General features: G+C 41.9%; 1 protein-coding gene across 1 annotated transcript; it reads right to left on the bottom strand.

Annotated features, from left to right (window-relative positions):
- Nucleotides 1–52632: 52632 nt before the first annotated feature.
- LOC110271846 (uncharacterized) lies at nucleotides 52633–56628 on the bottom strand. Its single transcript, XM_021123393.2, has 4 exons — nucleotides 56474–56628; nucleotides 55343–55488; nucleotides 53680–53765; nucleotides 52633–52704 (listed from the first exon to the last, which is right to left on the bottom strand). Exons 1-4 carry the CDS (start codon nucleotides 56626–56628, stop codon nucleotides 52633–52635), a joined length of 459 nt encoding a protein of 152 aa, XP_020979052.2.
- Nucleotides 56629–72089: the final 15461 nt, after the last annotated feature.

The following is a 72089-nucleotide window of genomic DNA, read 5'->3' as shown; positions in this document are numbered from 1 at the left end:
CTATCCCTATTCTATTATTTATTATTCGAAAACACCATTATCAATTTATATCCGCCTAACTGAGATTTGCAAGGTGACCATAGCTTGCTTCATACCGACAATCTCCGTGGGATTCGACCCTTACTCACGTAAGGTATTACTTGGACGACCCAGTGCACTTGCTGGTTAGTTGTATCGAAGTTGTGAACCATGGTATTGGCACCATGTTCTTGGCGCCATTGCCAGGGAAAGAAAGAGCCATGAATTTTACATAATTAAAGTATAATCACGATTACGCGTACCAAGTTGCTCACGTTGTCAGGGATTGTTCGAGCCTGGACATCACAATTTTGTGCACCAATACTCTCCTTTTATTTGGGAGGTCACCACTTGAGAGTCACTGAAGACGACTACTTTGGTTGCACCGACTTCTTCTGCCAGCTTTAATCCTGCAATCAAGGCTTCATATTCTGCCTGATTGTTAGAAGCTGGAAATTCAAATTTGAGGGAGACTTCTACTTGCGTTCCCTCTTGGCTGACTAGTATTATGCCTGCACCACTTTCAACTTCGTTGGAGGATCCATCCACATATAGCTCCTATGTAGTGGAAGCTTCCTCTTGATCCCCTGCATATTCTGCCACGAAGTCGGTGAGGCATTGGGCTTTGATTGCCGTCTGAATTTCGTACTTGAGGTCGAATTTGGATAACTCTATGGCCCATTGAACCATTCTGCCCGCAATGTCCGTTTTCTAAAGGATTTGCTTCATGGGCTGGTTCGTTCGAACTTTTATCGTGTGTGCTTGAAAGTAAGGCCGTAACCTTCGAGAGGCTACTATTAAGGCATATGCAAACTTTTCTAGTTTTTGATACCTTAATTCAGGGCCTTGTAGAACTTTGCTGGTGAAGTATACAGGATGCTGCCCGACCTTGTCTTCCTGTATTAGAGCTGATGCCACAGCTTTGTCGGATACGGACAAATACAGGACGAGTTCTTCCCCAACTTTGGGTCGGGTTAGAATGGGAGGTTGGCTTAAAAACCTTTTGAACTCCTGGAATGCTTCTTCGGATTCAGGAGTCCATTCGAACTGGCATCCTTTTCTTAGTAGAGAAAAAAGGGGTAGGGATCTTAATGCTGATCCTGCCAAGAACCTGGAGAGAGCTGCAAGTCGGCCATTTAACTGTTGGACCTCCCTTAAGCAAGTCGGGTTTTCATTTCTAGGACTGCTCTGCACTTGTCGGGGTTGGCTTCAATCCCCTTTGTGTAAGCATATATCCTAGAAATTTTCTTGCTTCTACCGTGAAGGTGCATGTCGTGGGATTCAATCTCATCCCATGCATCCTAATGGTGTTGAAGACTTGCGAGAGGTCGGCCTCATTCTTGGTTTTTACTAGCATGTTGTCTACGTTGACTTCCATTTGATTCCCAAGGTGAGGTGCGAACACCTTATTTATCAGCCTTTAATATATGGCTCCTGCATTTTTCAACCCAAAAGGCATGACCACATAGCAATAGTTTGCTCTTGGCATGATGAAAGATGTCTTTTCTTGATCCGGCTTGTACATCAGAATTTGATAATATCCCGAGCACGCATCCATGAACGACAAGTATTGATACCCCGAGCTGGATTCTACTAAGGTATTGTTCATACCCTGGGTCGAGCTGTACGACCCGGGATGTTTAGCGACAAAGCGACCGACCTCTTCAGGTCATACTATCCGATCTCTTCTCAAAGAGCTCGGCCAAGTTGCCAGAAAAGCTCAATAAAGGGCCCAAATAGAGGAACACGACCCGAATCCACAGGCAACCCAAGCCTATAGAGATAAGGACAGTTCCCTTGAAGATAAGCTGACCTCACCCAAAGATGAGATAAGATAAGATAAGATAACTAACTTATCTTATCTAAAAAGGTCACTCCACACCATTATAAATACATTGGAGCACCCAGGTATAACTCATACTCTGATTCTACTAAAAACCTGCTTAATACCCTTGCTAACTTAAGCATCGGAGTCCCTTGCAGGTACCACCACCCTCCGGTGACAAAGGATCAGCAGCATTGCCAGCCCAATAAGTCGGATACGACCGCTCCGGCCATCCACACGCCGGACACGTCATCGCCGATCAGTACAGAAGATCTCGTCCGAGATCGACCTATAGTTTCAGGTAACCCTCGGAACATTGGCGCCGTTGCCGGGGAATCTGGAAGTCATCCCACCACCATGGTGGACGACCATGACAACGACCACGATTCGAATCTAGAAGATAGAACGCCACACAAAAATACAGACACTACACCAAAAGATATCCCGCAACCTGACGGAGACAAAAACTCACCAAACCCGGGAGCTCTTGAGATACTTCAAGATCGTTTAAAGCAACTTGAGAAAGAAGCCCAACATCAGCGAGAAGCTGGGAAAGACCTACAAAGGGAGATACGGCGACGCCGCGAATTGGAGGACAAACTTCTAAGACTCGAAGCCGATCTCAAAGCCAAAGCTACTCGATCCACTCATGAGGACAGCTCTCGCAAGGATCAGGATCCATTTACTAGGGAGATCATGAAAACCAAAATCCCTAAGGACTTTAAACTCCCGGATATGACTTTGTACAATGGCACGGCAGATCTCAGCCATCATCTCAGTAACTTCAGGAGTCGAATGTACCTCACCGATGCCTCGGACGCAGTCCGCTGCAAAGCCTTTCCGACTACCTTAACCAAAACGGCGATTAAGTGGTTCGACAATCTACCCCCCAGGTCCATCTCAAGCTTCGATGACTTGGCAAAAAAGTTTCTAGCTAGATTCTCTATCCAGAAAGAAAAAACCAAGCATGCCCCAAGTCTATTAGGAATCAAACAAGGAGATCGGGAAAGTCTCCGCAGCTACATGGAAAGATTCAACAAGGCATGTCTAGATATACAAAGTCTACCCACAGAAGCGGCCATCATGGGCCTCATCAATGGCTTGCAAGAAGGGCCTTTTAGCCACTCCATATCGAAAAAGCATCCCACATCTCTGAATGAGGTACAAGAACGAGCAGAGAAGTATATCAACATGGAGGAAAACTCTCGACTAGGAGAGACCTCAAAATCCGGATTCTCCTACTCTTCCCAAGATAAGGACAAAGAATCCAAGAAAAATCAGGTCAGGGAAAAGATAAAAAAATACCACAATTATACCCCTCTTCGGGTATCCCTTGTGGATGTCTACAGAGAAGTATGCCATACTGAAAAGATACCTCCAGCTCGACCACTCAAAATCAAAAAAGGAGGAGGAAACCGGGCTGAATATTGTGAATATCATCGAATCTATGGACATTCTTCCAATGAATGTTTTGACCTAAAAAATATCATAGAAAAACTCGTAAGAGAGGGAAAATTAGATCGGTATTTGGCGAGCCGAGCAGACGATCCCAGAAAAAGAAGAAGAGACAAAGATGTCGGATGGGCTGAACGACCACCTCGTACGCCCAAAAGACACGTCCACATGATACACGGAGGATTTGCGGGAGGAGGGATCTCCAAATCATCTCGCAAAAGATATCTTAAAGAAGTATATCATGTCGAAGGAAGGGAGGAAACGCCCAACATCCCCACAATTACTTTTACCAAAGAGGACGCATCCGGCATCATCTCAGGACACGACGATCCTATGGTCATCACTATCATATTGGCAAATACAAATCTCCACCGCACACTGATAGACCAAGGAAGCTCCGCCGACATCTTGTTCAAAACTGCCTTCGATAAGCTCGGCCTGGAAGAAAAAGAACTCAGAGCATATTCGCACAGCCTGTTCGGACTGGGAGACACCCCAGTGCAACCACTTGGATACATCTCACTACACACGACCTTCAGAAAAGGAAACCAGTCAAGAACACTCAAAATAGACTACATCGTGGTCGACGTGAGTTCAGCCTACAACGTCTTAATAGGTCGGACAACATTGAATCAGCTCGGCGCAATAGTCTCGATTCCACATCTATGCATGAAGTTCCCAACAACAGAAGGGATAGCTACAATAAAAGCAGATCAGAAGACGGCACGCCATTGCTACAATGAAAGTCTAAACCTTTGAGGCAGAGGTGAAGAATTCCACACAATCGAACTTGGTGGAGTTTAGAGGCAGGAAGAACTCCGCCCACAACCCGAAGGTGAAGTAGAAAAAATCCAGATCGGAGACATCCCAGACAAAACAACTAATAAGGAGACATAAAAGATTCACTCGTACAGTTCTTACGAGATAACGTCGACCTCTTCGCATGGAAGGTTGCAGACATGCCAGGCATAGACCCCAAATTAATGTGCCACAAGCTAGCAGTCTACCCAGGATCTCGGCCTGTACAACAGAGACGTAGAAAGCTCGGGCCAGAACGATCCCAAGCTGTGAAAGAGTAGGTACAAACTCTACTGGAGGCAGGATTCATAAGAGAAGTCAAGTACCCACTATGGCTAGCCAACGTCGTCTTGGTGAAAAAAGCAAATGGGAAGTGGCGGATGTGCACCGACTACACTGATCTCAACAAAGCTTGCCCAAAAGATCCTTATCCACTTCCAAGTATCGAAGCTCTGGTAAATGCCTCCTCTGGATATAAATACCTCTCGTTTATGGATGCATATTCGGGATACAATAAAATCCCAATGCATCCACTCGACTAAGAAAAAACTTCATTCTTAACCCCAAAAGCAAACTATTGCTACATCATCATGCCCTTTGGTCTTAAAAATGCGGGCGCTACTTATCAGAGATTAATGAATAAGGTCTTTACGGATCAAATCGGAAAAATCATGGAAGTCTATGTTGACGACATGTTAATAAAGACAGAAAGTGAAGAGACGCTATTGTCCGACCTGACCCAAGTATTCGACACTATAAGAAGGCATGGCATGCGACTCAATCCTGCAAAATGCACCTTCGCAGTAGAACATGGCAAATTCTTGGGTTTTATGTTCACACAAAGAAGAATCGAGGCAAATCCGGATAAATGCCGGGCCATAGTAGACATGAAGAGCCCGACTTGTGTCAAAGAGGTACAACAACTCAATGGAAGGTTGGCAGCCTTGTCCAGATTTCTAGCCGGATTGGCAATAAGATCTCTCCCCTTCTACGCCACTCTAAAGAAGGGAAAGAAGTTTGAATGGACCACCGAGTGCGAGCAAGCCTTCCAAGATTTCAAAAGATTCCTGGGACAACCGCCTATCCTAACTCGGCCATGGGAGGGAGAACCACTCATATTGTACCTCGCGGTAGGAAGTCGGGCAGTAACCTGATGAGCGGATATTTTATACGCTTTTTGGGGTTAATTTCAGGTAGTTTTTAGTATATTTTAGTTATTTTTTAGTATAGTTTCGTTAGTTTCTAGGAAAAATTTATATTTCTGGACTTTACTATGAGTTTGTGTGTTTTTTTGTAATTTCAGGTATTTTCTGGCTGAAATTGAGGGAACTGAGCAAAAATCTAATTCAGGTTGAAAAAGGACTGCTGATGCTGTTGGATTCTGACTTCTCTGCACTCGGAATGGATTTTTTAGAGCTACAGAAGTCCAATTGGCGCGCTCTCAATTGCGTTGGAAAGTAGACATCTAGGGCTTTCCAGAAATATATAATAGTCCACACTTTGCTCAAGGATAGATGATGTAAAATGGTGTTCAACGCCAGTTCTATGTTGCAGTTTGGCGTTAAACGCCAGAAACAGGTTACAAGTTAGAGTTAAACGCCCAAAACAGGTTACAACCTGACGTTTAGCTCCAGAAACAGCCTAAGCACGTGTAAAGCTTAAGTCTCAGCCCCAGCACACACCAAGTGGGCCCCAAAAGTAGATTTCTACACTATCTATCATAATTTACTCATTCTCTGCAAACTTAGATTACTAGCTTACTATTTAAACAACTTTTAGATGATTATTTTGGATCTCATGACATTTTAGATCTGAACTTTGTACTCTTTGACGGCATGAGTCTCTAAACTCCATTGTTGGGGGTGAGGAGCTCTGCTGTGTCTCGATGAATTAATGCAATTATTTCTGTTTTCTATTCAAACACGCTTGTTTCTATCTAAGATGTTCATTTGAACTTCAATATGATGGATGTGATGATCCGTGACACTTATCACCATTCTCAACCTATGAACGCGTGCCTGACAACCACCTCCATTCTACCTTCGATTGAATGAGTATCTCTTGGATTCCTTAATCAAAATCTTCGTGGTATAAGCTAGAATCCATTGGCAGCATTCTTGAGAATCCGGAAAGTCTAAACTTTGTCTGTGGTATTCTGAGTAGGATTCAGGGATTGAATGACTGTGACAAGCTTCAAACTCACAAGGGTTGGGCGTAGTGACAGACGCAAAAGGATCAATGAATCCTATTCCAGCATGAGTGAGAACCGACAGATGATTAGCCGTGCGGATGGTAGCCATTAACAACAGTGATCCACCAACACACAGCTTGCCATAGGAAGAACCTTGCATGCGTGAAGAAGAAGACAGGGAGAAAGCAGAGATTCAGAAGACAAAGCATCTCCAAAACTCCAACATATTCTCCACTACTGCATAACAAGTATTTAATTCATGCTCTTTTATTTTTCGCAATCCAAACTGATAATTATAATTGATATCCTGACTAAGAATTACAAAATAACCATAGATTGCTTCAAACCAACAATCTCCATGGGATTCGACCCTTACTCATGTAAGGTATTACTTGGACGACCCAGTGCACTTGCTGGTCAGTGGTACGAGTTGTGAAAAGTGTGATTTACAATTCGTGCGCCAAGTTTTTGGCGCCGTTGCCGGGGATTGTTCGATTTTGGACAACTGACAGTTTATTTTGTTGCTTAGATTAGGAAAAATTTTTTCTTTTTGGTTTAGAGTCTTCTATTATTGTTCTTGGTTGAAATTTTTTTTAAATCCTTATTTTCTCTTTTTAAATTTTTTGAAAATTTTATAAACTGATAATTGAGTTTTTCTGTTTGAGTTTAGTTTCATATTTTAAGTTTGGTGTCAATTGCATGTTTTTATTTTCTTTTAAATTTTCGAATTTGTGTTCATTGTTCTTTCTTAATCTTCAAGTTGTTCTTGTTTATTTTCCTTGTTTGATCTTTAGTTTTTCTTGTTTTGTGATTTTTCTTGTTTTTCTTATGCATTTTCGAATGATTAGTATCCAAAAAAAAATTTTAATTAAAAAATAAAAATTTATACATTAAATACCTTTATTAAAACACTTTAAATTTATAGCTCAATTGGCTAGAGTAGTGTGCTTATGTTCTTGGTAGTTGGGAATTTTCTTTCTAAAAACTTTTTCAAAAATAATTTTTCTTTGAATAAATCTTGTGCCAAACTTTAAGTTTGGTGTTTTCTTGCTGATTTTTCTTTAGTTTTCGAAAATTTTATTTTAGTTTTCTAAAAATTTTAAGTTTGGTGTTCTATCTTCATGTTCTTGTTGTTCTTGTGAGTCTTCAAAGTGTTCTTGAGTCTTCCTTGTGTTTTGATCTTAAAATTTTTAAGTTTGGTGTTCCTTGGTGTTTCCCTCCAAAATTTTCGAAAATAAGGAACATTAGATCTAGAAATTTTAAGTTGTGTCTTTTGTGTGTTTTTCTCTTTCATCATAAAATTTAAAAATAAAAAATATCTTTTCTCTCTATTTTAAAGTGAATTTTCGAAAATTGCTTTTAAAATTCAGATTTCTATTTCAAAATTTAAAATCTTTTTCAAAAATCATATCCAAAGTTTTTCAAATCTACTCAATTAAGTAATTATTTTAGTTTTAATTTTTTTTCTTAATTTTCGAAATCTATATTTAATTTCTAGTTATTTTATTTCATTTTTTATTCGTTCTCTTTTTATAAAATAAAAATAAAAATATATTTTAATTACAATTCACATCAATTCCCTTTTCTCCATCATGGACCTAAGTGGAAATGAGCAGTCCAGAAGGACTTTGGGGTCATATGCTAACCCCACTACTGCTTTATATGGGAGCAGTATCTGTATACCCTCCATTGGAGTCAGTAGCTTTGAGTTGAATCCTCAGCTCATTATCATGGTGCAACAAAGTTGCCAGTATTTTGGTCTTCCACAGAAAGAACCTACAGAATTTTTGGCACAGTTTTTATAAATTGCTGACACATTACATGATAAGAAAGTAGATCAGGATGTCTACAGATTATTACTGTTTCCATTTGCTGTAAAAGACCAAGCTAAGAGGTGGTTAAATAACCAACCTAAGGCTAGCATAAGGACATGGAAACAACTGTCAAAAAAATTTCTGAATCAATACTTCCCTCCAAAACGGATGACACAGCTAAGGCTGGACATCCAAGGCTTTTAACAAGGAGATAATGAATCTCTTTATGATGCCTGGGAGAGATACAGAGAGATGTTAAGAAAATGCCCCTCTGAAATATTTTCAGAATGGGTGCAGTTGGACATCTTCTATTATGGGCTTACAGAGAAAGCTCAAATTTCTCTAGATCACTCAGCTGATGGATCTATACACATGAGAAAGACAATTGAAGAGGCTCAAGAGCTTATTGATACAGTTGCCAGAAATCAGCATCTGTACCTAAATAGTGAATCTTCTATGAAAGAAGAGGCTAAAACAGTAACTGCTGAACTTAGTCCTGCAGAACAAATTACTGAATTCAATCAGCAATTAGACTTTCTAACAAAACAGCTGGCCGAATTCAAGGAGATACTACAAGACACAAGAATGGCTAATATAAATATGGAGGTACAGTTAAAGCAAACAGAACAACAGTTATCAAAACAAATAATAGAAGAGTGCCAAGCAGTTCAATTAAGAAGTGGGAAAACATTAAATACCTCACTTCAAGGTAGCAGGAAGCCAAGAAATGAACAAACTGCTATTCAAAATCCCTCTGAGGACAGTAAGAGCCCAGAGAGGAATAACTCTGGCGTTCAAACGCCAGAAACAAGCAAGGAGTTGGCGTCAAACGCCCAATGGAAGCTCAGTTCTGGCGTTCAAACGCCAGGAACAAGTAAGGAGTTGGCGTCCAACACCAATCCAGCTTCTAACCCTGGCATTTAAATGCCAGTGAGGGATCAGACATACACAAGTGCTGATAACAACCCCTCTAAAAAGGCTTCTCCAACCACCTCTGTAGGAAATAAACCTGCAGCAACTAAGGTTGAGGAATATAAAGCCAAGATACCTTATCCTCAAAAACTCCGCCAAGAGGAGCAGGATAAGCAATTTGCTCGCTTTGCAGATTATCTCAGGACTCTTGAAATAAAGATTCCGTTTGCAGAGGCACTTGAGCAAATACCTTCTTATGCCAAGTTCATGAAAGAGATCTTGAGTCATAAAAAGGATTGGAGAGAAACTGAAAGAGTTCTCCTCACTGAAGAATGCAGTGCAGTCATTCTGAAAAGCTTTCCAGAAAAGCTTAAAGATCCCAGGAGCTTTCTGATACCATGCATATTAGAGGGTAATTGCACCAAGACAGCTTTATGTGATCTTGGGGCAAGCATCAACCTAATACCTGCATCCACTATCAGAAAGCTTGGTTTAACTGAAGAAGTTAAACCAACCCGGATATGTCTCCAACTTGCTGATGGCTCCATTAAATACCCATAAGGCGTGATTGAGGACATGATTGTCAGGGTTGGGCCATTCGCCTTTCCCACTGACTTTGTAGTGCTGGAAATGGAGGAGCACAAGAGTGCTACTCTCATTCTAGGAAGACCTTTCCTAGCAACTAGACGAACTCTCATTGATGTCCAAAAGGGGGAAGTAACCCTGAGAGTCAATGAGGATGAGTTTAAGTTGAATGCTGTCAAAGCCATGCAGCATCCAGACACACCAAAAGGCTGCATGAAAGTTGATCTCATTGACTCTTTGGTAGATGAGGTCAACATGGCTGAGAGTCTCGAATCAGAGCTGGAAGACATCTTTAAAGATGTTCAGCCAGATTTGGAGGGTTCAGAGGAATTGAAAGAGCCTCTGAGACTTCCTCAGGAAGAGGAGAAACCTCCTAAACCCGAGCTCAAGCCATTACTACCATCCCTGAAATATGCATTTCTGGGAGAAGGTAACACTTTTCCAGTGATCATAAGCTTTGCTTTAAGTCCACTGGAAGAGGAAGCACTAATTCAAGTGCTAAGGACACACAAGACAGCTCTTGGGTGGTCCATAAGTGACCTTAAGGGCATAAGCCCAGCTAGATGCATGCACAAAATCCTATTGGAGGATGATGCTAAGCCAGTGGTTCAACCACAGAGGTGGCTAAATCCAGCCATGAAGGAAGTGGTGCAGAAAGAGGTCACCAAATTACTGGAGGCTAGGATTATTTATCCTATTTCTGATAGCCCCTGGGTGAGCCCTGTTCAAGTTGTTCCCAAGAAGGGAGGCATGACAGTGGTTGATAAACCCATATTTCATGAGTTATTTTGTGCTTAGTTTGAGTGATTTATTCAACCCTTCACCTACTTATTCATATTAATTGCATGGTTTTACTTTCCCTTCCTTATTATGTGATGTATGTGAAAAACATGTTTCCTAAGCTTTAAAAATTAATTATTTTAATTACCTTTACTTCCATTCGATGCCGTGATTAGTGTGTTGAGTAGTTTCAGATTTTCTAAAGGCAGAATGACTTAAAGGATGAAAAAGAAAACGTACAAAAATGGAAGGAAAGTACGAAACGGAGTTTTGAAGAAACTGGCATCCACGCGATCGCATGGACGACGCGATCGCGTGCCAGGAGCGAAAAAGCAGCGACGCGGCCGCATGACTGACGCGGCCGCGCGACTTGAGCATAGCGCATTCGATGCGGACGCGTGACCGACGCGACCGCGCCACAAGGAAAACTCCAGATGACGCGACCGCGTGACCCACGCGGACGCGTGACAGAGGCCACGTATCAGAATTTACAGAATACGCCCCCAGCAATTTCTGAAGCCCTTTTGGCCCAGATCCAGGTGCAGAACACACAGACTAGAGGCTATAAAGTGGGGAAATGCATCCATTCAAAGGAGAGCTCGCATTTTTACTACTTTCCATGATTTAGATTTAGTTTGAGAGAGGTTCTCTCCTCTCTCTCTTAGGATTTAGGACTTCTCTTAGTTTGTAAGAGTGACTCTCGATCCAGGTTTTATGTTTCTTTGTTTTAAGCTTCCCTTTTCACTTTTATTCCAGCACTTGAGTTGATTGTTTACTTTTATAATTTAATTTATGAATTATTCCATGTTACAGATTGTTATTTGAATTAATGATATTCGAGGTATTTCAGTTATTGATTGCTTTCTCTTTAATTTGTGTTACTATTGTTTCCAATCTGAAGATATTCTATTCCAGCAATTTACTTTTTCCCTTTTTGGTCTTGGTTAAGAAATCAGTAACTCAACAGTTATCAAACTCAACATAATTGATAATCGTTATCTTGCTAATTGAACTGAACTTCAATAATCCCAACTTTTTCTTTGGAAATAAATAGGATTCGAAGGTCAAACTAATTAGTCCCTTGACTTTCCTTTACTTTAGTAAAGGTTAACTAAGTGGAATTTAGATTCAACTTTCATTATTGTTGAGAGAGATAACCAAGTTGGACTTTCAATTTCTCTTACCTTGCCAAAAGTTGCTTTACAGTATTTATTTATTTTAATTGCCATTTACTTTACTGGTCATTCAAATCACTTGCTTCTCATCTTCTAAACCCCGATTATAACCTTTATAGCCAATAATAAGAATATACTTCCTTGCAGTTCCTTGAAAAGACGACCCGAGGTTTGAATACTCGGTTAACAATTTTTAAGGGGTTTGTTACTTGTGACACCCAAAACGTTTGTACGAAGGGATTTCTGTCGGTTTAGAGACTATATTTACAACGCGACTGTTTTTATGAACTTCTTTACTGGCAAAAATCTTAACGTCAAAAATGGCGCCATTGCCGGGGAACTGCTAACGTGTGCCTTATTATTGGTTATTGTAAATATTTTTCTTTTGCTTGTTTATTTATTTTTGTTTCTCCTTTTTATCTTTATTTGCTACCATGAATTCTCACCCCTCTCGCTTTGAGTTTGGTTCTAACTTTATGAAAGGAAATAGAAGTTATAGCAGGAATATGCATCAAGGTCAGACCAATCAAGGATGGATGGAGCCAAGAGGATCTAATCAACCCTTTAGGCAGCAACACCCTCCGAGATATCTTGGACAAAGACCATTCTACCGTGCATACCCAGCTGGAAGATGTGGTGGACAGCCTTGTAACTACCAACAAGCCCCACCCCGTGCATATAAACCATCCTTTCAACATAACCTCGAACTACCACACTCACAAGCTTCTCTTCACCATTCGCCACCATATGATCCTTCCTTACCCCAGTACCAATCCAATCACTCCCAATCACCACCACTTTCCTATGTATCATGCCCAAGTCCAGCAACCCAAGAAGCAGAGGTTCGCCTAAAGGAAACAGTAAATAAACTTCAAACAACCATTTGACAACTGGAGCAAACAATAATTTAATGGGTTTCTAGGCGCTCAAATACACAAGGATCAGCCACAGCCCCATGTGAACAGTCTAACGAAGAGCGTAGCATGAAGGAGATACCAGAAACTCCAGTGGACAAGACAGAGAATAAATTCGTACTAGAACAGGTAGAAGAAGCTGTCATTGTTCAAGAAGAAGAGTTGGTTGAAGATCTAGGAGATGCTGAACCTCCATGGAAACCCAGAACTGAGGAGAACTCCGTCAAAGACGCTACAGTTGATGCTAAGGAGGATATTGTACAATCTCCAACGCAAGTTGTTTATGAAGAATCAGACGGAATAACCCAAGACACAAATTCCCTTGATGATGATAGTCACAAGTCTAGCTCTCTTAGTAATGAACTTGCATCCGTAAGTGAATTCTCTGAGATCGAAGAATCTTCCCTAGATGAATACGAAGATGATGCAGAGGTAGATTTCTCTCAACCTCCAATCTATGACTCAAGTGATGAGGAAGACATAGAAGACTTTGACCAGGACACAGATACAATTGTAGAGCCTTGCAAGGAAGTGGAGGAATTCACAGAAGAGCACAAGGGAGTAGAACATACAGAACCACCAGAAACACCTACCCCAAGGCCATTACCACCTACTACAAGCTTCAAGTGGGTACAATCCTTAACCTATAACTTTACTTATTCACTTGAATATGGTTTGCTTGAAATAGATGGCCAGCTTAGAGCTCTTTGCGGCTTTAAGAGTAAGAGGGAAATGGCTCGTACTCAGAGCTGGTGCACAAGGTTCAATAAGGTTCCACGCTTCACCTCGAAGTACATGGATTGGTATCATGCTCAATTGCATGGATCACAGAGAACGTTTGGTCACCATGGTGAGATTCTACTCTTTAAACCGCCCGGATGGAAACATGTAGATCAAGACGGAGGCGGATTTAAAAACAAGGCTTGGGATCCTGGAATCTATTCTGACATTCGTCACCCCGGGAGCCTGAAATCTGTTTGAAGCTGCTCAGAAGCTTTACATGCCTAGTTTGGGACCCCGGAGGCTATTGGCATTCCAAGCACTGGTGGAGATTTCTGGATGAATTTAAACACAAGCCACCATAACAGGAAGCCCTCCCAATGTCCAACTTAAGGACTTTAACTAAAAGTGCTAGGTGGGAGACAACCCACCATGGTATGATCGTTCCTTTTGCAATTTTAATTTTATTTCATTTTTTTTGTTTTTGAATTCTATTTTTATTTTATTGAACCTGGAATCATGCATAGCATTCACATTAAGCATTGCATCTTGCATTCATTTAAAAAAAAAATGCCACGCGACGCGACCGCATCAGCGACGCGTCCGCGTCGCAAGGAGAGGGGAGAAAATAAAAACGAACAGAGGGTCACGCTGGAGCGTGGCTGGAGGTGTGCCCGTGGCACAAATCGTCCCACGCGACCGCGTCGCTGACGCGTCCGCGTCGAGTGGGAATACTGGCCTCCCACGCGACCGCGTGCCCCACGCGGCCGCGTGACCAGGATTTCGACGTAATAATGGTGCACAGCCGAAAGTTGTGCTAGAGTGGTGCTGGACTGGCGCTGGACGCGCAGTCCATCTCACGCGACCGCGTTCCCCACGCGGCCGCGTCACATCCTACTAAGTGCCCACTCACGCGATCGCGTGCCCCACGCGATCGCGTCACCCAATATTTGGCAATTAATGATTTTTGAATAGAGAGTTATGCGAGAGCGAGGCTATCCTCGTGCCAGTAGCATAAAACGGGTCACGCGACCGCGTGACCGACGCGACCGCGTCAATCAGTATAAGCGCAAGTCGCGCGACCGCGTGCCCCACGCGACCGCGTCGCTTGCGCCGCACAGCTTATCCTAATTTGCCAAATATCTTATCTTTTCTTCTCCAAACCTAATTTTCCTCCCTCCTTTCTTACTTATTTCTTCTTCCCTTCTTTCCCTTCTCATTCTTCTTCTTTTTTATTTTATTTTATTTAAATACTTTCATCCATTGCATTTTAATTGTGTGCTTATTTTTTTTTCTTTTCTAAAATTATTATTTTTCCATTGGTGTCACTTGTTCATATTAAACTGTTGTGTCTTTTCTGGTATTATTTGGTGCTTAGTGACTTGTTTACACTGTCGGGTAATATTATTTAAATCAATGTTAATCTTTTATGATATTTGTATTCCTTTTTGCATTGACATGAGCTTATACTGTCTTTCATTACCCACACTCTCCTCCCCTATGTTTCAAATCTTGCACCACTGGCATGCCATGGCTTCTATTGTTTTCTCACTTACATGTTGAAGCTTCCATGTAAATGAGACCCTTATCATTTGCCATTAACCCACCCATACTTCTTTTATTTTCTTATCTCTATTTCCGGGTTACTCTTCTTCCCTTTTCTCTTTCAGGATGGCCACCCGGAAGGGAACCGGAAGACGTTTACATGGGGAGACAAACAAGTCCATCAGCACAATCCTTGAAGAAAAGCATCAGTTGGAACAGCCCGTCCACCTGCACATCTCAGCATGCACCGAGGACGATGCTTCATTTTAAGTGTGGGGAGGTCGCCATCTCTGGCGTTTTATTTTGGTGAACCACTACATCTCTTTTTTCTTTTATTTTGGATATTTTTCTGTATTTTTCTTTTTACTGTTATTTTTTGAGTACTTATACATTGCTACTTTTATGTATTTTTACTCTAATTTTGCATTTTTGTATTTTTAGTTCATATTTTTAGTTATTTAGTTTAGTTTGTAATTCTGACTTATTAGTGGATTAATTAGTATAGTTTACCCTTTTTAGCATAAGATAGCATAGTTTAATTTGAAAAATATAAAAAGGAAGTAAGCTAGGAAATTGAACATAACAGATTTAAATCCATAAACGTTGTATATATAGCATTACATCATATAGTTAAGTTGACAACATTTCATCAAGGAGGAACATTAAAACTTTAAAGGCTACCCTAAATAATTTTTTTATGAGAATAATGGGAATTTTTAACTAAACCTGCATAACATATATGAATGATATATGATGCTTGAGTTAGAGAACACACAGCCTGTGAGTCTTGAGCTTAATTGTATGGTTGCATTCAAACCATAATTTCATTCCTGTGTGTTTCGCTTCTTTTTATTCTGATGTTCTTTACTTTGCTTTAATCTATATGTCCAATTATAGAATATAGAATATAGATACATACCAAAAGAATGATTGAGGCCATCATTTGATTTTAGCTCACTTACCCCAAAATAACCTACCTTTCACATCACCCTTGTTAGCCCCCTTGAGCCTTTAAAATCCCTTTTATTCTATTTAGCCACACTACTAGCCTTAAGCAGAAAAACAAAATAAAATTCGAAGTTGAATCCTTGGTTAGCTTAAGATAGAAAATTATAAATAGATTAAAATGTGGGGAACCTATTGGGAACATGGATGATAGAAACAAAAGGTAGAAAAGTTAAAAGAAATAAAATAAAATTTGGAAAGCATGCTCATGAGAAATCAAAGTGATTCAATTACCATGTGCATTAAAAAAAAGTTATTTTTCAGCATTTAATAAAAAAAAGGGGATACAAAAGAATTCCCCAATACAAAATAAAAGCAGTGCACATGGGATAAAAATAAAATTGAAACATGAGCATGTAACAACAAGTGGGATAATATGGGAAAATTGGTAAAGAAGCTTGTTCTACTAACTATATATGTTAGGTGAGATCTTAGTCTAATTAAGGATTCACTTATTAGCTCACTTAGTCTTATACATATATCCTTACCTTTACCTTGGCCCTATTACAACCTTAATTAAAGACCTCATGACTTTTGGTATGACTGTACTCTATAATTGTTGATTGGTTAGATGAAGAACAAAGTTATAGAAAGTAAGAATAAAAAGAAAAGTAGAGTGGATAAACCCAATAAACACTGAGTGACTAGAGGGTAAACACAAAATCTAGTGAGGGTTCAATAACTCATCAACATATATCTGTGCTTAATTTACTAATTGTTTTGCAAGTTTGTACAATATTTTTATTTCCCATCTCATTTGCAAAAATGCTTTATTATTTAAGGGTTGGCTATATATATATATATATGACTCCTTGAGAATGTGAATTAATTTGACTACATGTAAGCTTTATATATGAGTGGATAAATTGGAATTGCATGACTCATTTAGGTAGATGCATTTAGAATAGGTTGCATTGAATAACATTCCACCACTTTAACCTTACCTTATTCTTTACCTTGGATTTAGCATGAGGACATGCTATTGTTTAAGTGTGGGGAGGTTGATAAACCCATATTTCATGAGTTATTTTGTGCTTAGTTTGAGTGATTTATTCAACCCTTCATCCACTTATTCATATTAATTGCATGGTTTTACTTTCCCTTCCTTATTATGTGATGTATGTGAAAAACATGTTTCCTAAGCTTTAAAAATTAATTATTTTAATTACCTTTACTTCAATTCGATGCCGTGATTAGTGTGTTGAGTAGTTTCAGATTTTCTAAAGGCAGAATGACTTAAAGGATGAAAAAGGAAACATACAAAAATGGAAGGAAAGTGCGAAACGGAGTTTTGAAGAAACTGGCATCCACGTGATCGCATGGACGACGCGATCATGTGCCAGGAGCGAAAAAGCAGCGACGTGGCCACATGACTGACGCGGCCGCGCGACTTGAGCATAGCGCATTCGATGCGGACGCGTGACCGACGCGATCGCGCCACAAGGAAAACTCCAGATGACGCGACCGTGTGACCCACGCGGACGCGTGACAGAGGCCACGTATAAGAATTTACAGAATACGCCCCCAGCGATTTCTAAAGCCCTTTTGGCCCAGATCCAGGTACAGAACACACAGACTAGAGGCTATAAAGTGGGAGAATGCATCCATTCAAAGGAGAGCTCGCATTTTTACTACTTTCCATGATTTAGATTTAGTTTGAGAGAGGTTCTCTCCTCTCTCTCTTAGGATTTAGGACTTCTCTTAGTTTGTAAGAGTGACTATCGATCCAGGTTTTATGTTTCTTTGTTTTAAGCTTCCCTTTTCACTTTTATTCCAGCACTTGAGTTGATTGTTTACTTTTATAATTTAATTTATGAATTATTCCATGTTACAGATTGTTATTTGAATTAATGATATTCGAGGTATTTCAGTTATTGATTGCTTTCTCTTTAATTTGTGTTACTATTGTTTCCAATCTGAAGATATTCTATTCCAGCAATTTACTTTTTCCCTTTTTGGTCTTGGTTAAGAAATCAGTAACTCAACAGTTATCAAACTCAACATAATTGATAATCGTTATCTTGCTAATTGAACTGAACTTCAATAATCCCAACTTTTTCTTAGGAAATAAATAGGATTCGAAGGTCAAATTAATTAGTCCCTTGACTTTCCTTTACTTTAGTAAAGGTTAACTAAGTGGAATTTAGATTCAACTTTCATTATTGTTGAGAGAGATAACCATGTTGGACTTCCGATTTCTCTTACCTTGCTAAAAGTTGCTTTACAGTATTTATTTATTTTAATTGCCATTTACTTTACTTGTCATTCAAATCACTTGCTTCTCACCTTCTAAACCCCGATTACAACCTTTATAGCCAATAATAAGAACATACTTCCTTGCAGTTCCTTGAGAAGACGACCCGAGGTTTGAATACTCGGTTAACAATTTTTAAGGGGTTTGTTACTTGTGACACCCAAAACGTTTGTATGAAGGAATTTCTGTCGGTTTAGAGACTATATCTACAATGCGACTGTTTTTATGAACTTCTTTACTGGCAAAAATCTTAACGTCAGTGGTTCATGATGAAAAAAATGAACTGGTTCCTACAAGAACAGTTACAGGGTGGCGCATGTGTATTGACTACAGAAGGCTCAATACAGCCACCAGAAAGGATCATTTTTCTTTACCATTCATAGATCAGATGCTAGAGAGACTAGCAGGTCATGGATATTACTGCTTTTTGGATGGCTATTCAGGCTACAACCAAATTGCAGTAGATCCTCAGGACCAAGAGAAAACAGCATTCATATGTCCTTCTGGAGTATTTGCTTACAGAAGAATGCCTTTTGGTCTGTGTAATGCACCTGCAACCTTTCAAAGGTGCATGCTCTCTATCTTCTCTGATATGGTAGAGAAGTTTCTGGAAGTCTTCATGGATGACTTTTCAGTATTTAGAGACTCATTCAGCTCCTGCCTTGACCATTTAGCACTTGTTCTGAAAAGATGCCAAGAGACCAACCTAGTTTTAAACTGGGAAAAATGTCACTTTATGGTAACTGAAGGAATTTTCCTTGGACATAAAATTTCAAACAAGGGAATAGAGGTGGATCAAGCTAAAGTGGAAGTAATTGAAAAATTACCACCACCTGCTAATGTTAAGGCAATCAGAAGCTTTCTGGGGCATGCAGGATTCTACAGGAGGTTTATAAAGGATTTTTCAAAAATTGCAAAACCCTTGAGCAATCTGCTAGTTGCTGACACGCCATTCGTGTTTGACACAGAGTGTCTGCAGGCGTTTGAGACTCTGAAAGCTAAGCTGGTCACAGCACCAGTTATTTCTGCACCAGACTGGACTTTACCATTTGATCTAATGTGTGATGCCAGTGACCATGCCATTGGTGCAGTACTGGGGCAGAGGCATGACAAGCTTCTGCATGTCATTTATTATGCTAGCCGTGTTTTAAATGATGCCCAAAAAAATTACACAACCACAGAAAAAGAATTGCTTGCAGTGGTTTATGCCATTGACAAGTTTAGATCATACTTAGTAGGATCAAAAGTGATTGTGTACACTGACCATGCTGCTCTTAAATATCTACTCACAAAGCAGGATTCAAAACCCAGGCTCATAAGATGGGTGTTGCTTCTGCAAGAGTTTGATATAGAAATAAGAGACAGAAAAGGGACAGAGAACCAAGTGGCTGATCATCTATCCCGGATAGAACCAGCAGAAGGGGGAGTTTCCCCCCTCTATTGAGATCTCTGAGACCTTTCCGGATGAGCATTTGTTTGCCATTCAGGAAACACCATGGTTTGCAGACATTGCAAACTATAAAGCTGCAAGGTTCATACCCAAGGAGTACAGCAGGCAACAAAAGAAAAAATTAATTACTGATGCAAAGTACTACTTGTGGGATGAACCCTATCTCTTTAAGAGATATGTAGACGGAATAATCCATAGGTGTGTGCCTAGAGAAGAAGCATAGAGGATCTTATGGCATTGCCATGGATCATAATATGGAGGCCATTTCGGAGGTGAGTGAACAGCCACCAAGGTCCTCCAATGTGGCTTCTACTAGCCTACACTCTATAAGGATTCCCGAGAGTTTGTACGTAACTGTGACAGTTGCCAAAGAGCTGGTAATCTGCCTCATGGTTACGCCATGCCTCAAAAGGAAATCTTGGAGATTGAGTTGTTTGATGTATGGGAAATTGACTTCATAGGACCTTTCCCACCATCATACTCAAACACTTATATTCTGGTGGCAGTCGACTATGTATCAAAATGGGTAGAGGCCGTTGCCATACCCACCAATGATACTAAAACAGTGTTGAAGTTCCTCCAGAAACATATCTTCAGCAGGTTTGGTGTCCCTAGAGTACTAATCAGTGATGGGGCACTCACTTCTGCAACAAACAACTTTACTCTGCCATGGTCCGGTATGGGATTCGCCACAAGGTGGCGACTCCATATCATCCACAGACATATGGGCAAGCTGAAGTTTCTAACAGAGAACTAAAAAGAATCCTGGAACGGACTGTAAGTACCCGTAGAAAGGATTGGGCAAGAAGCTTGGATGATGCTCTGTGGGCTTACAGAACAGCATTCAAGACTCCTATAGGAACCTCTCCATACCAGCTTGTGTATGGTAAGGCCTGTCATCTGCCCGTGGAACTGAAACATAAGGCCTACTGGGCAACCAGATTCCTAAACTTTGATGCCAAATTAGCTGGAGAAAAAAGATTGCTCTAGCTGAATGACCTAGAGGAATTCAGATTCACTGTTTTCGAAAATGCCAAGCTTTATAAAGAGAAATAAAAAAGGTGGCATGACAGAAAGCTGTCATCTAGAGTCTTTGAACCAGGACAAAAGGTTCTGTTATTTAACTCTAGGCTCAAGCTATTTCCCGGAAAACTGAAATCCCGGTGGAGGGGACCATATGTGATTACAAGTGTATCACCATATGGTTATGTGGAGCTTCAAGACATTGATTCTGATAAGAAGTTCATTGTTAATGGACAGAGAATCAAGCACTATCTTGAAGGCAATGTTGAGCAAGAGTGCTCAAGGCTGAGGCTAGATTAAAAGCTCAGCAAGGTCCAGCTAAAGACAATAAAGAAGCGCTTGCTGGGAGGCAACCCAGCCATTAGCAAAACTTTTTCTGTTATTTTATTTTATTTTATTCTTCATTTTATTTATTTTTAAAATATATGAGCTTAATATTAACAAGGTAAAGAATCAATTGCATAAGTCCACAGGGTTACAGAAGAATTCAGAGCACAAAACAGGAAAAAGGAGCTCACTGGCAAGAAAACGCCAGTAAGAGGTACAATTGGGCGTTAAACGCCCAAAAGGAGCATCTACTGGGCGTTTAACGCCAGTAAAGATAGCCATCTGGGCGTTAAACACTAGAAAGAAGCAGCTTCTGGGTGTTTAACGCCAGATTTACAGCATCCTGGGCGTTCAGAAAAATGCCCAGTGACAAAGGGGTTTCTGGCGTTTAACGTCAGCTAGAAGCAACAGCTGGGCGTTAAACGCCCAAAACAAGCACCAACTGGGCGTTAAACGCCCAAAACATGCAGCAGTTGGGCGTTTAACGCCAGGATTGTGGGGAGTAGGCAATTTCATTTTCAATTCAAATTTTTTCCATTTTTTATGTTTCAATTCATGATTTCGTGCACAAACATGTTACAAATCCTAATTTTTCAAATCCTTTTTCAAAAGATATCAAATGTATCTTAATTCATAAACCCTTTTTCTTAATCCTCTTCAAATTATTTTCAAATCCTTTTCAAAACAAATCTATCTCTTTTCCTTCTAAAATCTTTTCAACTCATCAATATCTTTTTCAAATCTTCACATCATCTTTTTCAAAATCCAGATTTATCTTTTTCAAATATCTTTCATATCTTTTCAATTTTAAATCACATCTTTTCCTATCATACTTATCTTTTCCAAATCACTTTTTCTATCATATCTTTTTCAAATAATTTTCGAAACCCACCCCCTTCCCTTTAAATATTGGTTCGGCCTCTCCCCTTCTCCTCCACAAGTTGCGCTTGGCTCTCCCTCTTTCCCTTTCCTTTACTTTCTTTTGCTTGAGGACAATCAAACCTCTAAGTTTGGTATGTTTATCCGTGATCACTAAACCAATACCCACTGAGATCATGGATCCTAAGGGAAAACAAACTGACTCCAGAGGCAAGAAAGAGAATATTCCAAAATCACTTTGGAATCAAGGGAAGTTCATAACCAAAGAACATTCAGACCATTTTTACAAAATAATGAGTCTAAGATCAGTGATCCCGGAAGTTAAATCCGATCTGAAAGAAGATGATTATCCGGAGATCCAAGAGCAAATCCGAAACAGGAGCTGGGAAGTCCTAGCTAATCTTGAAACAAAGGTGGGAAGAAACATGGTTCAGGAATTCTACGCTAATCGGTGGCAGACGGACAGGCAGAGAATAGCTGGAACTGCATTCTATGACTATAACTCTGGTCAGAGGGAAGATTGTTCACACCCACCCTGACAAAATAAAGGAGATCTTCAAGCTACCTCAAGTGCAAGATGACCCAGATTCCTTCAAGAGGAGAATGATGAGATCAAACCTGAGCTTGGACAAAATCCTAGAGGACATATGCCTTCCTGGAGCTAAATGGACAACCAACACAAAGGGTGCCCAAACTAACTCAAAAGAGGAGATCTCAAACCAGTCGCCAGAGGCTGGCTGGAATTCATTGGGCGCTCTATACTGCCTACTAGCAACCGCTCTGAAGTCACCATCAGAAGAGCAGTGATTATTCATTGTATTATGCTGGAAAAAGAAGTGGAAGTTCACCAGCTGATTGCTTGTGAGCTTTACAAAATTGCAAACAAGAACTCAAAAGATGCCAAATTGGCCTATCCAAGCTTAGTTTCTCTGTTATGTAAAGATGCTGGGATAAAGATGGGAGTAGATAAGTATATCTCAGTTGAGCAACCAATCACCAAAAAGTCTATGGAAGGACAACAAGTGCAGGACAACCCCATCAAGAGAAAAACAGAGGAGTTCCGCCCGAAAATCCCTCAAATTGAATACTGGGAGTGCCTAGAAGCATCTGTCAACAAGTTGCAAGAAGCTGTGGATCAACTGAAGGAAGAACAGTAAAATCAAAACAGCATGCTCTGCAAATTGCTTAGAGAACAAGAAGAGAAAGGGCATGAACTGAAGGAATTAAAGCGTCAGAAACTATCTCTTGAAGGGCCAAGCACTCCACAGACTAAAAAGGCATCCACCTCTCAAATTCAAGGTTGTTGAGTTCTAATCTTAGCCTTAACTCTGTGATAATTGTTCTTATTTGAGTTTTACCTTAGAAGTTATATATGAGTAGTAGTAATTAGTATCTATATTTTGATTTTATCTCCAATTAAGCTATAATTTATTTTTCTCATCATCATTAAACATGAATAAAATAGCAGATTTTCTTTAGAATAAGGAGGCAATATTTTTTGAGTTTTTAATAAGAAAAATTCTAATTATTTACATGTGGTGGCAATGCTTTTTGTCTTCTAAATGAATGCTTGAACAGTGCATATGTCTTCTGAATTTGATGTTTATGAATCTTAAATATGTTGGCTCTTGAAAGAATGATGAAAAAGGAGAAATGTTATTTGATAATCTGAAAAATCATAAAAAATGATTCTTGAAGCAAGAAAAAGCAGTGAATACAAAAGCTTGCAGAAAAAAATGGCGAAAATAAAAGAAAAAGAAAAAGAAAAAGACAAAGCAAGCAGAAAAAGCCAATAGCCCTTAAAACCAAAAGGCAAGGGTAATAAAAAGGATCCAAGGCTTTGAGCATCAGTGGATAGGAGGGCCTAAAGGAATCAAATCCTGGCCTAAGCGGCTAAACCAAGCTGTCCCTAACCATGTGCTTGTGGCGTGAAGGTGTCAAGTGAAAACTTGAGACTGAGCGGTTAAAGTCAAGGTCCAAAGCAAAAAGAAGAGTGTGCTTAAGAACCATGGACACCTCTAACTGGGGACTTTAGCAAAGCTAAGTCACAATCTGAAAAGGTTCACCCAATTATGTGTCTGTGGCATTTATGTATCCGGTGGTAATACTGGAAAACAAAGTGCTTAGGGCCACGGCCAAGACTCATAAAGTAGCTGTGTTCAAGAATCAACATACTGAACTAGGAGAATCAATAACACTATCTGAATTCTAAGTTTCTATAGATGCCAATCATTTTGAGCTTCACTCAAAAAAAAAAAAACTCTGAGATATTATTGCTTCTTGATTTATTTGTATTCTATTTTATTTGTCTAGTTGCTTGGGGACAAGCAACAGTTTAAGTTTGGTGTTGTGATGAGCGGATATTTTATACGCTTTTTGGGGTTAATTTCAGGTAGTTTTTAGTATGTTTTAGTTAGTTTTTAGTATAGTTTCATTAGTTTCTAGGCAAAATTCATATTTCTGGACTTTACTATGAGTTTTTGTGTTTTTCTGTAATTTCAGGTATTTTCTGGCTGAAATTGAGGGAGTTGAGCAAAAATCTGATTCAGGCTGAAAAAGGACTGCTGATGCTGTTGGATTCTGACCTCTCTGCACTTAGAATAGATTTTTTGGAGCTACAGGAGTCCAATTGGCGCGCTCCCAATTGCGTTGGAAAGTAGACATCCAGGGTTTCCAGCAATATATAATAGTTCATACTTTACTCAAGGATAGATGACGTAAACTGGCGTTCAATGCCAGTTCCATGTTGCAGTCTGGCGTTAAACGCCAGAAACAGGTTACAAGTTGGAGTTAAACGCCCAAAACAGGTTACAACCTGGCGTTTAACTCCAGAAACAGCCTAAGCACGTGTAAAGCTTAAGTCTCAGCCCCAGCACACACCAAGTGGGCCCCAGAAGTGGATTTCTGCACTATTTATCATAGTTTACTCATTCTCTGCAAACCTAGATTACTAGCTTACTATTAAACAACTTTTAGAGGATTATTTTGGATCTCATGACATTTTAGATCTGAACTTTATACTCTTTGATGGCATGAGTCTCTAAACTCCATTGTTGGGGGTGAGGAGCTCTGTTGTGTCTCGATGAATTAATGCAATTATTTCTGTTTTCTATTCAAACACGCTTCTTTTTATCTAAGATGTTCATTCGCACTTCAATATGATGGATGTGATGATCCGTGACACTCATCACCATTCTCAACCTATGAACGCGTGCCTGACAACCACCTCCATTCTACCTTCGATTGAATAAGTATATCTTGGATTCCTTAATCAGAATCTTCGTGGTATAAGCTAGAATCCATTGGCAGCATTCTTGAGAATTCGGAAAGTCTAAACCTTGTCTGTGGTATTTCGAGTAGGATTCAGGGATTGAATGACTGTGACGAGCTTCAAACTCACAAGGGTTGGGCGTAGTGACAAACGCAAAAGGATCAATGGATCCTATTCCAGCATGAGTGAGAATCGACAGATGATTAGCCGTGCGGTGACAGCGCACCTGGACCATTTTCACTGAGAGGACGGATGGTAGCCTTTGACAACGGTGACCCACCAACACACAGCTTGCCATAGGAAGAACCTTGCGTGCGTGAAGAAGAAGACAGGGAGAAAGCAGAGATTCAGAAGACAAAGCATCTCCAAAACTCCAACATATTCTCCATTACTGCATAACAAGTATTTAATTCATGCTCTTTTATTTTTCGCAATCCAAACTGATAATTATAATTGATATCCTGACTAAGAATTACAAAATAACCATAGATTGCTTCAAACCAACAATCTCCGTGGGATTCGACCCTTGCTCACGTAAGGTATTACTTGGACGACCCAGTGCACTTGCTGGTCAGTGGTACGAGTTGTGAAAAGTGTGATTTACAATTCGTGCACCATAGCCTCAGCACTAGTTCGAGAAGACAACAGTGGGCAACAACCCGTATACTTCATCAGTAAAGCATTACAAGGATTTGAGCTGAACTACCAAAAAATAGAAAAATTTGCCTATGCTCTCATACTAACATCTTGACGACTTCGTCCATACTTCCAAGCTCACACTATTAGGGTTCGGACCAACCAGCCCATAAAAGGGATTTTGCAGAAAACAGTCCTAGCAGGCAGAATCTTGCAATGGGCAGTCAAGCTGTCCGAATTCGACCTTCAATACGAAGCTCGGACAATCATCAAATCATAATACCTGGCCGACTTCATTGCAGAATTTACAGACACCCCGGAAATCCCAACAGAATGGAATCTCTATGTGGATGGTTCCTCAAATAAAACTGGAAGCGGCACGGGTGTGATAATTGAAAGCGACCAAGGAACCCAAATCAAACTCTCTCTCAAATTCGGGTTCCCTACCTTAAACAACCAAGCTGAATATGTGGCACTACTAGCCGGTTTGAAGCTGGCTAGGGAGGTTGGAGCCCAAAAGCTTATTATCTTAAGCGATTCACAAGTAGTCACTTCACAAATAGCAGGGAGCTACCAAGCCAAAGATCCCACCATGAAAAAGTACTTGGACAAAACCAGAGAACAGCTCGGACAACTCGAAGAATATGAGGTTCGTCACATACCCCGAGAACAGAATGCCCGAGCCGACGCACTCTCAAAACTAGCCAGCACCAAACCAGGGGACAACAATAGAAGCCTCGTCCAAAAAATGCTGCAGAACCCGTCAATCTCAGAAGAAGAAAAAGTCCTAGCCATAACAGGTCAGGACCAAGGATGGATGACTCCCATAATTAACTACCTCAAAACAGAGACACTTTCCACAGATAAAAAGGAGGCAAAGAGGTTAAAACGGGAGGCACAATACTACACTATCATAAACAATACTCTATACAAAAGAGGGATTTCAATACCATTGTTAAAATATGTGCCGACTTCCAACACAAAGGAAGTTCCGGAAGAAGTACACAGTGGCACCTGTGGCAATCATCTCGGAGCGCAAGCACTTACCAAAAAAGTACTCCGGGCAAGATTTTATTGGCCAACTCTACAAAAGGAAGCCACAGAGTTTGTAAAGACATGTCCACCATGTCAGAAACATGCCAACTTTCACATCGACCCGCCAGAGGAACTCATCAGCACCTTGGCCATTCGCAAAATGGGGACTCGACCTTCTCGGACCCTTCCCTCAGGGATCGGGACAAGTTAAATTCCCCATAGTAGGGGTAGACTATTTCACAAAGTGGATCGAGGCAGAACCCCTAGCTAACGTCACTGCTCAAAGAAGTCGAAAATTCCTATATAGAAACATTGTCACAAGGTTCGGGGTTCCATACTCCATCACCACAGACAATGACACCCAATTCACAGATGCAAGCTTCAAAAAGTTAGTGGCCGACTTGAACATAAAACACCAGTTCACTTTCGTAGAACATCCCCAAGCCAACGGACAGGCCGAAGTTGCCAACAAAGTCATATTGGCTGGGCTAAAACGGAGATTACAGGACGCAAAGGGAGCCTGGTCTGAAGAGCTCCCACAAGTCCTATGGGCATATCGAACAACTCCACATTCCACCGCAAAGGAATCACCCTTCCGATTAGCGTACGGAATGGAGGCAATGATCCCAGTGGAGATTGAAGAAGGGTCGCCTAGAGTGATCCACTATAATGAAGAAGCCAACTCCCAACGTCAAAGGGAAGAACTCAACCTACTTCCAGAAGTCCAAGAAAGAGCTCGGATCAGGGAAGAGGCATTAAAACGTCGAATGGCTTCGAGATACAATCAAAATGTAGTGCTGCGAGGTTTTGCTGAGAACAACCTCATCCTAATCCAAAATGATATCAGAACAACTCGACCTGGAGAAGGAAAACTGGCAGCAAATTGGAAAGGACCCTACCGAGTCATAGAAATACTTGGAAAGGGCTACTACAGACTGTCCGAACTCGAAGGGCGAGAGCTTCCTAGGTCATGGCACGCCTGCAACCTAAGAAGGTACTACAGTTAGAGGTGATAACGGATCTTAGGATAAGGCGCACTCTTTTTCCTGAAAAGGTTTTTTAACGAGGTGCCAAGCCAAGATCTACAAATTGCCCGACTTAGAGGGATAAAACTCTCACATGTATATATCTACATTTTCTTTCGAAATAAAGTTTTTTTTAGATTTTCTACAAATTCTCAAGACGCATTAATCTGAAACGCTAAAAATTCATCGCCCGATTACAAAGCTATGAGATTGGCAAAAAGTGAAGATCAAATTCACTGTCCGACCACAATAAAAGACTAAAAAAGGTGAAAACCAAATTCATCAAAAGGTCGACCAAACAGGGATTAAACCCAATTTCGACAAAATCGGCAAAAATGAAAAAAGCGACAAAACATAATAATGCAAGAAGTTATCGAAAGTGATCCATAGAAAGGACCTGACGAGGTCTTAATAAAATGGGTTGCTAAAAATAACTTAAAAGACAGGCCGACGTAAAGAAGTCAGACCAGTCGACCACAATAACCAAAGTTATAAAAAGTCAATCCCTGGAAAGAGGCCTGGCCAGCCCTAGAAAAGAGGATTACTAGAAATAACTTAGAAGAGGCCGATGTGATGAAGTCGGCCTCCCACAAACAAGTTATAAAAAGTAAACCCTGAAAGAGACCTGACCAAGGTTCAAGAAAGAGGATTACTAGAAATAACTTAGAAGAGACCGACATGATGAAGTCGGCCTCCCACAAACAAGTTATAAAAAGTGAACCCTGAAAGAGACCTGACCAAGGTCCAAGAAAGAGGATTACTAGAAATAACTTAGAAGAGACCGACATGATGAATTCGGCCTCCCACAAACAAGTTATAAGAGTAATCCCTGAAAGAGATCTGACAAAAGTCCAAGAAAGAGGATTACTAGAAATAACTAACATGACAAAGTCGGCCTCCCAAAAACCCTAACATTATAAAAAGTAATTCCTAACAGAGACCTCACAAAGGTCCAAACAAAACGGATTACTAGAAATAATTTTAGGCCAAAGCAAGGAAGCCGACATACCAGTTGGATCCAAACATCCACAACCTCAAAGGAATCAAGCCACAAGTATGAAACACAAAGGCAATTCAAAGAGGTCGAGCAACAAGGCTCCAACACTACCAAAAAAACCTAAAAAAGGTACCAAGACAAATAAAAACAGACATGATATGAAAAACATAAAGTTATAATAATAACAAGCTCAAGAGACTACCAAAACTAGCCCCAAAAGCTTGGAAACCATTTTGTTTTTCAAAATTAAGTTGCTAAACAAGCAACTAAGAAAGTGTCAAGGGCCAGCAACCACTATTTACAAAATAAAGAGTTCAAAAGCCCACAAGCCGGGCTATTTACACAAACATTTAGAAAATTTGTTCCGAGGGTTACCTGAAACTGTAGGTCGATCTCGGATGAGATCTTCTGTACTGGTCGGAGATGACGTATCCGGCTGGCTGGTGGCGGCCAGAGCTGTTGTGTCCGACTTGTTGGCTGACTTCTGATCCTTGGTCACCGGAGGGTGGGGGGTACCTGCAAGAGACTCCGATGCTTAAGTTAGCACGGGTATTAAGCATGTCTTTTGCAGAATCAGAGTATGAGTTATACCGGGGTGCTCAAGTGTATTTATAGTAGTGTGGGCTGACCTTTCCGATAAGATAAGTTAGTTATCTTATCTTATCTTATCTTTAGGTGGGGTCAGCTTATCTTCAAGGGAACCGCCTTTATCTCTTTAGGCTTGGACTGCCTTTGGATTTGGGTCGTGTTCCTCTATTTGGGCCCTTTATTAGGCTTTCCTGTCAATTTGGTCGACCTCTTTGAGAAGAGGTCGGGTAGCCTGACCTGAAGAGGTCGGTCGCTTTGTCGCCAATCATCCCAGGTCTGATAGCTCGACCCAGGGTGTGAACAGTGCCCCTACTTGAGCTCGGTCTTTTTTGCTGAGGTCGAGTCCTTGACTTCGGTCCTTCTCTAGTAAAGCCGAACTCAAACATTTTGTCGATTCCTTTCTTTGTAGAGCCTTTTTGAATGTGGAACGTTTTCCTTTAAAAGCACGCGCTTTTATATCGGCGCTTTGGGAACGTGCGATGGTTTAATACCCTCATTAATTGGCTTCAAATGCCCCGTTTCCCTTGGGTTTTATTTTGAACTTTGCCATCAGAAACGGTTTCTCTTCTTCGTTCCTCTTCGTAACTTCTCCTTTTACTCTCTCATTTTCTGTTCTTCCCTAGAGTTTCACAGTTTCTTCTTGCGACGCCTGCTCTACTACTGCTTTCTGCGGAAAAGGAGTGATTCTGGATTTCTCTCTCCGTTTTCTTCCGGCGAATTTTTCCGTTCGAGGGGTGGCTCTGTCGCTTCTTGCTCTTCAGCTTTCTTTCGAGGTTTCCTTCTATTTTTCAGGTTTGATTTTTCCTCCTCTGTCATTTTTTATGTCTGAGTTTGATTTTGCTTGGAGAAAGTTTGGATCTTTCTGCTTTTACTGCGCCTGATTGTTGCGTGTTCTGGAGTTTCTTCGTCTTTTGTATGAATTTTTTCGTCTTTCCTGTTGCTTGATGCTTTTAGGGCTTTTGCATGTTATCACCGTTTTTGCTTGTGCTTTCTATGGTGGTTTTTGTTTGATTCTGGAGAAAAGGCTGTGTCTTTGACGATTCTCTGCTTGGCATGTTTGGTGTTGTCGAAGCTTTTTGTAAAAAGATAGTGGCTTTGATGATTTTTTTGTACTTTTTGTGTTTTGTTTGGGGGATGCCGAGACGTAAGCTGTAGATTTTTTCTGAAACCTTACTTTGTCACTGCCTCCAAAGGATGCCCCAGGACTTTGGTTTGAGTCTTGGGATTTTCCTTTTCTGTTTGTTCGTCTGTATCATATTAGTCGAGTTGCTTTGCCCCCCTCCGAGATGTTTTTTAGTAATCCAATCTTTTTTTCTTTTTGTAGGATTATTTGGCCTCATGTCTTCTTGCAATAACGTTGTAGAGATGTCTTCCAAAGTTCCTGTGGGGATGTCCGATTGGCTGGACTCCCTTGTCCTAATGTGTGTCTCTGTCGTGGATGCTGAATTTTGTGTAGAGCTGAGGAAACATCATAGGATTTGTGGTACCAGTGCTCGGGAGAGGGATTATGAGCTTGTAGCTCCTGACTCTGATGAGAGGGCTTGTTTTCCTACTTTCGTCGAGGGGGAGCGTCCCTTCTTCTACGCCTATGAATATTTCTTCAACCAGTTGGACGTTACTTTTTCTTTTACTGCTTTCGAGACCGAATTGTTGTGGTCATGTAACATTGCTCTATCCCAGCTTCATCCAAATTCCTGGGGTTTTATCAAGATATTTCAACTGCTTTGCCAAGAGTTAGGCATAACACCTTCTCAAACTCTTTTCGTCTATCTTTTGTCTCGGCCAAGCCTGGAGGTTCTTCCAAAAAGAAAGCTTCCTGTGTTTCTTTCAGATCGGCCCAGGGGCATAAAGTGTCTTTTAAAGATTTTAAGAATTATTTCTTCCGAGTCCGTGCTGTTGAGGGGGTCCGCCCCTTTTTTCTTGATGAGAATGACGAGCCTGCTTTTCCTCTAGAGTGGCAAAAGACTGTGAGAGTGCCACGTTATACATGGGAGATGCTTAGTGAGGTTGAGCGGGCTTTTGTAGTTGTTCTTGAAGATTTGTGGGGGGAACCACCCCATCTGGATACAAAAAGATTCTTGGGTGATCCATCTTTGGTTCGAACTACTTTGGGTACTGTCTGACTTGTTTCTATACTTGTTTCTTAGTTTTTCTTCTCCTATGTTGTAACTCGTCATTATGGTTGATTCTGTATTTTCAGAGATGTCGAAAAACAATGATTCCATGAAGGCCTACAAGAAGGCGAAGAAGGCTGCTGCTGCTCAAAACATCTCGGCCAAGGCGGCCGGAGAGGGATCTTCTCAAGTTCCAGAAAAGCCGCCCGTGCCGAGTTCTCCTGGGCCAAGGAAGGTGATCCCCACTCCTTGAGTTCATCTGACTGATCCTCCACAGACTTCTGCCATTACTTCTGGTGCTCCTCCCAACAAGAAACAGAAAACAATTGAGGCCTTTAACCTTGACGCCCCTGATTTTAATGCAATCAAGTTCGTAGATCAGCAAATCGGTCCCTACGGTACCCTCCCCATGGACGATGTGTCAATCCTTCGCCATCATGATTTTATGACTCGAAACAGTTTTAAAATGGCATATATGGAGGCTGCCTTGTATCGAACTGCTCAGAATTTTCCTCTCCATGCCACCAAAGAATTTATGGAGGAGGCTAAACAGGAGTTCGATCGGATGAAGGGTCTGAAGGAAGAGCTTGAGGTAAAAGTAGCCAAGTTGGAGAAGGATCTGGAGAACGAAAAGGCGAGTTCCCTTGCTCTGGCGGCTTCTGTGCGGTTGGCTGAGGACACGGCATTGAGGCATAAGGACAGTTATGTTACGTCTTATCGGGAGGTGGTGCGCCTGAGGGAGGAGTTGGAGAATGCCCGAGCTGATTACTCCGAGCTCCAAGGTCATCTTGTTGGCAGCGTAACTGCTGTCTATGAGAACCTGAAGGAGCAGGTTCAGATTATTGCTCCCGAGGCCGACCTTAATCTTTTCAGCCTGCATAATGTTGTGAGGGATGGTAAGATTGTCCCTGATGACCAGGATGATGATGATGTTGAACCTCTCCATGTGTCTTTTGCCAAAGTGTCAACCTCTTCAGTTCTCCCAGTTGTGTCTGATCCGGATTGCCAGATTTTGAACCGGGATGATGGAACCATGGATGCTGTGCCTATTTAGACTCGCCTTCCTTTTCCTTGTACTGATGCTGCCGAAAAGGCTCCCGATCTTTGCTGATTTCTCTTGGATATTTTGTGTGAATATTCCGGCTTGTGGGCTTCTGAACTCTTTTTTGTAGTTTGAATATTTTGCTCAACTGTGGATATTCTTTTGGGTTGCTTGTTTAGCAACTTTTATTTTTGAAAAACAACAAGTAGTTTTCAAGCTTTTGGGGCTGACCCTGAAGCTCGTTATATCCTGCTCGTTTGCGCTTGTCTTAGCACTTTTTGGAGATATTGGAGCCTTGCTTCTCGGCCTCTTTGGATCCATTTGCACCTGTTGCTTGCGGGTTGACTCCTTTGGGGTCGTGAATGGGCAGGTCCAACTTGTTTCTCGGTTTTCTTGCTCTTGCTTGTATTTCTAGCAATCTATAGCCGATTTCTTTACGTTGGTACTCGTCTTAGCTAGCTTTGTAGTCCTCTTTCTTGGACCTTTGCTAGGTCTTTTTCAGGGACTACTTTTATAACATGTTTGTGGGAGGTCGACTTCTTTACGTCATCTTTTTCTAAGTTATTTTTGTAATCCTCTTTCTTGGACCTTTGTCAGGTCTCTTTCAGGGATTACTTTTATGACTTTGTTAATTGCAGGAGATCGACTTCTTTGCGTCGTCTTTTTCCAAGTTATTTTTGTATTCCTCTTTCTTGGACCTTTGTTGGGTCTCTTTCAGAGATTACTTATATAACTCGTTTGTAGGAGGTTGACTTCTTTATGTCGTCCTTTTCTAAGTTATTTTGTAATCCTCTTTCTTGGACTTTTGTCAGGTCTCTTTCAGGGATTACTTATATAACTTATTTTTGTAAGAGACCGACTTCGTTAGGTCGATCTCTTCTAAGTCATTTTGTAATCCTCTTTCTTGGACCTTTGTCAGGTCTCTTTCAGGGATTACTTATATAACTTATTTTTGTAGGAGACCGACTTTGTTAGGTCGATCTCTTCTAAGTTATTTTGTAATCCTCTTTCTTGGACCTTTGTCAGGTCTCTTTCAGGGATTACTTATATAACTTATTTTTGTAGGAGACCGACTTCGTTAGGTCGATCTCTTCTAAGTTATAGCAATTCCTCTTTTATAGGGTTGGCCAGACCTCTTTCCAGGGATTTGCTGATAACTTGGCTTGACTTGGTCCGACTTCTCAACGTCGGCCAGTCTTTAAGTTATTATTTAGCAATCCATAAGACCTCGTCAGGTTCTTTTTTCGGATCACTTTCGATAACTTCTTGCATTATTCTGTGTTCATCTTTGCCGATTTGTAGAAGGTGATTTCTGTCTTTCTTTGGTCGACCTTTAGATGAATCGCGTTTTCATCTTTATTGGTCTTTTATCGTGATCGTGTAGTGAATCTATTTTTCACTTTCTGCCGATCTGTTGCTTTATAATTGGACGATGAATGCTTCAGATTAATGCGTCTTGAGAATTCGTAGAATATCTAAAATATTTTTTATTCAAAAGAAAGCGCAAATATATACATGTTGGAGTTTTTCATCCTTTTAAGTTGGATAATATCTGGATCTCAACTTGGTGCCTCATTAGAAAACCTTTTCAGGAAAAAGAGTGCATCCTATGATGAGATCTTTTACCTTTTCTAGCTACAGTACCTTCTTAGGTTGCAGGCGTGCCACGATCTGGGAAGCTCTCGTCCATCGAGTTCGGACAGTCTGTAGTAGCCCTTCCCAAGTACTTCTATGACTCGGTAGGGTTCTTTCCAGTTTGCTGCCAACTTTCCTTCTCCGGGTTAAGTTGTTCCTATATCATTTCGGATTAGGATGAGATCATTCTCCGCGAAACCTCTTGGCACTATCTTTTGATTATATCTTGAAGCCATTCGGCTCTTTAGCGCTTCTTCCCTGATCCGAGCTCTTTCTTGGATTTCCGGAAGTAGGTTGAGTTCTTCTCTTTGAAGTTGAGAGTTGGCTTCTTCATTGTAGTGGACTACTCTAGGCGACCCTTCTTCGACCTCTACTGGGATTATTGCCTCCACTCCGTACGCTAATCGGAACGGTGATTCGTTTGTGGTGGAATGTGGCGTAGTTCGATATGTCCATAGGACCTGTGGAAGTTCTTCAGCCCAAGCTCCCTTCGCATCTTGCAATCTCCGTTTTAACCCAGCCAATATGACTTTGTTGGCAGCTTCGGCTTGCCCATTGGCTTGAGAATGTTCGACGGAGGTGAACTGGTGCTTTATGTTCAAGTCGGCTACTAATTTCCTGAAGCCTGCATCTGTGAATTGAGTGCCATTGTCTGTGGTGATGGAGTATGGAACCCCGAACCTTGTGACAATGTTCCTATATAGGAATTTCCGGCTTCTTTGAGCAGTGGCGTTGGCTAGGGGCTCTGCCTCAATCAACTTTGTGAAATAGTCTACTCCGACTATGAGGAATTTGACTTGTCCTGATCCCTGAGGAAAGGGTCCGAGAAGATCGAGTCCCCATTTTGCAAATGGCCAAGGCAAAGTTACACTTATGAGCTCTTCTGGCAGGGCGATGTGAAAGTTAGCATGTTTCTGGCATGGGGGACATGTCTTTACAAATTCTGTAGCTTTCTTTTGTAGAGTTGGCCAGTAAAATCCCACCCGAAGTACCTTTTTGGTGAGAGCTTGTGCTCTGAGATGATTGCCACAAATACCGCTATGTACTTCCTCTAAAACTTCCCTTGTGTTAGAGGTCGGCACACATTTTAACAATGGTATTGAAATCCCTCTTTTGTATAGGGTGTTGTTTATGATGGTGTAGTACTGAGCCTCCCGTTTTAACCTCTTTGCTTCCTTCTCATTTGTGGGGAGTGTTTCTTTTTTGAGGTAATTAACTATGGGGGTCATCCATCCTTGATCCTGACTTGTTATAGCTAGGACTTTTTCTGCTTCCGAGATTGACAGGTTCTGTAGCATTTCCTGGATGAGGCTTGTATTGTTGCCCCCTGGTTTAGTGCTGGCCAGCTTTGAGAGTGCATCAGCTCGGGCATTTTGTTCGCGGGTATGTGGCAGATCTTATATTCCCTAAGTTGTCCGAGCTGTTCTTTGGTTATATCCAAATACTTTTTCATGGTGGGATCTTTGGCTTGGTAACTCCCTGTTATCTTTGAGGTGACTACTTGTGAATCGCTGAAGATGTTAAGTTTTTGAGCTCCAACCTCCTTAGCCAGCTTCAAACCAGCTAGTAACGCTTCATATTCTGCCTGGTTGTTGAGGCCGGGAACCCAAATTTGAGGAAAAGCTCAACTTGGGTTCCTTGGTTGCTTTCTATTATCACACCTGCGCCGCTTCCAGTCTTATTTGAAAGCCCGTCCACGTAGAGATTCCATTTTGTGGGGGCTTCCAGGGTGTATCTGTGAATTCTGCAATGAAGTCGGCCAAGTATTGTGATTTGATGGCTGTCCGAGCTTCATATTGGAGGTCAAATTCGGATAACTCGACTGCCCATTGTAAAATTCTGCCTGCTAGATCTGTTTTCTGCAGTATCCCCTTTATGGGTTGGTCGGTCCGAACCTTGATGGTGTGGGTCTGGAAGTACGGGCGAAGTCGTCGAGATGTCAGTATGAGAGTGTAGGCGAACTTTTCTATTTTTTGGTAGTTCAGCTTGGATCCCTGCAGCGCTTTACTGATGAAATATATAGGCTGTTGCCCTTTGTCATCCTCTCAAACCAGTGCTGAGGCTACTGCCTGACTTCCTACTGCAAGGTATAATACGAGTGGTTCGTCCTCTCGTGGTTGAGCTAGGATAAGTGGTCGTCCCAGGAAGTTTTTGAAATCCTGGAAGGCTTGCTCACATTCTATTGTCCATTTGAACTTCTTTCCTTTCCTTAAAGTGGCATAGAAGGGGAGAGATCTTATCGCTGATCCTGCTAAGAATCTGGATAAGGCTGCCAATCTCCCGTTGAGTTGTTGTACCTCTCTGACACAAGTCGGGCTCTTCATGTTGAGTATAGCCTGGCATTTGTCTGGATTTGCTTCAATTCCTCTTTGTGTAAACATGAAACCTAAAAATTTTCCCGCTTCTACTGCAAAGGTGCACTTTGTGGGATTGAGTCGCATGTCATGCTTCCTTATAGTATCAAACACTTGGGCCAGGTCGGACAATAATGTTTCTTCGCTTTGTGTCTTTATTAATATGTCGTCCACGTAGACTTCCATGATTTTTCCGATATGATTTGAAAAGACTTTATTCATTAGCCTTTGATAAGTAGCTCCCGCATTTTTGAGACCGAAAGGCATCACAATGTAGCAGTAATTTGCTTTTGGCGTCAAAAACGAGATCTTTTCTTGATCTGGTGGATACATGGGAATTTGGTTGTATCCGAAATATGCATCCATAAACGAGAGGTATCTATATCCGGAGGAAGCATCTACCAGGGCGTCGATACTTGGGAGTGGGTAAGGATCTTTTGGGCAGGCTTTGTTGAGGTTAGTGTACATTCGCCACTTCCCATTTGATTTTTTCACCAAGACGACGTTAGCTAGCCATAGTGGGTACTTGACTTCTCTTATGAATCCTGCCTCCAGTAGTGCTTGTACTTGTTCTTCCACAGCTTGGGATCGTTCTGACCCAAGTTTTCTTGGTCTCTACTGTATCGGCCGAGATCCTAGATAGACTGCCAACTTGTTACTCATTAACTTGGGGTCTATGCCTGGCATGTCTGCAGCTTTCCATGCAAAGAGATCGACATTATCTCGTAAGAACTGTACTAGTAATTCTTTTGCGTCTCCCTTTAGGATCGTGCCAATATTAGTTGTTTTCTCCGAGGTATCCCCGATCTGAACTTTCTCTATTTCTCCTTCGGGTTGTGGACGGAGTTCTTCACGTCTCTGAACTCCACCAAGCTCAATTGTATGGAACTCTTCTCCTCTACCTCTGAGGTTTAGACTTTCGTTATAACAGCGGCGTGCCATCTTTTGATCTGCTTTTATCGTAGCTATCCCTTCTGTAGTTGGGAATTTCATGCATAGATATGGAGTCGAGACTATTGCGCCGAGTTGATTTAGTGTTGTCCGACCTATTAGGGCATTGTAGGCTGAATTCACGTCGACCACAATGTAGTCTATCTTGAGTGTTCTGGATTGGTTCCCTTTTCCGAAGGTTGTATGTAGCGACACGTATCCCAGTGGTTGTACTGGGGTATCTCCCAGTCCGAACAGGCTGTTCGGGTATGCTCTAAGCTCCTTTTCTTCTAAGCCGAATTTGTCGAAGGCAGTTTTGAATAAGATGTCGGCAGAACTTCCTTGGTCTATTAATGTACGGTGGAGATTGGCGTTTGCCAGTATGATGGTAATGACCATGGGATCGTCGTGTCCTGAGATGATACCGGATGCGTCTTCTTAGGTGAATGTCATTGCAGGGATGTCGGGTGCTTCCTCCTTCCCTTCGACATGATATACTTCTTTGAGGTATCTTTTATGGGATGATTTGGAGATTCCACCTCCTGCAAATCCTCCATGTATCATATGGACATGTTTTACTGGCGTACGAGGTGATCGCTCAGCTCGTGCAACGTCTTCATCTCTTCGTCTTTTTCTTTGTTCATCATCTCGGGTGGCTAGATACCGATTTAGTTTTCCTTCCCTTACTAACTTTTCTATGATGTTTTTTAAGTCGAAGCACTCGTTGGTGGTATGTCGTCGAACCCAATGATATTCACAGTATTCGTTTCGATTTCCTCCTCCTTTTTTGCCTTTGAGTGGTCGAGCTGGGGGTATCTTTTTTGTGTTACAGACTTCTTTGTAAATATCCACAAGGGACACCCAAAGAGGAGTGTAATTATGATACTTTTTGATTTTTTCGCCCGTTCGATCTTCCTTCTTCTTGGATTCTTTATCTTTATCTCGGTAGGTGAAACCGGATTTCGAGGCTTCTCCAAGTCGAGAATTTTCTTCCATGTTGATGTACTTCTCTGCCCGCTCTTGTACCTCATCTAGGGATTGGGATATTTCTTTGATATAGATTGGCTGAAGGGTCCTTCTCGTAGGCCGTTGATGAGGCCCATGACGGCAGCCTCTGTTGGTAAGCTTTGTATGTCTAGGCACGTTTTGTTGAATCTTTCCATGTAGTTGCGGAGACTTTCCCGATCTCCTTGCTTGATACCTAGTAGACTGGGGGCGTGCTTAGCCTTGTCTTTTTGGATGGAGAATCTGGCCAGGAATTTTTTGGTCAGGTCGTCAAAGTTGGAGATGGACTTTAGAGGTAGGTTGTCGAACCATCTAATTGCTGTCTTCGTGAGAGTCGTTGGAAAAGCTTTGCAGCGAACGGTGTCTGAGGCGTCGGTGAGGTACATTCAGCTTCTGAAGTTGCTGAGGTGATGGTTGGGGTCTGTAGTGCCATCATACAAAGTCATATCCGGAAGTTTGAAGTCTTTAGGGATTTTAGTCTTCATTATTTCCCTAGTGAATGGATCCTGATCTTTGCGAGAGTTGTCTTCAGGGGTTGTCTGGGTAGTCTTTGCTTTGAGATCGGCTTTAAGTTGTAGAAGTTTATCTTATAATTCTCGACGTCGCCTTACCTCTCTTTGTAGATCCTTGCCGACTTCTTGCTGGTACTGGCTTTCTTTTTCGAGTTGCTTTAGGCGATCTTGAAGTGCTTCTATTACTCCCGGATGTGATGAGTTTTTGTCTCCGTTAGATTCCGGAGTGTCCTTTGGTGTGGCACCCGTGTTTTTGTGCGGCGTTCTGTCCTCTAAATCTGAGTTGTGGTCGTTATCCTGTTTGTCCGCCATGGTGATGAGATGACTTCCAGGTTCCCCGGAAACGGCGCCAATGTTCCGAGGGTTACCTGAAACTGTAGGTCAATCTCGGATGAGATCTTCTGTACTAGTCGGAGATGACGTGTCCGGCTGGCTGGTGGCGGCCGAAGCTGTTGTGTCCGACTTGTTGGCTGACTTCTGATCCTTGGTCACCGGAGGGTAGGGGGTACCTGCAGGAGACTCCGATGCTTAAGTTAGCACGGGTATTAAGCAGGTTTTTTGTAGAATCAGAGTATGAGTTATACCTGGGTGCTCCAGTGTATTTATAGTAGTGTGGGCTAACCTTTCCGATAAGATAAGTTAGTTATCTTATCTTATGTTATCTTTGGGTGGGGTCAGCTTATCTTCAAGGGAACCTTCTTTATCTCTTTAGGCTTGGACTGCCTTTGAATTTGGGTCGTGTTCCTCTATTTGGGCCCTTTATTGGGCTTTCTTGTCGATTTGGCCGACCTCTTTGAGAAGAGGTCGGGTAGCCTGACCTGAAGAGATCGGTCGCTTTGTCGCCAATCATTCCAGGTTGGATAGCTCGACCCAGGGTGTGAACAAAATTCATTTAAGATCCGAAGGCTTCTCGGCAGCATCAGCACGGGGTGAAGGAGGGCGAGTCTGAAGAGGCACTACATCCACCATCCCGTCATCCCTGTTTAAGATCTGGCAATCAGGTTTCAATTCGGGATGACCAACCCCAGATAAAGGAGCTGAAGAAGTCGGCACAACAGAAGCTTTGGCGGCAGGCACAGAAGGGGGTTCAACATCATCCTCATCAGGGTCGTCAGGGACGATCTTGCCATCTTTTACAACGTTGTCCAGACTGAAGAGAGTAAGGTCAAGCTCAGGGGCAAGAATCCGAACCTGCTCCTTCAGGTTCTCATAAGCAGCATTTACGCTGCCTACAAGGTGACCTTGGAGCTCGGCATAATCAGCCCGGGCCGACTCCATCTCCTCCCTGAGATGCATCACTTCCCTGTAGATTGTAACATAGCTATCCTTGTGCCTCCATGCTGTGTCTTCAGCCAACCTCACAGAAGCCGCCAAGGCAACGAAACTAGCCTTTTCGCCCTCCAACTCCTTCTCCAACTTGGTCACTTTCACTTGGAGCTCCTCCTTCAAACCCTTCATTCTGTCAAACTCCCGCTTAGCCTCCTCCATAAAGGCCTTGGTAGCATGAAGGGGAAGATCTTGGGTAGTTCGGTACATGGAAGCTCCCATATGTGCCATCTTGATGCTGCTCCGAGTAATATAGTCCAAATGGTGAAGGAGAGAGACATCGTCAGTAGGAATGGTACCATAAGGACCAATCTGCTGATCGACAAACTCAACCGCATCAAAGTCAGGGGCATCAAGGTTAAAAGGCTCAGTTGTCTTTTGTTTTTTGTTTGGAGGAGCGCCAGAAGTAGAAACAGAAGCTTGCGGAGGATCAACCAAACGAACCCGGGGAGTAGGGATCACCTTCCTCGCCCTCGGTGAGCTCGGTACGGACGGCTTCGACTGAACCTGAGACGACCCCTCCCCGGCCGCCTTGGCAAGACATTTTGAGCTGCAGTAGCCTTCTTTTCCCTTTTAAAGGCCTTCACGGATTCATTATTTTTAATCATCTCTGCAAACAAACATCACAGTGAGAAACCAAGTTATGAATCAGAAAAGATCTTACAAGAGATAAACTCGACAAAATAAGCAAAAAACAAAAGAGAAATCGACCACTACCCAGCTCAGCTCGGAGGAGAGAGGGATTTCCTAGGAATTTCTTTGTATCAAGATGGGGAGGCTGCCACTAATTTTCTTCCAGCACAGTCACAAAGGCTTGTTCAGCCTCATCCAACATCTCCCACGTGTATTTAGACACCATTACATTCTTTTGCCATTCCAAAGGAAAGGCGGGCTCATCATTCTCATCCAGAAAAAAGGGCCGAGCTCCTTCAATAGCTCGGACCCTGAAAAAGTAATTTTTGAAGTCACGAAAAGTTTCATCAAACATGGAAAAAACCTTCTTCCCTTGGGAAGCTCGGAAAGAAACCCAGGCAGCCTTCTTCTTAACCACCCCGGGCTTGGTCAAAACAAAAAGATAAAAGAAGAGGGATTGTGAAGCGGGGATATCCAGTTCATGACACAGCAATTGAAAGATTTTTATAAAACCCCAGGAGTTGGGGTGAAGTTGGGATGGAGCTACATTACAAGACCACAAGAGGTTGGTCTCAAAAGGAGTAAAAGGAAGAGTAACATTCATCTGAGTAAAAAAGAAGTCGTACGCATAGAAAAAGGGGCGTTCTCCAACAATTCGGATAGAAAAACAAACCCTTTCCTCAGAATTGGGAGACACAAGCTCATAGTTCTTTTCATCACTACCATTACTACAAATCCTATGAAACTGCCTAAGCTGCTGACAAAACTCAGAGTCAACCAATGAAACACACAGAAGAACCATAGAAACCATCCAATCAGCCATGCACTCAGGGACGTGGGAGGAGGTCTCAACAACATTTTTGCAAGAAGACATGAGGTCAACTAGTCCTACAGCAAAAAGAGAAAACAAATTACTAACCAAAACATCTCGGGCAAAGCCAAAATCAACTCATAGCAGAGCATGACTTAAAGAAAACAAACAAGAAAAAGGAAAACCCCAAGACATAGTCCAGGGACATCCTTTGGAGGCAGTTACAGAACAAGGACTCAGGAAAACCTACAAGCCTACACCTCGATACAGGAAGATAATGACCCCTTTCAACTAAAATGACAAGCCACAGATAAAACCATCAAAATAACTACCCTCCAGACCCACAGTCTCAGTTTGATCAACAAACAAAGCAACCAAATAAAACGTATCAAGAAAAAGTCATCAAAGACACAACCTTTTTCAGAGAAGAAAAAAGCATCGTTATCTTTTACAAAATTCGTCAGCAAAGAAAAACTATCAACATGGCGAAGGACATCAAAGGAGCAATCTTTTGAGAAAGCAAGCAGGTTCATACAGTTCATAAAAGTAGAAAAATAAGTGGCACGAACACTAGAATACGGAAGGACTATTTCAAAAGTAAGAAATACCCCCACAACAGTAAACAAGCAGATGCACGGCGATACAAAAGGTTCAAACTTTCTAAAGTCAAAGCCAGAAATAAACGCAAGCGACGAAGAAAGTAAGAAAAAACCAACCTGGAAAAGGGAGAAAACTCTGAAGAAAGCCGAAAGCTGAAGCAACAAGGATCAGAACCACCCTTCGAGCAAAAAGCGTCACAGAGAAAAACAAAAATGCAAACTTCAGGCGAAACGGAAAGGAAGAGAGAAAAAAGGGGGGAAGTTACAGAGAAGAGGAAACCGTTTTTTCTGAGTGCCAAATTCAAAATGGAGAGGCAAGATAAACGGGGCATTAAAAACAATTAATGAGGGCATTAAACCCTCGCGCATTCCCAAGATCAGAGCGCTAATGCAAAGTGCGCGCTTTTAAGAATAAAGAAAATGTTCCACATTCAAAAGAAGACTCTACAAAGGGGAAATCGACAGATGCACGAGTTTGGATTTCACCAAAAAAGGATCGAAGTCCTAAAAGAGACTCGACCTCAAAAAAAAGAAAGACCGAGCTCGAGCAGGGGCACTGTTCATACCCTGGGTCGAGCTATACGACCCGGGATGTTTAGCGACAAAGCGACCGACCTCTTCAGGTCATACTGTCCGACCTCTTCTCAAAGAGCTCAGCCAAGTTGCTAGGAAAGCTCAATAAAGGGCCCAAATAGAGGAACACGACCCGAATCCAAAGGTAGCCCAGGCCTATAGAGAGAAGGGCGGTTCCCTTGAAGATAAGATGACCTCACCCAAAGATAAGATAAGATAAGATAAGATAAGATAACTAACTTATCTTATCTAAAAAGGTCACTCCACACCATTATAAATACACTGGAGCACCCAGGTATAACTCATACTCTGATTCTACTAAAAACCTGCTTAATACCCTTGCTAACTTAAGCATCGGAGTCCCTTGCAGGTACCACCACCCTCCGGTGACAAAGGATCAGTAGCATTGCCAGCCCAATAAGTCGGACGCGACCGCTCCGGCCACCATCCACACGCCGGACACATCATCGCCGATCAGTACAGAAGATCTCGTCCGAGATCGACCTATAGTTTCAGGTAAGCCTCGGAACAGGTATTGTTCCGAGGGTTACCTGAAACTGTAGGTCGATCTCGGAGGAGATCTTCTGTACTGGTCAGAGATGACGTGTCTGGCTGGCTGGTGGCGGCCGGAGCTGTTGTGTCTGACTTGTTGGCTGACTTCTGATCCTTGGTCACCAGAGGGGGGGTACCTGCAAGAGACTCCGATGCTTAAGTTAGCACGAGTATTAAGCAGGTTTTTTGTAGAATCAGAGTATGAGTTATACCTGGGTGCTCCAGTGTATTTATAGTAGTGTGGGCTGACCTTTCTGATAAGATAAGTTAGTTATCTTATCTTATCTTATCTTTGGGTGGGGTCAGCTTATCTTCAAGGGAACCGTTTTTATCTCTTTAGGCTTGGACTGCCTTTGGATTTGGGTCGTGTTCCTCTATTTGGGCCCTTTATTGGGCTTTTCTGTCGATTTGGCCGACCTCTTTGAGAAGAGGTCGGGTAGCCTGACCTGAAGAGGTCGGTCGCTTTGTTGCCAATCATCCCAGGTCGGATAGCTCGACCCAGGGTGTGAACAGTGCCCTGCTTGAGCTCGGTCTTTTTTGCTGAGGTCGAGTCCTTGACTTCGGTCCTTCTCTAGTAAATCCGAACTCAAGAATTTTGTCGATTCCTTTCTTTGTAGAGCCTTTTTGAATGTGGAACATTTTTCTTTAAAAGCGCGCGCTTTTATATCGGCACTTTGGGAACGTGCGAGGGTTTAATACCCTCATTAATTGGCTTCAAATGCCCCATTTCCCTTAGGTTTTATTTTGAACTTTGCCATCAGAAATGGTTTCTCTTCTTCGTTCCTCTTCGTAACTTCTCCCTTTACTCTCTCGTTTTCTGTTCTTCCCTAGAGTTTCACAGTTTCTTCTTGCGACGCCTGCTCTGCTACTGCTTTCTGCGGAAAAGGAGTGATTCTGGATTTCTCCCTCCGTTTTCTTCTGGCGAATTTTTCCGTTCGAGGGGTGGCTCTGTCGCTTCTTGCTCTTCAGATTTCTTTCGAGGTTTCCTTCTATTTTCCAGGTTCGATTTTTCCTCCTCTGTCATTTTTTATGTCTGAGTTTGATTTTGCTTGGAGAAAGTTTGGATCTTTCTGCTTTTACTGCGCCTGATTGTTGCGTGTTCTGGAGTTTCTTCGTCTTTTGTATGAATTTTTTCGTCTTTCCTGTTGCTTGATGCTTTTAGGGCTTTTGCATGTTATCACCGTTTTTGCTTGTACTTTTGATGATGGTTTTTGTTTGATTCTGGAGAAAAGGCTATGTCTTTGACGATTCTCTGCTTGGCATGTTTGGTGTTGTCGAAGCTTTTTGTAAAAAGATAGTGGCTTTGATGACTTTTTTGTACTTTTTGTGTTTTGTTTGGGGGATGCCAAGACGTAAGCTGTAGATTTTTCCTGAAACCTTGCTTTGTCACTGCCTCCAAAGGATTCCCCAGGACTTTGGTTTGAGTCTTGGGGTTTTTCTTTTCTGTTTGTTCGTCTGTATCATATTAGTCGAGTTGCTTTGCCCCTCCTCCGAGATGTTTTTTAGTAATCTAATCTTCTTTTCTTTTTGTAGGATTAGTTGGCCTCATGTCTTCTCACAATAACGTTGTAGAGATGTCTTCCAAAGTTCCTGAGGGGATGTCCGATTGGCTGGACTCCCTTTTCCTAATGTGTGTCTCTGTCGTGGATGCTAAATTTTGTGTAGAGCTGAGGAAACGTCATAGGATTTGTGGTACCAGTGCTCGGGAGAGGGATTATGAGCTTGTAGCTCCTGACTCTGATGAGAGGGCTTGTTTTCCTACTTTCGTCGAGGGGGAGCGTCCCTTCTTCTACGCCTATGAATATTTCTTCAACCAGTTGGACGTTACTTTTCCTTTTACTGCTTTCGAGACCGACTTGTTGTGGTCATGTAACATTGCTCCATCCCAGCTTCATCCAAATTCCTAGGGTTTTATCAAGATATTTCAACTGCATTGCCAAGAGTTAGGCATAACACATTCTCAAACTCTTTTCCTCTATCTTTTTGTCTCGGCCAAGCCTGGAGGTTCTTCCAAAAAGAAAGCTTCCTGGGTTTCTTTCAGATCGGCCCAGGGGCATAAAGTTTTTGTCATGTATGATGAGTCTTTTAAAGATTTTAAGAATTATTTCTTCCGAGTCCGTGCCGTTGAGGGGGTCCGCCCCTTTTTTCTTGATGAGAATGACGAGCCTGCTTTTCCTCTAGAGTGGCAAAAGAATGTGAGAGTGCCACGTTATACATGGGAGATGCTTAGTGAGGTTGAGCAGGCTTTTGTAGTTGTTCTTGAAGATTTGTGGGGGGAACCACCCCATCTGGATACAAAAAGATTCTTGGGTGATCCATCTTTGGTTCGAACTGCTTTGGGTACTGTCTGACTTGTTTCTATACTTGTTTCTTAGTTTTTCTTCTCCTATGTTGTAACTCGTCATTATGGTTGATTCTGTATTTTTAGAGATGTTGAAAAACAATGATTCCATGAAGGCCTACAAGAAGGCGAAGAAGGCTGCTGCTGCTCAAAACATCTCGGCCAAGGCGGCCAGAGAGGGATCTTCTCAAGTTCCAGTGAAGCCGCCCGTGCCGAGTTCTCCTGGGCCAAGGAAGGTGATCCCCACCCCTCGAGTTCGTCTCACTGATCCTCCACAGACTTCTGCCATTACTTCTGGTGCTCCTCCCAACAAGAAACAGAAAATAATTGAGGCCTTTAACCTTGACGCCCCTGATTTTAATGCAACCGAGTTCGTAGATCAGCAAATCGGTCCCTACGGTACCCTCCCCATGGACGATGTGTCAATCCTTCGCCATCTGGATTTTATGACTCGAAACAGTGTTAAAAAGGCATATATGGGGGCTTCCCTATATCGAACTGCTCAGAATCTTCCTCTCCATGCCATCAAAGAATTTATGGAGGTGGCTAAACAGGAGTTCGATCGGATGAAGGGCCTGAAGGAAGAGCTTGAGGTAAAGGTAGCCAAGTTGGAGAAGGATCTGGAGAACGAAAAGGCGAGTTCCCTTGCTCTGGCGGCTTCTGTGCGGTTGGCTGAGGACACGGCATTGAGGCATAAGGACAGCTATGTTACGTCTTATCGGGAGGTGGTGCGCCTGAGGGAGGAGTTGGAGAATGCCCGAGCTGATTACTCCAAGCTCCAAGGTCATCTTGTTGGCAGCGTAACTGCTGCCTATGAGAACCTGAAGGAGCAGGTTCAGATTATTGCTCCCGAGGCCGACCTTACTCTTTTCAGCCTGGATAATGTTGTGAGGGATGGTAAGATTGTCCCTGATGACCAGGATGATGATGATGTTGAACCTCCCCCTGTGTCTTTTGCCAAAGTGTCAACCTCTTCAGTTCCTCCAGTTGTGTTTGATCCGGATTGCCAGATTCTGAACCGGGATGATGGAACCGTGGATGCTGTGCCTATTCAGACTCGCCTTCCTTTTCCTTGTACTGATGCTGCCGAAAAGGCTCCCGATCTTTGCTGATTTCTCTTGGATATTTTGTGTGAATATCCCGGCTTGTGGGCTTCTAAACTCTTTTTGTAGTTTTAATATTTTGCTCAACTGTGGATATTCTTTTGGGTTGCTTGTTTAGCAACTTTTATTTTTAAAAAACAACAAGTAGTTTTCAAGCTTTTGGGGTTGACCCTGAAGCTCGTTATATCCTGCTCGTTTGCGCTTGTCTTAGCACTTTTTGGAGATGTTGGAGCCTTGCTTCTCGGCCTCTTTGGATCGCTTTGCACCTGTTGCTTGCGGGTTGACTCATTTGGGGTCGTGAATGGGCGGGTCCAACTTGTTTCTCGGTTTTCTTGCTCTTGCTTGTATTTCTAGCAATCCATAGCCGATTTCTTTACGGTGGTCCTTGTCTTAGCTAGCTTTGTAGTCCTCTTTCTTGGATCTTTGCTAGGTCTCTTTCAGGGACTACTTTTATAACATGTTTGTGGGAGGTCGACTTCTTTACGTCATCTTTTTCTAAGTTATTTTTGTAATCCTCTTTCTTCGACCTTTGTCAGGTCTCTTTCAGGGATTACTTTTATAACTTTGTTAATTGCAGGAGATCGACTTCTTTGCGTCGTCTTTTTCCAAGTTATTTTTGTATTCCTCTTTCTTGGACCTTTGTTGGGTCTCTTTCAGGGATTACTTATATAACTCGTTTTTGTAGGAGACCGACTTCGTTAGGTCGATCTCTTTTAAGTCATTTTGTAATCCTCTTTCTTGGACCTTTGTCAGGTCTCTTTTAGGGATTACTTATATAACTTATTTTTGTAGGAGACCGACTTCGTTAGGTCGATCTCTTCTAAGTTATTTTGTAATCCTCTTTCTTGGACCTTTGTCAGGTCTCTTTCAGGGATTACTTATATAACTTATTTTTGTAGGAGACTGACTTTGTTAGGTCGATCTCTTCTAAGTTATAGCAATTCCTCTTTTATAGGGTTGGCCAGACCTCTTTCCAGGGATTTGCTGATAACTTGGGTTGACTTGGTCCGACTTCTCAACGTCGGCCAGTCTTTAAGTTATTATTTAGCAATCCATAAGACCTCGTCAGGTTCTTTTTTTGGATCACTTTCGATAACTTCTTGAATTATTCTGTGTTCATCTTTGCCGATTTGTAGAAGGTGATTTCTGTCTTTCTTTGGTCGACCTTTAGATGAATCGCGTTTTCATCTTTATTGGTCTTTTATCGTGATCGTGCAGTGAATCTATTTTTCACTTTCTGTCGATCTGTTGCTTTATAATCGAACGATGAATGCTTCAGATTAATGCATCTTGAGAATTTGTAGAATATCTAAAATATTTTTTATTCAAAAGAAAGCGCAAATATATACATGTTGGAATTTTTCATCCTTTTAAGTTGGATAATATCTGGATCTCAACTTGGTGCCTCATTAAAAAACCTTTTCAGGAAAAAGAGTGCATCTTATGATGAGATCTTTTACCTTTTCTAACTATAGTACCTTCTTAGGTTGCAGGCGTGCCACGATCTGGGAAGCTCTCGTCCATCGAGTTTGGATAGTCTGTAGTAGCCCTTCCCAAGTACTTCTATGACTCGGTAGGGTCCTTTCCAGTTTGCTGCCAACTTTCCTTCTCTGGGTCGGATTGTTCCAATATCATTTCGGATTAGGATGAGATCATTCTCCGTGAAACCTCTTGGCACTACCTTTTGATTATATCTTGAAGCCATTCGGCGCTTTAGCATTTCTTCCCTGATCCGAGCTCTTTCTTGGATTTCCGGAAGTAGGTTGAGTTCTTCTCTTTGAAGTTGAGAGTTGGCTTCTTCATTGTAGTGGACTACTCTAGGTGACCCTTCTTCGACCTCTACTGGGATTATTGTCTCCACTCCGTACGCTAATCGGAACGGTAATTCGTTTGTGGTGGAATGTGGCGTAGTTCGATATGCCCATAGGACCTGTGGAAGTTCTTCAGCCCAAGCTCCCTTTGCATCTTGCAGTCTCCATTTTAACCCAGCCAATATGACTTTGTTGGCAGCTTCGGCTTGCCCATTGACTTGAGGATGTTCGACGGAGGTGAACTGGTGCTTTATGTTCAAGTCGGCTAGTAATTTCCTGAAGCCTGCATCTGTGAATTGAGTGCCATTGTCTGTGGTGATGGAGTATGGAACCTCGAACCTTATGACAATGTTCCTATATAGGAATTTCCGGCTTCTTTGAGTAGTGGCGTTGGCTAGGGGCTCTGCCTTAATCCACTTTGTGAAATAGTCTACTCCGACTATGAGGAATTTGACTTGTCCTGATCCCTGAGGAAAGGGTCCGAGAAGATCGAGTCCCCATTTTGTAAATGGCCAAGGCAAAGTTACACTGATGAGCTCTTCTGGCGGGGCGATGTGAAAGTTGGCATGTTTCTGGCATGGGGGACATGTCTTTACAAATTCTGTAGCTTCCTTTTGTAGAGTTGGCCAGTAAAATCCCGCCCGAAGTACCTTTTTGGTGAGAGCTTGTGCTCCGAGATGATTGCCACAAATACCGCTATGTACTTCCTCTAAAACTTCCCTTGTGTTAGAGGTCGGCACACATTTTAACAATGGTATTGAAATCCCTCTTTTGTATAGGGTGTTGTTTATGATGGTGTAGTACTGAGCCTCCCGTTTTAACCACTTTGCTTCCTTCTCATTTGTGGGGAGTGTTTCTTTTTTGAGGTAATTAATTATGGGGGTCATCCATCCTTGATCCTGACTTGTTATAGCTAGGACTTTTTCTGCTTCTGAGATTGACTGGTTCTGTAGCATTTCCTGGATGAGGCTTCTATTGTTGCCCTCTGGTTTGGTGCTGGCTAGCTTTGAGAGTGCATCAGCTCAGGCGTTTTATTCGCGGGGTATGTGGCAGATCTTATATTCCCTAAGTTGTCCAAGCTGTTCTTTGGTTATATCCATATACTTTTTCATGGTGGGATCTTTGGCTTGGTAACTCCCTGTTATCTGTGAGGTGACTACTTGTGAGTCGCTAAAGATGTTGAGTTTTTGAGCTCTAACCTCCTTAGCCAGCTTCAAACCAGCTAGTAACGCTTCATATTCTGCCTGGTTGTTTGAGGCCGGGAACCCAAATTTGAGGGAAAGCTCAACTTGGGTTCCTTGGTTGCTTTCTATTATCACACCTGCGCCGCTTCCAGTCTTATTTGAAGACCCGTCCACGTAGAGATTCCATTCTATGGGGGCTTCTAGGGTATCTGTGAATTCTACAATGAAGTCGGCCAAGTATTGTGATTTGATGGCTGTCCGAGCTTCATATTGGAGGTCGAATTCGGATAACTCGACTGCCCATTGTAAAATTCTGCCTGCTAGATCTGTTTTCTGCAGTATCCCCTTTATGGGCTAGTCGGTCCGAACCTTGATAGTGTGGGCCTGGAAGTACGGGCGAAGTCGTCGAGATGTCAGTATGAGAGTGTAGGCGAACTTTTCTATTTTTTGGTAGTTCAGCTCGGATCCCTGCAGCGCTTTACTGATGAAATATACAGGCTGTTGCCCTTTGTCGTCCTCTCGAACCAGTGCTGAGGCTACTGCCTGACTTCCTACTGCAAGGTATAATACGAGTGGTTCTTCCTCTCGTGATCGAGCTAGGATAGGTGGTCGTCCCAGGAAGTTTTTGAAATTCTGGAAGGCTTGCTGGCATTCTGTTGTCCATTCGAACTTTTTTCCTTTGCTTAAAGTGGCATAGAATGGGAGAGATCTTATCGCTGATCCTGCTAAGAATCTGGATAAGGCTGCCAATCTCCCGTTGAGTTGTTGTACCTCTTTGACACAAGTCGGGCTCTTCATGTTGAGTATAGCCTGGCATTTGTCTGGATTTGCTTCAATTCCTCTTTGTGTGAGCATGAAACCTAAGAATTTGCCCGCTTCTACTGCAAAGGTGCACTTTGTGGGATTGAGTCGCAGGTCATGCTTCCTTATAGTGTCAAACACTTGGGCCAGGTCGGACAATAATGTTTCTTCGCTTTGTGTCTTTATTAATATGTCGTCCACGTAGACTTCCATGATTTTTTCGATATGATCTAAAAAGACTTTATTCATTAGCCTTTGATAAGTAGCTCCCGCATTTTTGAGACCGAAAGGCATCACAATGTAGCAGTAATTTGCTTTTGGCGTTAAAAACGAGGTCTTTTCTTGATCTGGTAGATACATGGGAATTTGGTTGTATCCGGAATATGCATCCATAAACGAGAGGTATCTATATCCGGAGGAAGCATCTACCAGGGCGTCGATACTTGGGAGTGGGTAAGGATCTTTTGGGCAGGCTTTTTTGAGGTCGGTGAGTTGGTGCACATTCGCCACTTCCCATTTGATTTTTTCACCAAGACGATGTTAGCTAGCCATAGTGGGTACTTGACTTCTCTTATGAATCCTGCCTCCAGTAGTGCTTGTACTTGTTCTTCCACAGCTTGGGATCGTTCTGGCCCAAGTTTTCTTCGTCTCTGCTGTACCGGCCGAGATTCTGGATAGACCGCCAACTTGTAACTCACACTACAAGAAAAACACCCATTCAGGTACACTTGAAAAGTGTAGCTAAAAGTGAAAAAAATGATGCCTTAGGCTACGACTACGCTTTTTGGGCTACGGCTACACTTTTTGGGGTGATTCCTATTCGGCCGTTGCCTATTCTCAAAGGCTACGCTTTTCTGCACTAAGGGCTACGCTTTTGGCGTTTGGGAATAGGCTACGCTTTTCAAGTGATGCTGTGATTGCTGTCCAGGACCAAAGGCTACGCTTTTCAGCTTTCATTTTTCCAGAATAGGCTACGGTTTTCAACGCTACTGCATCACCTGTAAAGCGTAGCCACATTGTATACCATAGCTACTTTTTATAAGCGTAGCCTTAGGTCCCTCTTTTTTTTTGTATACTATAGCTACTGTATATAAGTGTAGCCTTAGGTCTCGTTTTTTTTTTTTTTTTGTATGCTATAGCTACTGTATATAAATGTAGCCTTAGGTCTCTTTTTTTTTGTATATATATATATATATAATTATCTAATAATTATTAATACAACATAATAGCTAATATAATTACATGTATAATAATTCTGTATTTTTATTTAAATGAGTTGAATATTACAAAATAAAAATAAATACATAATTATACTAAATAATTTCTTTAAATAATAAAAATTATCTCTAACCAAAATATATTTATAATATTGATCCAAAAGTACTAGAATAAAGTTAACTGTAAAAATTCATACATCTCGCACTAAAGTAAGCATAGCCATATGAAAATCATAATATCACTTAGCCAATAAAAGTATCTTCTAATAAAAGTCATTAGTCAACCATACATGTAAAGATTCTAAATAGCACTTTATCTTAGCCAATAAACCACAATAATAGTCAGCTTAATCTTCATTGCTTAATCTTCATTGTTACCCTGCATAATTATATAGAAAAGTAGTTAAAAAAATTCATAATGACATTCGTAATTATAAAAATTAAATAGAACACGTAGACATAGTAAACCAAGAAAGCATATACTAAAAAAAATAACATGGTCACAGCAAAAGAGGTAAATTCAAGGAATTATGTATTATCTTATTTCATTCCAAACCATGAAAATCTGCAGGTATTTCTTTCTTCCATTTCCTTTAACACAATTCTGATATGTCCCTATAGCATTTTTCATGCACTAATTAACCAGACTTTCACACTTAAATTAGATATAGGGACAAATTCATATGTACAAAGTGCACAAAATCAGAGAAACAACAACCAAAATTACACAAACAAATTTCAGCCATAGCAATACAACTTCGGTGTTAATAAAGCCAAGAAACATTTCCAACTTCGGTGTTAAATTGGAACTTCAAAACTAACAAATCAAAAGAATTAAAGTATGCATTGTACCTTGCTATGACGCGATCAACGTTTTGACAAAATCTGCTTGAAAGACCTTAACCAACCACTTTTGCCTTCAATCTTAACCACGAATAACTGTAAAAATTACAGACAAAAAAAATTGTAATTGCCATATGCAACCATTTAACCACGAATTCAGCACAATCATCATTTAGCAAGAATTAAATTGATATAATCAAATAGATTTGGGACCCAGCAGCAGCAGCAACAATTAAATCATTCAAGAGATAACGGCAAAACAAAGATTTGGAACCTGTCCATCATACATTAAAAGCTATGGAATTAACTTGCTAGCATTAGCCTTGACTTGAAGAATACCAAAGATATATGCACAAGGATCTATATCCATGCAACATTCATGAATCACAACGATAGTGCACTGCTACCTTATATTCCAAAACAACTTTTCATATAGTTTGACAAGCAATTTGTGATTGTAAATTTTGCTAAGCCTCAGAGCATTAATCTATTTTATCTACTGAATTAGAATATTGACTATCACTCGGTAAAACGCATCCAGAATAATTCTCTCGTGACATGGCATGATCAATTCTTAACCTCCAAAACATTACTATATCATGCCATAGAACATGTCCACCCCTTACTCCAAGAGCTTGCAAGTAGTTACAATGCTAAAACTCAGCCAACTCTATATTCACAATTCCCTCACAAGTAATACGGACCTCTTTCATAACCTTTTGTTTATCCCCTTAACAAAAAGAAGCATAATCCCTCACACAGTTCTCTAAACTATACAGTAAATAGTTCTCATTGCCAATCAACAAAATCACTACAAGTTTCAAATTCCATGGCATGCATTCCCTTTTAAAAACATTGAATCAGACATACCCAGAAAGCCACAATAGTAAATTATGAACCTAAATTGTTAGCAGGCAATCTAGTTTCTATCAATAATTAATCAAAGATAAATTACAAAATAATTAATCAAGAATTATCATCACAATCTGTGTGGTGCACAAGCACACTTGTTAATAAAATGAATCCAATTAATGAGTCTAAAACAAAATAATGGTGAAAGCACGCATATACCTCCACCAAACTTATGCTAAGTGGGTTGAGGCCAGCAACAGTCTGTCTAGCAAATTCCTCATCCCTAAACCAGAAAAATCTATCCCCTGCAAAATAAATATTAATAAAGAATAAGATATCAGAATCTGGATATAGATAAAACTCATGAGCCATGGTTATACAATTTAGCTACTATGCATATTATCAAAATAGGCAATTAATAGAGGCTTGGCAATCGAGCACCTAGATTCTGAAGACCATGACAAGAACATATGAAAAGAAGTACATAAGATCCAAACTGTGATATTCACAATTTGCACCAAACAAAGAGGTTTAAAGGAATCTTTTTCAAAGTTAAAATAATGTTATTAATAACCCTAGCCCTTGATGCAGCTTAGAAAAGTTTCCATTTGAGAATTCTTATCTTAACTATCTGTAACTTTCCATTATCTACATTAACATGTTTGGATTTTCTGTTTGCAACTCTAAAACTAGGGTTTGGGCAAAAGCAATAGAGAAAAGCTTTGGCCATAACCATGATCCAGAGCTTTTTTACACAGGAATTCAAACATGCAGTTACTTAGAAAAGTTAACCACCCATAGAAACAACTATTTAGTTGAAGTTGCATAAAAAGCACACAAATTCAAATAGCTTCTATTTAAAAATAAAAAAGTTAAATTTAAAACCTGATCAGTTCATAAACATTATCTACGAATTTTTAAATTTTAAATTCATCAGCTTCTACTTTCACTTGCATGTTAAAGAATCTACAATTTTGGCCTGGAATATACATAGATAAGAAAGGACACCAATTTATAAAATGTAGAAATGAGAAACAAAATACAAGAAGAAATAGCCTTATGCTTAAGTTATAAGTTATAACTGAAACGAATGGGATTAAAAATGTAATAAATCATTAGTAACAAAACTCTTGTTTTTTTTTCTTATCCTGGTTTACCTTTACCTTAGCATTAGTAAAAGGAAAAAAAGAAGTTTGGTAAATACACAGTTTCTGAAAGCGAGAGAGAGAGAGTGTGCAAGTTGAAACTATTTTTGGTGGAGGCAAGATTAATGAACATTAACTATACAGAAAATGTCGAATGGAAGAAGGAATTCAGTTACAAAAGAAAACATTTTTCATTATATTGAACAATATCAATTTTAAGATTAAGTGCGATCAAGGCTGACACTTCTTTTCATGAACTTCTGTTGGTTTGCATGCCTAGGCTTGTTTACTTCAATTCCTAGCATGTTAGCATGATTATTTGCAGCTGTAAAAGAAGCCTGTACAAGTTCTTAATTTCAACATTCCTGATTTTACTTTAAGTGTTGATTTATTGATAAAATATTTTTTGGTACTATTTATAGTTTTATACCCAGGAATCTAGGATAGTGGCAAACTGTAACACAAATTTCATCATACATTACTTTTAACAAGAAAGTGAACCAACTACTTAAGAATTAAAATACCAACTACTTAAGAATTAAAATGTGAAATAACTAAGATTTAATAAATTTTACATAAAGTATGCATGATTGGAGACATGCCAATATTCCTTTAGTGTTGTTGATTCAAGTTCTTAATGACTTATTAATATGGTCATAGAGCATGTGCAACTAGCGGAGTTGGGCAAATGACGATATTCTACTGTGGTAAGGTGAATGTCTATGATGGAGTCTCACCTGATAAGGTAGGTAATGATGTTCTAGTATAATGCCTGGCCTTAAATCCAAACAAATTGCACATTCCAATGGAGGCAAATTTGATTTGCAGGCACAGGCTATCATGCAACTTGTAGCAAGTCCAGTCCAATTTGCTCAGGATGATCCTGTAAACAGAAATACAAATTTGTTAAACTAACATTAACCAATTTGTTCCTTTTTACTAAAAATATATAAAAAAAATGTTTATGGATGAAAAACTGATTCTTGATGTGTTGATCAATCACTCACAGACCATAAATATAAAATTTATAAGTATATAACCTATTATAAGCCATCATAACAGTGGAATAGCAGGTGGACTAGTTGAAACTCGGACCAAGATACACAAAAAATGCAAGAAAGTATAAGATAAATGACTTTAATCCATTTATTTTCACACTGGTGAGGGCCACAAAAAATCAACAATTTCTAGTAACAAGATAATCTACTAAAAGCTTATTTGATTTCAATCACAAATACCATGTCATCAATTCAAAAATCCTTTACAACAAAGCACATTCAAGCAATTACTCTTCCTTCAATATATCTCACAATGTACAATCAAGTAGCTAGCCTCACAACACAAATTTAGGATTAAATAGATCATCAATTTTACTCCATTGACCAATGGGTCACACACAAAACCTAACTTACATGGAATTTAGGCGATTCTAGGGCTTCAAATCTAGAATTTTTATAGCAAAAAGCTCAAATTTCCAAACCCAAAACCAATTTCCCGAACTAATATAGGCAAAAAAAATTATCGGCATAATCAAACAAACCGTGTGCTATATAATGTTAGATGTATTCATGTTGCTTTACCTAATAGCTTAAGCTTTTGTAAGAGTTGATTATAAACATTGTAATAAAGAATAGACTATGGCTGGAAGAATAGGAATTGAAATCTTGCCATTACGACACAATATCAAATCCCTAGGGTTGATCAATTTTGAGCATTCACCTAAAAAGCTTATGATTCTTGACACGAGGATAATATATTCAGTCTCACTACAACCTATTAACTAATCTAATTTCATAATCCAGAGTAAGAAGCTAGATAATTAATCAATTATTAAAAATTGAAAAAAGTGATAAGGATAGACATCATACATGCCTCTTCTATCTGATCTGAGTTGGCCACGCCTGACAAGATCAGCTACGGAGCCAGGGCGGTGGTTTCTTTCGGATAATACTCTCTCTGCAAATGCTCTCACTCCCACAAACAAAACAAGAGCCACAACGCACATCCAAATCGGATACTTCATTCCACCGTCTCCATTAACCTGGTGGTCTAAATTTGCATTTTTTTTCAATCTTTCAAAATATTAATAATAAATTGAAGTTATGAACGGGGAAGGAAAGCTTGCCAGAAAGGAAAGAGGAGGAGGCGGAAGATTGAGGATGGAAGTAAATAGGTGATTGTGGAATTTTGCAACGGAATTAACAGAGTCTTGTTTGAGCTGGTTGGTGCGAGTGGTGATTAGGGAGCACCATTTGGAGATTTCGTTCCTAATTATACGAACACCATTACCACTGCCCATGACTGTTGTTGCTGCTGCTACAGATGACGATGGAGGGCTACATACAATGTGTGAACAATTCCTATGCATCAACTAATCATGGCCAAACTCACCTGTGTTAACGGAATAAAACCCCTAAATTCACGGGTTCTCCTGCGCTGCACAATAGCATGCATGTTCATCAATTCACGATGTCACAGATTATTGTACCAAATCCCCCAAATTGAAACCTAAATTCAGAACCCTAACCTCGCGAATGAAGAAAGCTTTCAGTTGAGCGCAGAATCTTTGTGATGTGACCGCGCAGCGAAGAGAAGCAACGATGAAGATGAGTGGGGAAGATGAGTGAGCGCAGAGTCTTCCTCGAGTGGTGAATGGTGATGCCGTGAGTGGTGAGTGGTGATGGCAAACGCTTTTTCTCTGATTTGGGGGTGATGACAGTGGTGAGGGCGGCGCAGCAACGATGGTGAGGGTGGCGCAGCGACGGTCAATAGTGCAGCAATGTGGAGAGCGGTGAGTGCGGGTGAGTGGGAGAGGGTCAATGGCGAGAGTGAGAGGATCAATGACGAGAGCGAGAGTGTCAACGGCGAGAGTGAAGAGAGTGAGTGGGGACAGGGTTTCCACTTCGCGACGGTGCAGTGAGGGAGTGGGGGCGACGATGGTGAGCTTTTGGAGGCAGGGTTTCTGAAGGGGATGAACGTGCTTGTGGAGGTGAGTGGGATTTGGAGGGAATAATGGATAAAAATTTTACTTAGTGTATGAGTTTGCTTGTGGAGGGAATGAACAAAAATTTTACTAAGTGTGAGCTTGTTTTCAGAAGAAAGAGGAAAAAATTTCACTAAGTGTTAAGTTTTTTGTTCTAGATATATTAGGCATCACTTTAAAAATGCACCTAAAATTTAACAAATAGGCTACCCTCTAAAAGCGTCCCCTTTGATACGAAAAGTGAACCTATAGATATCAACCTACAGCTACACTTTATAAGTGATTTCTATAATACCTAAGGCTACACTTTTTAAATGATGCTGCAATTGTGTATCCTTTTCTCTTATAAAAAGGTAACACGGGAAAAAGCGTAGCCTATTCTATGAATAGGCTATGCTTTTCAAATGTAGCTTAAAAAAAGTGTGGCTGAATGGGTATTTTTCTTGTAGTGTCATTAACTTGTGACTCATTAGCTTGGGGTCTATGCCTGGCATGTCTGCAGCTTTCCATGCGAAGAGATTGACATTATCTCGTAAGAACTGTACTAGTAATTCTTTTGCATCTCCCTTCAGGATCGTGCCAATATTAGTTGTTTTGTCCGAGGTATCCCCGATCTGAACTTTCTCTATTTCTCCTTCGGGTTGTGGATGGAGTTCTTCGCGTCTCTGAACTCTACCAAGCTCAATTGTATGGAACTCTTCTCCTCTACCTCTGAGGTTTAGACTTTCGTTATAACAGCGGCGTGCCATCTTTTGATCTGCTTTTATCGTAGCTATCCCTTCTGTAGTTGGGAATTTCATGCATAGATGTGGAGTCGAGACTATTGCGCCGAGTTGATTTAGTGTTGTCCGACCTATTAGGGCATTGTAGGCTGAACTCACGTCGACCACAATGTAGTCTATCTTGAGTGTTCTGGATTGGTTCTCTTTTCCGAAGGTTGTATGTAGCGACACGTATCCCAGTGGTTGTACTGGGGTATCTCCCAGTCCGAACAGGCTGTTCGGGTATGCTCTAAGCTCCTTTTCTTCTAAGCCGAGTTTGTCGAAGGTAGTTTTGAATAAGATGTCGGCAAAACTCCCTTGGTCTATTAATGTGTGGTGGAGATTGGCGTTTGCCAGTATGATGGTGATGACCATGGGATCGTCATGTCCTCAGATGATACCGGATGCGTCTTCTTTGGTGAACGTGATTGCAGGGATGTCGGGTGCTTCCTCCTTCCATTCGACATGATATACTTCTTTGAGGTATCTTTTGCGGGATGATTTGGAGATTCCACCTCCTGCAAATCCTCCGTGTATCATATGGACATGTCTTTCTGGCGTACGAGGTGATCGCTTAGCTCGTGCGACGTCTTCATCTCTTCGTTTTTTTCTTTGTTCATCATCTCGGGTAGCTAGATACCGATTTAGTTTTCCTTCCCTTACTAACTTTTCTATGATGTTTTTTAAGTCGAAGCACTCGTTGGTGGAATGTCCTCGGACCCGATGATATTCACAGTATTCGTTCCGATTTCCTCCTCCTTTTTTGCCTTTGAGTGGTTGAGCTGGGGGTATCTTTTTTGTGTTACAGACTTCTTTGTTAATATCCACAAGGGTCACCCGAAGAGGAGTGTAATTATGATACTTTTTGATTTTTTCGCCCGTTCGATCTTCCTTCTTCTTGGATTCTTTATCTTTATCTCGGTAGGTGAAATCAGATTTCGAGGCTTCTCCAAGTCGAGAATTTTCTTCCATGTTGATGTACTTCTCTGCCCGCTCTTGTACCTCATCTAGGGATGTGGGATATTTCTTTGATATAGATTGGCTGAAGGGTCCTTCTCGTAGGCTGTTGATGAGGCCCATGACGGCAGCCTCTGTTGGTAAGCTTTGTATGTCTAGGCACGTTTTGTTGAATCTTTCCATGTAGTTGCGGAGACTTTCCCGATCTCCTTGCTTGATACCTAGTAGACTGGAGGCGTGCTTAGCCTTGTCTTTTTGGATGGAGAATCTGGCCAAGAATTTTTTGGTCAGGTCGTCAAAGTTGGAGATGGACTTTGGAGGTAGGTTGTCGAACCATCTAATTGCTGTCTTCGTGAGAGTCGTTGGAAAAGCTTTACAGCGAACAGCTTCTGAGGCGTCGGTGAGGTACATTCTGCTTCTGAAGTTGCTGAGGTGATTGTTGGGGTCTGTAGTGCCATCATACAAAGTCATATCCGGAAGTTTGAAGTCTTTAGGGATTTTAGTCTTCATTATTTTCCTAGTGAATGGATCCTGATCTTTGCGAGAGTTGTCTTCAGGGGTTGTCCGGGTAGTCTTTGCTTTGAGATCGGCTTCAAGTTGTAGAAGTTTATCTTCTAATTCTTGACGTCGCCTTACCTCTCTTTGTAGATCCTTGCCAACTTCTTGCTGGTACTAGCTTTCTTTTTCGAGTTGCTTTAGGCGATCTTGAAGTGCTTCTATTACTCCCGAATGTGATGAGTTTTTGTCTCCGTTAGATTCCGGAGTGTCCTTTGGTGTGGCACCCATGTTTTTGTGCGGCGTTCTGTCCTCTAAATCTGAGTTGTGGTCGTTATCCTGTTCGTCCGCCATGGTGATGAGATGACTTCCAGGTTCCCCGGCAACGGCGCCAATGTTCCGAGGGTTACCTGAAACTGTAGGTCGATCTCGGATGAGATCTTCTGTACTGGTCGGAGATGACGTGTCCGGCTAGCTGGTGGCGGTCGGAGCTGTTGTGTCCGACTTGTTGGCTGACTTCTGATCCTTGGTCACCGGAGGGTGGGGGGTACCTGCAAGAGACTCTGATGCTTAAGTTAGCACGGGGTATTAAGCAGATTTTTTGTAGAATCAGAGTATGAGTTATACCAGGGTGCTCCAGTGTATTTATAGTAGTGTGGGCTGACCTTTCCGATAAGATAAGTTAGTTATCTTATCTTATCTTATCTTTGGGTGGCGTCAGCTTATCTTCAAGGGAACCCCGCCTTTATCTCTTTAGGCTTGGACTGCCTTTGGATTTGGGTCGTGTTCCTCTATTTGGGCCCTTTATTGGGCTTTCCTATCAATTTGGCCGACCTCTTTGAGAAGAGGTCGGGTAGCCTGACCTGAAGAGGTCGGTCGCTTTGTCGCCAATCATCCCAGGTCGGATAGCTCGACCCAGGGTGTGAACAGGTATTGTTCATACCCTGGGTCGAGTTACCCGACCCGGGATGATTGGCGACAAAGCGACCGACCTCTTCAGGTCAGGCTACCCGACCTCTTCTAAAGAGCTCGGCCAAATCGACAGAAAAGCCCAATAAAGGGCCCAAATAGAGGAACACGACCCAAATCCAAAGGCAATCCCAGCCTATAGAGATAAAGGCGGTTCCCTTGAAAATAAGCTGACTTCATCCAAAACAGGATAAGATAAGATAAGATAACTAACTTATCTTATCAGAAAGGTCAGCCCCCACTACTATAAATACACTGGAGCACCTAGGTATAACTCATACTCTGATTCTACATAAAATCTGCTTAATACCCGTGCTAACTTAAGCATCGGAGTCTCTTGCAGGTACCCCCCACCCTTCGGTGACCAAGGATCAGCAGTGTTGCAAATCCAACAAGTCGGATACAACAGCTCCGGCAGTCATAAGCCAGCCAGACACGTTATCTCCGACCAGTACAGAAGATCTCGTCCGAGATCGACCTCCAGTTTCAGGTAACCCCCAGGAACATTGGTGCCGTTGCCGGGGAACCTGAAAGTCATCCCACCACCATGGCGGACGGCCATGACAATGACCACGATTCAGATCTAGAAAATAGAACGCCGCACAAAAACGCGGACACCACACTGAAAGACACCCCGGAATTCAACGGAGACAAAAATTCATCAAATCCGGGAGCAATAGAGGCGCTTCAAGATCGCTTGAAACAACTTGAGAAAGAAACCCAACAACAACGAGAAATCGGAAAGGATCTACAAAGAGAGGTACGGCGACGTCGAGAATTGGAAGAAAAACTACAGCAATTAGAAGCCGATCTCAAATCGAAAACTCCTCGGACTACTCCTGAGGAAAATTCACGCAAAGAACAAGATCCATTCACTAGGGAAATTATGAAAACCAAAATTCCAAAAGACTTCAAACTCCTGGATATGATTTTGTACGACGGCACCACAGATCCCAACCATCATCTCAGCAATTTCAAAAGCAGAATGTACCTTACCGACGCCTCAGATGCCGTTCGCTGCAAAGCTTTTCCAACAACCCTCACGAAAACAGCGATCAGATGGTTCGACAACTTACCTCCAAAGTCCATCTCAAACTTTGATGAACTGGCCAAAAAGTTCCTGGCCAGATTCTCCATCCAGAAGGATAAAGCCAAGCACGCACCCAGTTTACTAGGGATCAAGCAAGGAGATCGGGAGAGTCTCCGCAACTATATGGAAAGATTCAACAAAACATGCATGGACATACAAAGTTTACCAACAGAGGCCGCCATCATGGGACTCATCAATGGCCTACGAGAGGGACCTTTTAACCAATTTATATCAAAGAAGTACTCCACCTCCTTAGATGAAGTATAGGAGCGAGCGGAAAAATACATCAACATGGAAGAGAATGCTCGGCTGGGAGAAACCTCAAAATCCGGGGCCTCCTACCGAGACAAAGACAAGGAATCCAAAAGGAAAGAAGATCGACAAGGGGAGAAAATAAAAAAATACCATAATTACACCCCTCTCAGAGTATCCCTGGTCGATGTATACAAAGAGGTCTGCCATACGGAGAAAATTCCCCCAGCACGGCCACTCAAAGGCAAAAGAGTAGGAGGAAATCAGAAGGAATATTGTGAATACCACCGAGTTCGAGGGCACTCCACCAACGAGTGCTTCGACTTAAAGAATATCATAGAAAAATTGGTGAGAGAAGGAAGATTAGATCGCTTTCTGGCTACCCGAGATGATGACCAAAGAAAGAGACAAAGGGACGAAGATGACGGACAAGCTGGGCGATCACCTCGGACACCAGAAAGACACGTCCACATGATACACGGGGGATTCGCAGGAGGCGGGATCTCCAAATTATCCCGAAAAAGATATCTCAAAGAAGTATATCATGTCGAGGGAAAGGAAGAAGCACCCGACATCCCTGCGATAACATTCACTAAAGAGGACGCATCCGGCATCATCTCGGGACACGACGACCCCATGGTCATCACTATCATACTGGCAAACGCCAATCTACACCGCACATTAGTAGATCAAGGGAGTTATGCCGACATCTTATTCAAAACAGCCTTTGACAAACTCGGCTTAGACGAAAAGGAGCTTAGAGCATACCCGAATAGTCTGTTTGGACTAGGAGATACCCCGGTACAACCACTGGGATATGTATCGCTACACACGACCTTCGGAAAAGGGAACCAATCCAGGACCCTCAAGATAGACTACATCGTGGTCAATGTAAGTTCAGCCTACAATGCCCTAATAGGTCGGACAACACTCAATCAACTCGGCGCAATAGTCTCAACTCCACACCTATGCATAAAATTCCCAACTACAGAAGGGATAGCCACGATAAAAGCAGATCAAAAGATGGCACGCCGCTGTTATAACGAAATTCTAAACCTCAGAGGCAGAGGAGAAGAGTTTCATACAATTGAGCTTGGCAGAGTTCAGCGATGAGAAGAACTCTGTCCGCAGCCGGAAGGCGAGATAGAGAAGGTTCAAATCGGAGACACCTCGGACAAAATAACTAATATCGGAACGATCCTAAGAGGAGACTCAAAAGAATTACTAATACAATTCTTACGCGATAATGTTGACCTCTTCACATGGAAAGCCGCAGATATGCCAGGTATAGACCCCAAGCTAATGTGCCACAAGTTGGCGGTCTATCCGGGATCTCGGCCGGTGCAACAGAAACGAAGAAAACTTGGGTCAGAGTGATCCCAAGCGATGGAAGAGCAAGTACAGGCATTACTGGAGGCAGGATTCATAAGAGAAGTCAAGTATCCATTATGGCTAGCCAACGTCGTCTTGGTGAAAAAATCAAATGGGAAGTGGCGAATGTGTACCAATTACACCGATCTCAACAAAGCCTACCCAAAAGATCCTTACCCACTCCCAAGTATTGACGCTCTGGTAGATGCTTCCTCTGGATATAGATACCTCTCGTTTATGGACGCATACTCGGGATACAACCAAATCCCCATGTACCCACCAGATCAAGAAAAGACCTCGTTTTTAACGCCAAAAGCAAATTACTGCTACATCGTAATGCCCTTCGGTCTCAAAAAACGCAGGAGCTACTTATCAAAGGCTGATGAATAAAGTCTTCTCAGACCACATTGGAAAGATCATGGAAGTCTATATGGACGACATGTTGATAAAGACACAAAGCGAAGATACATTATTGTCCGACCTGGCTCAAGTATTCGACACCATAAGGAAGCACGACATGCGACTTAATCCGGCAAAATGCATCTTTGCGGTAGAAGCAGGCAAATTCCTAGGTTTCATGCTCACACAAAGAGGAATTGAAGCAAACCTGGATAAATGCCAAGCCATACTCAACATGAAGAGCCCGACCTGTGTCAAAGAAGTACAGCAACTCAACGGGAGATTGGCCGCCCTATCCAGATTCTTAGCAGGGGCAGCGATAAGATCCCTCCCCTTCTATGCTACTTTAAGGAAGGGAAAACAGTTCGAATGGACGACAGAATGCAAACAAGCTTTCCAAGATTTCAAGGAGTTCTTAGGACGACCACCTATCTTATCTCGACCACGAGAAGGAGAACCACTCGTACTATATCTTGCAGTAGGAAGCCGGGAAATAGCCTCAGCACTAGCCAGAGAAGACGAAAGTGGGCAACAACCCGTCTACTTCATTAGCAAAGCACTACAAGGATCCGAGCTGAACTACCAGAAAATAGAAAAGTTTGCCTATACTCTCATTCTAACATCTCGACGACTTCGCCCGTACTTCCAGGCTCACACCATTAAGGTTCGAACCAACCAGCCCATAAAAGGAATATTGCAGAAAACAGATTTAGCAGGCAGAATTTTACAATGGGCAGTCGAGTTATCAGAATTTGACCTCCAATATGAAGCTCGGACGGCCATTAAATCACAGTACCTAGCCGATTTTATCGCAGAACTCACAGATGCCTCGGAGACCCCCACAGAATAGAATCTCTACGTGGTCGGTTCTTCAAATAAGACTGGAAACGGCGCAGGCGTGATAATAGAAAGCAACCAAGGAATCCAAGTCGAGCTCTTCCTCAAGTTCGGATACCCGGCCTCAAACAACCAGGCGGAATACGAAGCGTTATTAGCTGGTTTGAAGCTGGCTACAGAGGTTGGAGCTAAAAAACTCAACATTTACAGCGATTCACAAGTAGTCACCTCGCAGATAACAGGGAGCTATCAAGCCAAAGATCCCACCATGAAAAAGTATTTGGATAAAACCAAGGAACAGCTCGGACAACTCGGGGAATATAAAATCTACCACATACCCCGCGAGCAAAATGCCCGAGCTGACGCACTCTCAAAACTAGCCAGCACCAAACCAGGGGGCAAGAATAGAAGCCTCATCCAGGAAATGCTACAGAACCCGTCAATATCGGAAGCAGAAAAAATCCTAGCCATCACAAGTTAGAACCAAGGATGGATGACCCCCATAATTAACTACCTCAAAGCAGAAACGCTCCCCACGGAGGAAAAAGAGGCGAAAAGATTAAAAAGGGAGGCACAGTACTACACTATCATAAACAACATCCTGTACGAAAGAGGGATCTCAATACCACTACTTAAATGTGTGCCGACCAACAACACAAAGGAAGTGTTGGAAGAAGTACATGGCGGCATGTGTGGCAATCATCTCGGAGCACGAGCTCTTGCCAAAAAAGTGCTTCAAGCGAAATTTTATTGGCCAACCCTACAAAAGGAAGCTATAGAATTTGTAAAGACATGTCCACCATGTCAAAAACATGCCAACTTCCACATTGCCCCGCCAGAAGAGCTCATTAGTGTAACCTCGCCCTGGCCATTTGCAAAATGGGGGCTTGATCTTCTCGAACCCTTTCCCCAGGGATCAGGACAAGTAAAATTCCTCATAGTCGGAGTAGACTATTTTACAAAATGGATTGAGGCAGAGCCCCTAGCCAGCGCCACTGCTCAAAGAAGTCGGAAATTCCTATACAGGAACATTGTCACGAGGTTCGGGATTCCATACTCCATAACCACAGACAATGGCACTCAATTCACAGACGCAGGCTTCAGGAGACTAGTAACCGACTTGAATATAAAGCACCAGTTCACCTCCATCGAACACCCTCAAGCCAATGGATAGGCCGAAGCTGCCAACAAAGTCATATTGGCAGGGCTAAAATGGAGACTACAAGATGCAAAGGGAGCTTGGGCTGAAGAACTTCCGCAAGTCCTATGGGCATATCGAACAACGCCACACTCCACGACAAATGAATCACCCTTTCGAGTAGCATACGGAGTGGAGGCAATGATCCCAGTAGAGATCGAGGAAGGGTCACCCAGAGTAGTCCACTACAATGAAAAGGCCAACTCTCAACTTCAGAAGGAAGAACTCAACCTACTACCTGAAATTCAGGAAAGAGCTCGGATCAGGGAAGAAGCACTAAAACGTCGAATGGCTTCCAGATATAATCAAAAGGTAGTGCCAAGAAGTTTCACGGAGAACGACCTCATCCTAATCCAAAATGATATTGGAACAACTCGACCAGGAGAAGGAAAGTTGGCAGCAAACTGGAAAGGACCCTACCGAGTTGTAAAAGTACTCGGAAAGGGCTACTACAGACTGTCCGAACTCGATGGACGAGAGCTTCCCAGATCATGGCACGCCTGCAACCTAAGAAGATATTCTACAAGATTTCAAGACGCATTAATCTGAAGTATTCATCGTCCGATTATAAAGCAACAGATCGGCAGAAAGAAAAAATAATTTCACTGCACGATCACGATAAAGATAACCGTCTGATAAAGGTGAAAACGCGATTCACCCAAAGGACGATCTAGAGATGACAGCCACTTTCTACAAATCGGCAAAGATGAACACAGAATAATGTAAGAAGTTATCGAAAGTGATCTAAAAAAGAACCTGACGAGGTCTTACAGATTGCTAAAATAATAACTTAAAGACTGGCCGACATTAAGAAGTCGGACCAAGTCAACCCAAGTTATAAGTAAACCCTGGAAAGAGGTCTGGCCAACCCTATTAAAGAGGATTACTTTAACTTAAAAGGGCCCGACATAACAAAGTCAGCCCAAAACTAAAAAGTTATACAAGTAGTCCCTGAAAGAGACCTGACACAGGTCCAAAAAAGAGGACTACAAAAATAACTTAAAGGAGACCGATATAACGAAGTCGGACTCCTACTACTAAAAAGTTATTTGCAAAAATAACTTAAAGAAGACCGATATAACGAAGTCAGACTCCTACTACTAAAAAGTTATTTGCAAAAATAACTTAAAGGAGACTGATATAACGAAGTCGGACTCCTACTACTAAAAAGTTATTTGCAAAAATAACTTAAAGGAGACCGATATAACGAAGTCGGACTCCTACTACTAAAAAGTTATTTGCAAAAATAACTTAAAGGAGACCGATGTAACGAAGTCGGACTCCTACTACTAAAAAGTTATTTGCAAAAATAACTTGAAGGAGACCAATATAACGAAGTCGGACTCCTACTACTAAAAAGTTATCTGCAAAAATAACTCAAAAGAGACCGACATAACGAAGTCGGACTCCTACTACTAAAAAGTTATAAAAGCAAATCCAAAAAGGTCGAGTTGCAAGGTTCCAACATTCTCAGAAAACAGAAGAGATACCAAAGCAAGCACAAAAAGCATGATATAGTCTACAAAAAGTTATAAAAGCCTTGGAGGCCACCGAAACCTACCTTAAAAAGCTAAGCGAGCTACCTTTTGTTTTTCAAAAATAAAAGTTGCTAGGAAAGCAACAAGAAAGTGTCAGCAGTTAACAAAACATAAAGAGTTGAAAAAGCCCACAAGCCGGGCCAACTATATAAATATCCAGAATGAATGAAGCTAAGGGTCAGAAGACTTTTTGGCAGGAGACGGAGGGTGAGTCTAGAGAGGAACAACATCTACAGTACCGTCATCTCGGTTTAAGATCTGGCAGTCAGGATCAGAGGCGGGAGGGTCGACCTCGGTAGGAACAGCAGAAGTCGACACCTTAGCAGAGGACACAGGGGGAAGATCGATATTATCATCATCCTCGTCATCAGGGACAATCTTGCCATCCTTGACAACATTATCCAGGCTGAAGAGGGTCAGGTCAGCCTCGGGAGCAATAACCCAAACTTGCTCCTTCAGGTTCTCATAAGCAGCAGTCATGCTGCCAACAAGATGACCTTGAAGTTCAGAATAATCTTCCCGGGCACTCTCCAGCTCCCCTCTCAGGCGCATCACCTCCCGATAGGACGTAACGTAACTATCCTTATGCATCATTGCCGTGTCTTCGGCCAACCGCACAGAAGCCGCCAGAGAAAGGGAACTCGCTTTCTCGTTTTCTAGATCTTTTTCCAGCTTGGCCACCTTCACCTCGAGCTCCTCCTTCAGCCCCTTCATTCGGTCAAACTCTTGCTTTGCCTCCTCCATAAATGCTTTGGTGGCATGGAGAGGTAGGTTCTGAGCAGTTCGGTGCAGAGTAGCCCCTATATACGCCATCTTTATGTTGTTTCGGGTCATAAATTCCAAATGATGAAGGATGGACATATCGTCCATAGAAAGGGCGCCATAGGGGCCAATTTGCTGATCTACAAATTCAATAGCATTAAAGTCGGGAGCATCAAGGTCAAAGGGCTCAACTATTTTTTGTTTCTTATTGGGAGGAGCGACAGAAGGAGCAGCAAAAGTTGGAAGAGGGTCAGCCAGACGAACTCGGGGAGTAGGGATCACCTTCCTCATCCCGGGAGAACTCGGCATGGACGGCTTCACACGCACTTAGGAAGATCCCTCCCCGGCCGCCTTAGCCGAGATATTTTTGGCAGCAGTCGCCTTCTGTGCCCTCTTAAAAGCCTTCATGGATTCATTATTCTTCATCGCCTCTGCAAATAAGACACAACACTAAGAAATTAAGCTACAAGTTGGAAAGGCATTCACAAGCAATATAAACAGATAACAAAGGAAATGCAAAAATACCCAGCTCAGTTTGAAGAAGAGAGGGATTGGTTAAAAATTTCTTTGTATCAAGACAGGGGAATTGACCCCAGTGTTCTTCCAAGACAGTCACAAAAGCTCACTCAGCCTCATTCAACATTTTCCACGTATATCTGGACACTCTCACATCTTTTTGCCATTCCAAGGGAAAGGCGGGCTCATCATTCTCGTCCAGGAAAAAGGGCCGAGCTCCTTCAACAGCTCGGACCTTGAAAAAATAGTTCTTAAAATCACGAAATGATTCATCAAACATGGAAAAGACCTTCTTTCTCTGGGAAGATCGGAAGGAGACCCACGCTGCCTTCTTTTTTACTACTCCAGGCTTTGTCAAGACAAATAGGTAGAAAAAGAGAGATTGCGAGGCAGGGATACCAAAACCATTACACAACAATTGAAAAATTTTAATGAAACCCCAGGAATTAGGGTGAAGTTGAGAGGGAGCAACATTACAGGACCATAACAGGTCGGTCTCAAATTCAGTAAAAGGAAGGGTGATACCCAGCTGACCAAAGAAGAAGTCATAAGCATAGAAAAAAGGGCGATCATTAACAACCCGAGTAGAGAAACAAACTCTCTCCTCAGAAGAGGGAGGGACAAGTTCATAATTCTTCTCATCACTAGGATTACTACAGACCCTATGAAACTGCCTAAGCTGCGCGCAAAACTCGGAATCAACCAAAGAGACACACATAAGAACCATCGAGTCCACCCAATCGGTCATGCCCTCGGGAACCTGGAAAGACATCTCTACAACATTATTGCGAGAAGACATGAGGCCAACTAAATCCTACAATAAGAAAAGAAGAGTGGATTACTAACAAAACATCTCGGATGAGGGGCAAAACAACTCGACAGACGAACAAACAGGAAAGGAAAACACCAAAGCCTTGGGGCATCCTTTGGAGGCAGTAACAAAGCAAGGTTTCAAGAAAATTCTACAGCTTACGTCCCGGCACTCATCAAAGGAGAAAATAAGATTTCAAAACGAAAGCAAAGTAAAAAACACAAAGTTACTACCTTTCTACAGTCTATCAGCCAAAGCATTGTCAAAATCAAAAAGCCCAGCAGAAAATCACCAAAGACGCAAACTTTTTCAAAATCAAGCAAAAACCATCGAAGGCACAAGCAGAAATGGCGACAACATTCAGGCAACAAGAAAAGCAAAAGATTCGCACAAAACGAAGAAATTCCAGAACACGCAACAATCAGGCACAGTAAAAGCAGAAAGATCCAAACTTTCTCGAAGCAAAAATCAAACCAGACATATAAGGAAACAGAGGAAGAAAAAATCGAACCTGGAGAATAGAAGAAAACCTCGAAAGAAAAGAGCAGAAGCAACAAAGCCACCCCTCGAAGCGGAAAACTGCGAAGATTGAAGGAGAAATCTGGAAACCGCCCCTCTTCCACAGAAAGCAGTAGCAGAACAGACGTTGCGGGAAGGAACTACGAAACTCCAGGCAAGAAACAGAAAATGAAAGAGTAAAGGGAGAAGTTACGAAGAAGAGCGAAGAAGAGAAACCGTTTTTGATTGAGAAATTCAAAATAAAAAGCCAAGAGAAAACGGGGCAATTAATACCAATTAATGAAGGTATTAAACCCTCTCACGTTCCCAAGAACAAAGCGCTGATATAAAAGCGCGCGCTTTTAGAGAAAAACGTTCTACATTCAAAAGATTCTACAAAAGGAAGAAATCGACAAAATGCTTGAGTTCGGCTTCGTCAGAGAAGGACCGAAGTCAAAGACTCGACCTCAACAAAAAGACCGAGCTCAAGCAGGGGCACTGTTCATACCCTGGGTCGAGTTACCCGACCCGGGATGATTGGCGACAAAGCGACCGACCTCTTCAGGTCAGACTACCCGACCTCTTCTAAAGAGCTCGGCCAAATCGACAGGAAAGCCCAATAAAGGGCCCAAATAGAGGAACACGACCCAAATCCAAAGGCAATCCCAACCTATAGAGATAAAGGCGGTTCCCTTGAAAATAAGCTAACTTCATCCAAAACAGGATAAGATAAGATAAGATAACTAACTTATCTTATCAGAAAGGTCAGCCCCCACTACTATAAATACACTGGAGCACCCAGGTATAACTCATACTCTGATTTTACATAAAATCTGCTTAATACCCGTGCTAACTTAAGCATCGGAGTCTCTTGCAGGTACCCCCCACCCTTCGGTGACCAAGGATCAGCAGTGCTGTAAATCCAACAAGTCGGATACAACAGCTCCGGCAGTCATCAGCCAGCCGGACACGTTATCTTCGACCAGTACAGAAGATCTCGTCCGAGATCAACCTCCAGTTTCAGGTAACCCCCAGAAACAGGTATCAATGTTAGGAAGTGGATACGGGTCTTTAGGACACGCCTTGTTCTGGTCAGTGTAACCGACGCACATCCTCTACTCACCGTTTTGCTTTTTGACCAGTACCACATTCGCAAGCCATGCCAGATATTTGACCTCTCTGATGAAGCCGGCTTCTAGGAAGGCTTATACTTGCTCCTCCACCACTTGAGCTCGTTCAGGTCCGAGCTTCCGTCTTCTTTGCTGAACAGGTCGCGATCCGGGATATACTGACAGTTTATGTGACATGAGTTCGGGATCTATCCCTGGCATGTCAGAGGCTTTCCAGGCATAAAGGTCAGAATTTTCTTGTAGGAGCCCTACAAGCTTCTGCTTCAAATCTTCTTTCAGGTTGGCTTCTATGTTAGTATTTCTTCCTTCCTCCTCTCCAACCTGTATCTCCTCAGTTTTTCCTCCGGGTTGTGGTCGTAACTCTTCTTTAGCTCTGACTCCTCTGAGCTCAATGGTGTGCACCTCCTTACCCTTTCCTCTCAAGTTCAGGCTTTCGTTGTAGCACTTTCTCGCTAGCTTCTGGTCTCCTTTAATGGTTGCAATTCCCTCTGAGGTTGAGAATTTCATGCAAAGGTGGGGTGTGGAAACCACTGCTCTGAGCCGATTTAGGGTGGTTCTGCCTATTAGGACGTTGTAGGCTGAACCCACATCGACGACTATAAAGTCGATACTCAGAGTTTTGGATTTCACCCCTTTTCCAAAAGTTATGTGAAGGGGTATGAATCCTAGTGGTTTTATTGGCGTATCCCCCCAGCCCATATAGGGTGTCAGGGTAGGCCCTTAACTCTTTTTCATCCAGCCCCAGCATATCAAATACTGGTTTGAACAGGATGTCGGCTGAGCTTCCCTGATCTACCAGAGTTCTGTGAAGATAGGCATTGGCAAGAATCATAGTTATCACGACTGGATTATCATGTCCATGAATGATACCTTGCCCATCTTCTTTGGTGAAAGAAATAGTGGGTAGGTCAGGAACC

Source organism: Arachis ipaensis, chromosome B5 (genome assembly GCF_059453495.1).
Source record: "Arachis ipaensis isolate K30076 ecotype BB chromosome B5, ASM5945349v1, whole genome shotgun sequence".
NCBI lineage: Eukaryota > Viridiplantae > Streptophyta > Magnoliopsida > Fabales > Fabaceae > Arachis > Arachis ipaensis.
The sequence above is the reverse complement of the archived record's forward strand: the minus strand, read 5'-3'. Positions and strand labels throughout refer to the sequence as shown.

Coding starts and splice junctions, on each gene's coding strand:
- LOC110271846 (XM_021123393.2), bottom strand. CDS start 56,628: ATGAAGTATCCGATTTGGATGTGCGTTGTGGCTCTTGTTTTGTTTGTG. Junction 55,489..56,473: donor AGATCAGATAGAAGAGGCAT/GTATGATGTCTA, acceptor TTCTGTTTACAG/GATCATCCTGAGCAAATTGG. Junction 52,705..53,679: donor TTAGCATAAGTTTGGTGGAG/GTATATGCGTGC, acceptor TAATTTTTACAG/TTATTCGTGGTTAAGATTGA.